This window comes from Anabrus simplex, chromosome 8 (genome assembly GCF_040414725.1).
Source record: "Anabrus simplex isolate iqAnaSimp1 chromosome 8, ASM4041472v1, whole genome shotgun sequence".
NCBI classification, from domain to species: Eukaryota; Metazoa; Arthropoda; class Insecta; order Orthoptera; family Tettigoniidae; genus Anabrus; species Anabrus simplex.
Genome location: NC_090272.1, coordinates 158,079,432 through 158,151,520, shown reverse-complemented (window position 1 = coordinate 158,151,520; position 72,089 = coordinate 158,079,432). Strand labels below are relative to the sequence as shown.

The following is a 72,089-nucleotide window of genomic DNA, read 5'->3' as shown; positions in this document are numbered from 1 at the left end:
AATAAGGAAATGTGGACATTCTGTAAGACAGTTTGAAAAGCTTATGTAATAGTTAATGAACCATTTTAACTAGAGCGAATGTTGAACAATAATCATGAAATGGACGTCCGACTCGTTGCCTGAATGGTCAGCGTACTGGCCTTCGGTTCAGAGGGTCCCGAGCTCGATTCCCGGCCGGGTCGGTGATTTTAACCTTCATTGATTAATTACAATGGCCCGGGGGCTGGGTGTTTGTGCTGTCCCCAACATCCCTGCAACTCAAACACCACACATAACACTATCCTCCACCACAATAACACGCAGTTACCTACACATGGCAGATGCCGCCCACTCTCTGCCTTACAAGGGCTGCACCCGGCTAGAAATAGCCACACGAAATTATTTTATGAAATGGACGAGGAATACTTAATAAACAGTAAGGACTAAACAACATTTTGAAATGGAAAGTTCACCAAGTTCAATAACTACAGTCGCTTAAGTGCGGCCAATATCCAGTATTCGGGAGATAGTGGGTTCGAACCCCACTGTCGGCAGCCCTGAAGATGGTTTTCCGTGGTTTCCCATTTTCACACCGGGAAAATGCTGGGACTGCACCCTAATTAAGGCCACGGCCACTTCCTTCCTACTCCTAGCCCTTTCCTGTCCCATCGTCGCGATAAGACCTATCTGTGTCGGTGCGACGTAAATCAACTTGTAACAAAACATGTCCATGGGATACTAGAGTAGAACGCAGCCCAGAAGGCGGTTTCGTTGCGCAGAGAGAGACAGAAGTATGAGGTGCGGTGATGCCAATGTGGCTACTCATAACAGCATCTATGTGTAAACATTTTTTCATCCAGTTATATCTTTAATTACGAAGCGATGACCTATAATTTTTTCGGGCTTTAACGTTTCCTAAAAGTCCAAATTAATTTTTAACATCAAACCCCGCGCAAGTGTTGTGGAAAATTTTCGAGATATTAAGGAAGGTAAATATAAGGTGAGAGAAATTAAAGGCGAAGGGCAGAGAGCATAACAACATGAATGTGTAAACATTTCTTTATCCAGCTATATCTTGAATTCCAAAGCGATGACCTATATGTTTTGTTGGCTTAAACGTTTCTAAAAGTCTAAATTAATTTTTAATATCAAATCCCGCGAAGGTGTTGAGGAAAATTTTCGAGATATTAAGGAAAGTAAAAATAAGGTGAGAGAAATTAAAGGCGAAGGGCAGATAGAATAACAACACGAATGTGTAAACATTTTTCATCCAGTTATATCTTGAATTCCAAAGCGATGACCTATATGTTTTGTGGGCTTAAAAGTTTCGTGAAAGTCCAAATTAATTTTTAACATCAAACCCCGCGAATGTGTTGAGGAAAATTTTCAAGATATTAAGGAAGGTAAACGGATGGTCCAGTTTCAATGCCGTAGGATATTCCCCATTTTTATACATATCAAATATTGTTGTACGCAGAACATTTTTATTGAAATCACTTGCTTCTTCCTCTAAGGGTTCTTCTCTGGCGACCTGAACACCGCATTATTTTTATTTCCGAAGCTTGTTTTATGCTCTGTACTGATTCCAGGCCGATACCACACGCGAGTGGTCTTCTTTTGAAGCGTGGCAACATGGCGTTCCTCACCTTCTCCGCCTATGAACGCCTGCTGCTGCATGCTTACCTATTGCAAATACACTTTAAATACTATTTCCCTCGCCTGTCGACAGAATACTTGTCTTTTTGCTCTTCCTGGATCTATCGTACACATGCAAATAGTTCCCTAAATTCGTTGATTATGATATTTACAAATAAAACTCTAAACATTCACTCGTGACCCACACAAACAGGCACCTCTTACTGAAATGATTCTATTGGCTCAGCGGAAAACACGTCATACTACAAAGCGCGCGAATGTTACTGCGCAACCCTCTTCAAACCGCCTTCCGGGCTGCGTTCTACTCTAAAGGCCTGTAGGCCACTTTTCACTTCTAACTTCGGAGGTAGGGTTAACAAATTCCGTTCCTGCACCTAATTTCGTCCCCTTAGGGATTTCCAGTTTGCACGGTTAGTACCTAATGTTTAGCCGCGCGCACACGCGTAGCCTCATCCCATAGTATTGTTGTGAGAGTTGGTTGTGTGCACCACGTTTTGTTTCCATGTACAAGGAGGATTCATTTTCCATTTTGAGCTGAGTTAGTGCAGCATTCAAATTAAGAGCCTGTTATTCCTAGAGTGAGCACTGATATGTGAATGAAATACTGGACTGCATTTCAGTTGTGTGGTGTAGTTTGAGCCACACCCTCCCTAACTAAAGGACACACATAGTGAATCACGACCATCGTAGGGAAACAAATTTGCCGTGGATCCCCGATCAGGAAGGGCGAAAGACATAGCCCTGAGCTGAAAACGTTATTCTCCTCAAACAATTAAAGCTAACAACTAACACTACTACGAGTAAAAATCCGTATAAATGATAGATGAGAATTTATTGTAATGTAACGTAAATCAAAGGGATTAATTAGATGAAATAACCAGTAATAATAACAACAAGGTAATACATACATATTCGGCGTCAGCCCAAAAGATAATCGTACCAAGGTATCGTGACCTCATCTTTTCTTACATGCATAGGGCACAGTTACTCTTGAGATGATAGCATTTATTCCACACCGACCTCGCTACTAAAAACTGCGAGCTGAATATCATTAACTCAATCTTTATTCAATCTTTCCTTCGGCGAGGAATAGAAACGCAATTTCAAGCGTGGGAGTCGTTTTCAATATCCACCTTTTTATTTTAACAATTCCCTCTCATATCGATTCCCACACACCAAGGAGCAGATAAAATAATAAAGTGATAAAATCAGAAAACTGCCGGACCAAGGAAATAATCCACGAGGGGCAAAGACAATGCTCCATGGAGCAATGAACGCAAAGCATAAATACAACAGACCGATACGTCATCTTGGCACTCAGCTCATTCAACTACACATTCATTCAATCACGCGATCCTTTTGCCCCCATAGGCAAATAATTCCGGCAGATTGGTGCGAGTAAATAAAATCAAGGCAACTCGTAGAGTGCAGTTCAACATTTCATTAGTAAGGTCTCACGTCAATAGTAGATATATAGCCCACCTAGGGCAAATGACAGTAGGACGTTTGTGACTCCACGGTCACGCGTAGATCCATCACCAACATACTGCGTACGGCTAGAACAGACCCTCCGGCCGACACACAGACCATACCTCCAAATAATGGCAAAATGTTTCATCGAGAAATGTATTTAAAATAATCAGAGACCAGATTTTTACGCACCACAATCACCTACACAACTCATACACATGCCATTCTCGCCTCGAGTACCCAGATGGACTTCGGTCGGCCATAATAAAAAGAAAGATAATACATCAAATAAATTTAAAACGTTACATTACCGTCAATATCATTCATCGAAGCATGCAAATGATGCAGCAGTTTTATAAAACCACCATAAGAAAAGCAAAAACGCCGCTCCTGTGTGTGTGTGACATCTCTTCATTCCCCAGCATAAACAGCCCAACAATACTTCAAGGAGAAGATATTAAAAAGGTCTCGCCGAGAAAAGATCCTTCACGCTCGCGACAGAGGGAGCTGCCGTCTGTCGACAGAAGGTTGAAATACAATAACTATTGGAACAGCCAGATACCTACTCTCGGAGACATCGGTATAATCACATTAGAAACCATGCTAAATTAGCATGTTTCAAGTTCCTGCCATGTAATCGCTACAGTGAGGTGGTTGGCGTGAGTTACTGCAGCAGCCATTATAATAAATCAGGGAATGTTCGTAATTTCGTCCCCCTTCATTTTATTTATTATTTATGAAGTGTTTTATTATTTTCAGATGGGTCCGACTCGTTGGATGAATGGTCAGCGTACTGGCCTTCAGTTCAGAGGGTCCCTGGTTTGATTCCCAGCCAGGTCGGGGATTTTAATCACTTCTGATTAATTCTTCTGGCTCGGCGACTGGGTGTTTGTGTCCGTCCCAACACTCTCCTCTTCATATTCATACAACACACAACACTACCAACCACCACAGGAACAAGCAATAGTGATTACCTCCCTCCATATAGAGTTGGTGGCAGGAAGGTCATCCGGCCGTAAAACAGGGCCAAATCCACATGTGCTTCGCAGTTCGCACCCCTGACCCTACAAGTGTGGGAAAAGCAGTAGGAAAAGAAGATTATTATTATCTTCAGATGGAAGAACGCAAGCAGTGGGATAAGGAGACTATGAAAAAGACTATTATGGCAGTGAAGGACAAGATAATGGGTTACAAACGTGCAAGTAAAGCGTTTAACATCCCACGAGCAACGCTGAAAGACAATGTTAAAAAGAATACCAAGAAAATATCTTTCACAAATGGCCTTCAAGCAATGCATTATAGGGAAGGTAAGGTTAGAAAGGAAAAATATATTAAAATTATTTGCACTTTTCATAAATTTGGTGGTGAATGAAATTACGAACACACTTTTGCTAGTTTAGTTTTGCAGTGTTTATGTTTATGTCAAATATACTATCTTACGTTATGACAGTTTCCTTGTAACTTGCCCGTAAGTGGAGAACATACTCAAAAAATATACCAATTTCTAGCCTTGTCCATAATACTTCTGAATTTTTACAACTCCAAATCTGGTAAGGGGACGAAATACATCTGGGTAAAATTTAACTTTTTTCCATTCTCAAATACCGAAAGCACTGTGGCGCAATGTATCTGATGTGCAGGTTTATGCGCCAACGTCGGCTGCCCTGTTTACTGAATTCTGACGTCGTCCAAGCCGCGCGATGTTGATTTCTAACCTATCTTTTGTGTACCCGCAATACAGTCTTTATGAAAAATTAACCGACCTATTTCATTATAAGAGAAATATTCCTAAGACTTCAGGATCATTCTTATAGTTTTCAATGTCCATTCTTACTTCTGGTGTAAAGTTTACATCTTGTCCTTACGCAGTACTGGTTCCTAAGTGATGATATGGATTGTGTCCGTAGTTATTTGCGATTAGTAACTCGTAACTGTAAAATTCAGTGGCGTATGCTGCGATCAAGGCCACTGGACTTACTTTACTCCTTTTTAATAGTTGGCTTAGTGAACGTAAATCCTTAAGCGTTTTGAACCACCGGAGTAGCCTGCTGTGTTGTTGATGCTGTTTCACAAGTTACTGCCCTGGCCTCTGTCACTGCCAATACTCAACACCTGCGCAGTGGAAACGGTAGCCTCGGGTTTAGCAAATTAAAGTACGGCTTTATGGCTAAATAGATAGAATGTTTACATTTGGTTCGATGGCCCCGGTTCAATTCTCGGAATCAACCTCCTCGTACTCTTACAGTAATTTCCCTCGCTTGGGAAATGGAAGTTTATGACGTCCTCTCTATTCGTTTCGTCCTCTTTAGGTAACAATCAAGCCTTTCCAAAGGTTATGCACCATTAATATTATTATCAAATTAAAGTGTATAATTTTACAGCGTAGTAAGCGGTCGTACCCGTCGTTCACTGATTTATTAGCTTCCTCTGTAGATTAGTGGTGGTGTCCAACCCATGATCACAGGTTCAATTCCAAACAATAAAAGAGAATACTGAACCTGAAAGATTGCATTTCATTTTAGCAGATCTACGTATCAAAGGAAACTAATAATACTCCTGTAACAGCAGCCCTGCAATGTCTTCCTACAAGGATGTAGAAGTAAACGGGAGTGAAATACTAGCACACTGTTACCTATATAATTAAGTCAGAAGTATGAGGTGAGGAAGTATATGTGATAACGATAAGGAACGCATGGTTGCTCTCTCTCTCCTTGTTAGGAGTGGCGAACTGATGGAGCGAAGCCTTGCACACCTATCCGCTTGGTCCCCTTACCCATCGGACATCCAGCAGCAAGCCGCGCGAGGTGAGTCGAAGGGGAGAGACACGCACCGCCAGGGCTGCAATGTCGGTCTCGGATGTCTTGCACTCAGAATCTCTTCTCTCTGTTTTCAAGTTTTGTAAATGGAACAATGTATCAGATGCTTACATTATAATGTGCTTTAAGATTTCCATCGTTCTCATTTGAGGTTTGGGCTTCAACGATAGCCATGGCAGCCCTCAGTATACACCACTGCTCTTTTTTTTTTTTTTTGCTGGTGGCACCGACACAGATAGGTCTTATAGCGACGATGGGACAGGGAAGGGCTAGGAGTGGGTAGGAAGCGGCCTTGGCCGTAATTAAGGTACAGCCCCAGCATTTGCCTGGTGTGAAAATGGGAAACGACGGAAAACCATCTTCAGGGCTGCCGACAGTGGGGTTCGAACCTACTATCTCCCGAATACTGGATACTGGCCGCGCTTAAGCTACTGCAGCTATCGAGCTCGGTCAAGACTTAACTAGGAGGCTGTCTGACAAAAGTTAAAAGCCAACACGGTCACTTGTTTTATAAGTGCGGGTGCAGGCAAACAAGTTTTTTTTTTATTTTTTTTTTGCTAGTTGTTTTACGTCGCACCGACACAGATAGGTCTTACGGCGACGATGGGACAGGAAAGGGCTAGGAGTGGGAAGGAAGCGGCCGTGGCCTTAATTAAGGTACAGCCCCAGCATTTGCCTGGTGTGAAAGTGGGAAACCACGGAAAACCATTTTAGGGCTGCCGACAGTGGGGTTCGAACCTACTATCTCCCGAATACTGGATACTGGCCGCACTTGAGCGACTGCAGCTATCGAGCTCGGTACAAACAAGTTTAAGTTGTTCAGAGTGATAGGGGAGGTCATCTTAACTTTCCCCTTATCTACAAAAAAAAGCTTGGCCAATTGCTATGTTCCGTTATTTCTGTGAACAGACAGGCACGCAGTTTCTAAAAACCCATCCAGTCTTCCTTGAATTTCTGTTTAAGTTGGAGTCAGTAAGTGTTATAAATAATAATGCAGAATCCCCCTATTCTGTTCGTTTCTGCATTGACAAAAATAGAATACTTTGATGATTTCTTTCGGAGAATGCTTTGTACTGTGTTCGATGCGAATCCGCTGTCAATCGGACCGCGTTTAACTGGGCTTCCTCTATAATTGAAATGAAATCATATGCTCACACTTCAGACAGAAAACTGACCAATTAATGATGTATTTTCTGTGCTTTCTTAAATTGGTCGTCAAATTTACATCACTTTTATAACTAATTTGGACATCCAAAAGGTCATTCATTAACCGTAATAGGACCTACCTGAAGAGCCACTTTTGACATGTACAGAAAGGACCGAATGTAAGCTGACTCGGCTGGATATTTCACACTCCACATACTGCTTCACAAAAATATTTGAAATTTTTTCGATATAGCTGGATGTCAGGCTAGTTACATACATACATAGCCTACATACATTATCAATATAGACTATTATGCCTTTCAGCGTTCAGTCTGCAAGCCTCTGAGAATTTACTAAACGTCGCCACAATCCTCGATTTGCAACTAGTGTTGTGGCCTCATTTAGTTCTATACCTCTTATCTTTAAATCGTTAGAAAACGAGTCTAACCATCGTCGTCTTGGTCTCCCTCTACTTCTCTTACCCTCCATAACAGAGTCCATTATTCTCCTAGGTAACCTATCCTCCTCCATTCGCCTCACATGACCCCACCACCGAAGCCGGTTTATGCGTACAGCTTCATCCATCGAATTTATTCCTAAATTAGCCTTTATCTCCTCATTCCGAGTACCCTCCTGTCATTGTTCCCACCTGTTTGTACCAGCAATCATTCTTGCTACTTTCATGTCTGTTACTTCTAACTTATGAATAAGATATCCTGAGTCCACCCAGCTTCCGCTCCCGTAAAGTAAAGTTGGTCTGAAAACAGACCGATGTAAAGATAGTTTCGTCTGGGAGCTGACTTCCTTCTTACAGAATACTGCTGATCGCAACTGCGAGCTTATTGCATTAGCTTTACTACACCTTGATTCAATCTCTCTTACTATATTACCATCCTGGGAGAACACACAACCTACATACTTGAAATTATCGACCTGTTCTAGCTTTGTATCACCAATCTGACATTCAATTCTGTTGAATTTCTTACCTACTGACATCAATTTAGTCTTCGAGAGGCTAATTTTCATACCATACTCATTGCACCTATTTTCAAGTTCCAAGATATTAGACTGTAGGCTTTCGGCACAGTCTGCCATTAAGAACAAGTCGTCAGCATAGGCCAAACTGCTTACTACATTTCCACCTAACTGAATCCCTCCCTGCCATTTTATACCTTTCAGCAGATGATCCATGTAAACTACGAACAGCAAAGGTGAAAGATTACAGCCTTGTCTAACTCCTGTAAGTACCCTGAACCAAGAACTCATTCTACCATCAATTCTCACTGAAGCCCAATTGTCAACGTAAATGCCTTTGATTGATTTTAATAATCTACCTTTAATTCCATAGTCCCCCAGTATGGCGAACATCTTTTCCCTCGGTACCCTGTCATATGCTTTCTCTAGATCTACGAAACATAAACACAACTGCCTATTCCTCTCGTAGCATTATTGAATTACCTGGCGCATACTGAAAATCTGATCCTGACAGCCTCTCTGTGGTCTGAAACCACACTGGTTTTCATCCAACTTCCTCTCAACGACTGATCGCACCCTCCCTTCCAAGATGCCAGTGAATACTTTGCCTGGTATACTAATCAATGAGATACCTCGATAGTTGTTGCAATCCTTCCTGTTTCCTTGCTTATAGATAGGTGCAATTACTGCTTTTGTCCAATCTGAAGGTACCTTACCAACACTCCACGCTAATTTTACTACTCTATGAAGCCATTTCATCCCTGCCTTCCCACTATACTTCACCATTTCAGGTCAAATTTCAACTATTCCTGCTGCCTTATGACAATGGAGTTTATTTACTATCCTTTCCACTTCCTCAAGCATAATTTCACCAACATCATTTTCCTCCTCCCCATGAGCTTGGCTGTTTGCAACACCACCAGGATGATTTCCTTTTACATTGAGAAGATGTTCAAAATATTCCCTCCACCTCTCCAGTGATTCCCTGGGGTCTATTATGAGTTCACCTGAATTACTCAAAACACTGTTCATTTCCTTTTTCCCTCCCTTCCTAAGATTTTTTATTACTGTCCAAAAAGGTTTCCCTGCTGCTGGACCTAGCCTTTCCAGGTTATTACCAAAATCTTCCCAGGACTTCTTTTTGGATTCGACAACTATTTGTTTCGCTCTGTTTCTTTCATCTACGTACCAATCCCTGTCTGCCTCGGCCCTTGTTTGGAGCCATTTCTGATAAGCCTTCTTTTTACGTTTACAGGCTGCTCTCACTTCATCATTCTACCAAGATGTTCGCCTTTTTCCATCTTTACACACAGTTGTTCCTAGGCATTCCCTTGCTGTTTCTACTACAGCATCCCTGTATGCCACCCATTCTCTTTCTATATCCTGAACCTGCTTACTGTCTACTGTTCGAAACTTCTCACTAATCATATCCATGTACTTCTGTCTAATTTCCTCGTCCTGGAGATTTTCTACCCTTATTCGTTTGCAGACAGATTTCACTTTCTCTACCCTAGGCCTAGAGATACTTAGTTCACTACAGATCAGATAGTGGTCTGTATCATCGAAAAATCCCCGAAAAACTCTTACATTCCTAACAGATTTCCTGAATTCAAAGTCTGTTAAGATATAGTCTATTATGGATCTGGTACCCCTAGCCTCCCATGTGTAGCGGTGAATAGCCTTATGCTTGAAGAATGTATTCGTAACAGCTAAACCCATACTAGCACAGAAGTCCAGCAAACGCTTCCCATTCCCATTAGCTTCCATATCTTCCCCACATTTACCAATCACCCTTTCGTATCCTTCAGTTCTATTCCCAACTCTCGCATTGAAATCGCCCATTAGCACTATTCTATCCTTGCTGTTGACCCTGACCACGATGTCACTTAATGCTTCATAAAACTTGTCAACTTCATCCTCATCTGCACCCTCACATGGTGAATACACGGACACAATTCTTGTCCTAATTCCTCCCACTGACAAATCTACCCACATCATTCGCTCATTTACTTGCCTAACAGAAACTATGTTGCGTGCAATGGTATTCCTGATAAAGAGCCCTACCCCAGACTCTGCCCTTCCCTTTCTAACACCCGTCAAGTACACCTTATAATCTTCTATCTCTTCCTCATTATCTCCCCTTACCCGAATATCACTTACTCCTAGCACATCCAGATTCATCCTCTTTGCTGACTCAGCCAGTTCTACCTTCTTTCTTCCATAAGCCCCATTAATATTGATAGCTCCCCATCGAATTCCATTTCGTTCGCCAAGTTGTTTCCAAGGAGTCCCTCGCCTGTCAAATGGGAGTGGGACTCCATTACTCCCATAGGTCCGAGGCTTGCTTAAAGTGTTCTGAGCTCGGTAAATTCATGAAGCAGGATGCTGCCCTACTTGCACATAGTCCAAGTGAGGATCTCTCCTCTAACGGGTTATGGACCACCGGTGAATTGTATAGTCCTGGCCACCTGAGCACAAGGAGGGCCACGACTCAGAATATGTCCGAGATGCCCACTCCCATTCCATAGCAACTGGTATCCCGACTCTCAGGACCACTTACTAGGCCACTCAGCCGTTGCCCATGATTCACGAACTAGGACGTGACTACAGTAACCCACAAATATGAACCACCAGGCTAGTTAATTTAAATTAATTTAATTTATACTCGTTGGTGCAGCACTCTACAGTATTATACAGAGTGGTCTGAAACAACCTGAACCGGAAATATGAACTGATGGCTTATTTAGAATCCCAGACTGAAACCACACCGGCAGAAATGATGTTAGTAAAACGTCTTCGTGATTGTGTTGGTCATACCGATAAATCAATTGACAGAAATAATTCGATATCTCAAGTCGTTGCCATTTTATCAGCTGCTAAAGTTAGCCAATCAGATTGCTTTGCGGGCGAATTCAAACGGGCTTTGCGATGCGCTGTTGCTAAACCTACACATGGTTCAAAACGAACTTGAGAGCACTAATAGAAGAAAAACAAATATTTAGCGCTTGGGGACGGATTTGAACACGGACGTCCGAGCTGACAACATTGCGCCAATCTGCTACTGTGACACCGGCTGAAACTGATTTCTCGGCATGGCGCTCAAACAGGTCGTAAGCCACGTGCAGGTTTTGCAACACCGCCTCTCAAAACACATTGGAAATTGCAGTCGAAGCGATATGACAACGGCACGAGATAGCGAGATATTATTTTCAAACTATTTATCAGTACACATGAACCTCGTTTATGCGGCCCTCATTAATTCAGATCTCCGGTTTATCCGGACCGAAAATAATAATTTTTACTGGTACAGTAATTATTTTACGGGGTGGATTCCTTTTGAATATCTTTTACGCCAAGGTTAGTTAAGGAAAGAACTTGGAAGTAAGTCGGCCGTGGTCTATCAAAGGTACCGCCCCGGCATTCGCCTGGAATTGAGAATGGGGAACCGTGGACTCTTCTGAGTTCCTTGAGACATTTGCACGCATTCCCGGATGCTCGGACGTAGATGTGAACGACGTAAATGACTGGTTGAAAATGACTGTATTTCAGGGTACGGCATAATGACAGATGAAGAAATTATTGCTTCTTCTTCCTCGGCAGGTAAAGACGAGAGTGATGGTGAATTCGAAAATGAAACCGGCGCTTTATCAGAAGAAACTATCTCCCTGTGAGCTTGCATCCGGGAGATAGTAGGTTCGAATCCCACTATCGGCAGCCCTGAAAATGGTTTTCCGTGGTTTCCCATTTTCACACCAGGCAAATGCTGGGGCTGTACCTTAATTAAGGCCACGGCCGCTTCCTTCCAACTCCTGGGCCTTTCCCATCCCATCGTCGCCATAAGACCTATCTGTGTCGGTGCGACGTAAAGCCCCTAGCAAACAAAAAAAACAGAAGAAACTATTACTCATGAAGAGGCAACATTGCAGCTGGACAAACTGATGGCCTATTTAGAATCCCAGACTGAAACCACACCGGCAGAACTGATGTTAGTAAAACGTCTTCGTGATTGTGCTGCCTGAAAATGCTATACAAATGTAAAACAGAAAAATCTCACGCATTACTTTAGTGCATAAAACGGAGTCGTAAATATAAGAAGAGTGTTCTTATATTTTATTGTACAATTGAAAAAAGGTATTACTGTACAACGTATGTTAATATGTCTTATAACATATACTGTATTTCTTTTTTAGTTTTCCGGATTATCCGGATTTTCGGCAATCCGGATCAGTTCCGGCCCCACTTAAGCCGTATAAAGAAGGTTCTTATGTATCTCTAACGCTCATACAACCGGTTCACGTTGATTCCGACCACCCTGTGTAGTTTCACTGGTATCGAAGAGGATCGCACATCAACGTTTAGGGGTTAACCTGAATCGACCTCTCTCCGGTTGTAACACGCTCTCAGCCCTGAACACTGTATTTCTGTGCATGTGAAGAGGCTCCCGCTAGAAGCCAAGTCAGTAGTCACGGGCCGGGGGAAATCTGTTCTGCTGAGAGATATTTGGCAACAAGAACATGGAGCGCTCGTTTGTCTTCTCAGCTGATCCTTGCCCTGGCGTCAGCTGTTCCATGTGCTGCCAGCGAATCTCTTGTTGTCTATAAATATCAAAACATTTATTACGATCAATTTCATTTATTTGGCAAGCTTCTTTGGCTTCTACTCCCAAACAATTAATGACGTTACATTTTACGAAGCCAGTAAACAACACGTGGAGTACTGAACTTGCCGTTACAAATGTGCTTAGATATACAGTATTGTTGTAGTTTTACACCCACCCTGAGGTCTGGGGGGTAGTGGTTTGTGTGATTAGCTGTCATGCCCGGACGCCCGGAATCGATTCCCGGCTCTGCCACGAAATTTGAAAAATGGCACGAGGGCTGTAACGGGGTCCACTCAGCCTCCGGAGGTCGACTGAGTAGAAAAGGGTTCGATTCCCACGTCAGCCATCCTGGAAGTGTTTTCCCGTGGTTTGCCACTTCCCCTCCAGGCAAATGCCGGGATGGTACCTAACTTAAAGCCACGGCCGCTTCCTTCCCTCTTCCTTGTCTGTCCCTTCCAATCTTCCTGTCCTCCCATAAGGCTCATGTTCAGCATAGCAGGTAAGCCGCCTAGGTGAGTTACGGATCCTCCTCCCCAGTTGTATCCCCGACCCAATGTCTCACGCTCAGCAAGAATAATAATAATAATAATAATAATAATAATAATAATAATAATAATAATAATAATAATGCCGGCGAGTTGGCTTGCGGTTAGGGGCCCGCAGCTGTGAGCTTGCATCCGGGAGATAGTGGGTTCGAACACCACTGTCGGTAGTCCTGAATATGGTTATCCGTGGTTTCCTAATTTCCACATCAAACAAATGCTGGGGCTGTACCTTAATTAAGGCCATGTCTGATTCCTTCCCACTCCTGGGCCTTTCCTATCCCATCGTCGTGGCAGATCTCTCTGAGAACCTTTAGGCAAAATTTCATGAAATTTTGCTCAGCGGTTTAGGCCTGATACCATTTCGGAAGCCAGGGAAAAAGATGTTATTTCATTTTACGTACATACAGAGGAGATATAACCTATATTTCCGATCTACCGTACATTCTCTTCCTCGAATTGCCCCTTAGCTCCCTCATTCCAACAAAAGTTGTCCTCTCGATCATTCTTTCAAAATACGATAATTAACAATAGTCCTAATATAGTATTAATAATAATAATAATAATAATAATAATAATAATAATAATAATAATAGCTGGGCCGAGTGGCTCAGACGATTGAGACGCTGGCATCCTGAACCCAACTTGGAAGATTTGACCCTGGCCCAGTCCGGTGGTATTTAAAGGTGCTGGATTACGTCAGCCTCGTATCGATAGATTTACTGGCATGAAAAAGAACTCCTGCGGGACCAAATTCCGACACCTCGGCGTCTCCGAAAACCGTAAAAGTAGTTAATGAGACGTAAACCTAATAACATTATTATTGTAACGATTATTAGTAGTAGTAATAGTAGTAGTAGCGTCTATTATTATTATTATTATTATTATTATTATTATTATTATTATTATTATTATTATTATTATTATTATTATTATTATTATTATTATTACAGGGTGATCGTCGCCATAAGACCTGTCTGTGTCGGTGCGACGTAAAGCAACTTGCAAAAAAATATTTATATTGTCGATCCATAAGTTCGTGCGGTTTTCTTTTGGGTTGGCAACAATGCGGCGTGAAGGGATTGCTTATCGTTATTCCGTTGTTTTAACTGAGTTTGGAGTTTGTGTGTTGTGAAACACAGTTTTTCTTGATTGTGAACGTATTATTATTATTATTATTATTATTATTCCCAAATCTTGTTAAGAGCATCTCTGTTACTAGTCTATGTAATTAATGGCCTTATGGTCTGAGTGGCTAAGACTTTACAGGCTCTGGGGCCGATGACCTTAGATGTTAAGCCTCTTTAAACAACGAGCATCATCAAGCATCAACTTTTTGTAGGCTTTACATGCCACAGGTTTATTTGTCTTTTTGTTCTGATATGTATCGTCGTTGCGCCTCGAACTACCGCTATGTGACAATGTTCGTTGACGGAGTTCATGCAATACTGAACCTTGGATGACAGAACGTTTCTAGTCAGAATTCTATGTTGAAATATTATCACATAGCGGTTTTTCTAGGTGCAAGCACGATATGTTTCGTAAAGTCAAGAACACAATATTTCTTGCCGCCAGCAATGTAGGGTGGAGGGGGGGAGGGTGTTGGGATTATCTATCATTCAACTTCTTTATGATGATACTTAACCTAATCATAATTGTTGTTCATCTACTTCGGCTAAAGGAACGTTGAACCATCTTTGTAATGTGCTCAACTATCCACAGCTGTTGTTTGTTACACTCGGAGATTCCGCAGTCATTCCGTTAATGTCTCCTATCACCTCGAGAATTATCTGGAATACAGCCACATATCGCTACTAATTAAGCACGAGTAGAACAAATTTGGCTCCTACGGTGGTTATGTACTGTAGTTAAGAATATGTCTTCTTAAAAACCACCCAGACAACTTTCACATCGTGGATGTCGTCCGTTCAATGTCAAATTAGTGCCGTCTTGAAGGGAACATTTATTATACTAGTCCTTCAAGCCAATCAGCTCATGCCGAGCGAGTTGCTCGAGCTTGCATTCGGGAGATAGTGGGTTCAAACCCTACTGTCGGCAGCCCTGAAGAGGGTATTCCGTGGTCCCTATTTTTACACCAAGCAAATACTGACTGGTTAATAAATTAATATTTAATAGTGAACACATTGTGTACATATGATTGTAAAAGTATAGAATTTCATCTTTTGCATAATGAGAATGAGGAAATGTTCTTCGCGTGCGGACGAACAGGTGGTATAGTGAACAGTGTGAGCCGAAAATTTCACGAACATTGTCGCTGGATACCTGGTAAAAAAAAAATCCTTTCTTATTACAAATACGGTTATGAACGCAGGGAATTGCTCCTCTCATGTAGTTCAAAATTGGCTGCTTTCCATTCATCATTGTTCATGGCATGAGTGTTAACGAATTCTGGGTATATTTCTGCAGTTTTCTGGAGTCTTTCGTCGAGGAACCTTTTCGTAGCTAGGGTTGGTGCCAGATTATAAGTTGTCGTCAGATCTTGTATTTTTTTTTTTTTCGTATGGCTAGTTATAGCCGAGTGCAGCCCTTGTAAGGCAGATCCTCCGATGAGGGTGGGAGGTATCTGCCATGTGTAGGTGGAGGATAGTGTTATGAGTGGTGTGTGAGTTGCAGGGATGTTGGGGACAGCACAGACACCCAGCCCCCAGGCCATTGGAATTAACCAATGAAGGTTAAAATCCCCGAACCGGCCGGGAAACGAACCCGGGACCCTCTGAACCGAAGGCCAGTACGCTGACCATTCAGCCAACGAGTCGGACAGATCTTGTATGAAGGAAGTTGTTCCTGTTAGCTGGTATAGCCTACAAGTCGGTTTGGTGAAAACTTTGAGATTCAGAGTGCTCTTTTTATGTATCCAAATTTACTTTTGTCTTGAGTTTTTAGATTATTTGGTTAATGAAATGCTCATAAAAATTCATTGCAGACTCTTATACCTTTCAACGTTCAGTCTGCAAACCTCCGTGAATGTATTAATTGCTCTCACAAACTCTTATTCCAATGATCTCACTTAGTTCCACACTATTTTACCTTAAAATCACTAAAAATGAATCTCTCCCTTTTTCTCGTAACCTCCGTGGACTAGTCGATAGGTCTCCTAGGTAACTTATTCTCGTCTGTTCGTTACGTACGACCCCACAACTTAAGCCAGATTTTACGTACAGGTTCATATGTTATTCAGAACGTAGCCTGCTTATACTTTCATATCCGTTTCAGCCTTTGATGTTTATATCTTTAATCAAGCCAATCTCCACTTCTGCACAACAATGCAACCCTAAAACCAGAGCAATGTAATAACAATTTCGTTTGATAGCTCGCTTATTTCAGATTACTGCTGATCGTAACTTTGAATTCACAATGTTAGATTTGCGGCACCTTGATCCTTATTCGCCTACCATCGAGGAAGAATACACATCACAGATGTTTGAAACGTTCCACCAATTCTAGTTTTATATTCTTCACCTGACGTTGAGTCCCCTTAATTTCCTTCCACATGTTTATTATGTAGACAAGGAAAGCAAACATGAGCATTGTAGCCCAGGGATATGAAGTTTTAAGTGAAATCCAAACCACTAGGATATGAATTTAATCTTTAAAATTCCACTTCAATTGGCTGGGATTCGAGCCGTGATCCCCTTGGCGAAAAGCCAATTAAGATGCAACTCGTCGTTCACACACATAATTTGCAGATCGTTGTGCTATAGGCGATACTAACCTTGAGACCAATGTCTCCAATAATGAGTTATAAACGTTTCACTTTCACAATGAAGTTGAAATGGCGTATGGCTTTTAGTGCCGGGAATGTCCGAGGACAAGTTCGGCTCGCTTTTGATTTGACTCCCGCAGGCGACCTGAGCATCATGATGAGGATGAAATGATGATGAAGATGACAAATACACCCAGCCGCCGTGCCAGCGAAATTAACCAATGATGGTTAAAATTCCCGACCCTGCTGGGAATCGAACCCGGGACCCCTGAGACCAACGGCCTGCACGCTAACCATTTAGCCATGGAGCCGGACAGTTTCACAAAAATAGTATATCATCCTACTAATATCATGTTGTTTTTGGTGGTGATGGTTGTGTGGTGGTAGTGATCGTGGTAGAGGAGGTATCTTTTAAAGAGGAATTAAAACTCGGCAACTGTCCTCTCTCAACTCTGATCAGAGAAAAATAATATAAAATCTCCAATATTTCGAAAGAAAGGAAAAAGTTATATAGGTTTTAAAATAGTAAAATCACTATGTTAAAATTAGGAGTGTTGCACAAGTAAGTGGAAACGATGTCAGCCTCAGCTAAGGACTCAGTCTCCCTATATGAGGGCCCCTGTAGGTATATATTACCCCCACCCCTCCACCCCCCGCCTTGCTACAACAGACAGAGGATGCCGTCGATATATCGTCGCTGTTCGGGCAAAAGTTCATATCTCCCAATGCTCTTCCTATCCCGTATTTTCCTTAAGACTGGTCCCGCCTCCCTGCCACATATGGATATGCAGTCCATCAGGACAATTTTCGTTGTGTTCATTTTCGTATGCTAACATATAATGAAAAATAAAAATGTAGGGCGTAAATAAGTCATGCAAACATACATTCCTAGAGTGCGGGGCGGTAAGATTCATTTTCCTTTACACGTAAGCGTAGTCCGCCTCTGCGGTGTAGTGGTTAGTGTGATTAGCTGCCACCCCCAGAGGCCCGGGTTCGATTCCCGGCTCTACCACGAAATTTGAAAAGTGGTACGAGGGCTGGAACGGGGTCCACTCAGCCTCGGAAGGTCAACTGAGTAGAGGGGGGTTCGATTCCCTCCTCAGCTATCCTGGAAGTGGTTTTCCGTGGTTTCCCACTTCTCCTCCAGGCAAATGCCGGGATGGTACCTAACTTAAGGCCACGGCCGCTTCCTTTCCTCTTCCTTGTCTATCCCTTCCACACTTCCCACCCCCACACAACGTCCCTGTTCAGCATAGCGGGTGAGGCCACCTGGGCGAGGTACTGGTCATCCTCCCCAGTTGTATCCCCCGACCCAGAGTCTGAATCTCCAGGACACTGCCCTTGGGGCGGTGGAGGTTGGATCCCTCGCTAAGTCCGAGGGAAAAACCGACCCTGGAGGGTAAACAGATAACGAACGAACGAACGTAAACGTAGGAAAAAGAACACAATGAATATTGTTCTGATGAACTAACTAAATATCCATATATGGCTGCAAAGCGTGACCAGTCTTAAGGAAGATAATGGATGTGAAGAGCATTGGGATAGATGACCTTTTCCACGAACAGCAACAATATATTCTGTGCCCATATCCACAAGAAAATAAGTACCGAATTTTTCACCAGCGATCTTATACATGCCGTCATTGTACGTCCAAAGTGGCCCACGCATGCCGGGTTCGAACTCGCAAACTTGGAAACCAGAGAGGGAGCTAAATGATGCAACGTACGAAAATAACATTTTTCACAATTTACTAAACTTCCGACACAGATATTTCTTATGGTGACGACGGGATAGGAAACGGCTAGGAGTGCGAAGGTAGCGGTTGTGGCCTTAAATAAGGTGCCTGGTGTGAAAATAGGAAACCACGGAAAACCATCTTCAGTGCTGCCGCCAGTGGGGTTCGAACCCACTATCTCTCGAATGCAAGCTTAGAGCTGCAGGCCCCAAACCTCACGGTCAATGCGCTCGGTCGCGAAAATAACTGAACATCCTGGATATAGCTTATCCGGATTTCAAGTGCAGATGCTCGCTGTTACAAAAGCTGCTCTGAGAGGAGATGAGATGCTCGTCTTGCTTCTTTCGGATCTGGTGTGTTACTGGAGTGTCATTAGCGGCACAGCACGTGTGGCCCATGACCCAGTTGTCTGTCTGGACACCAGACACATTTAGCTCCCGCTAGGTCTGGCGGCCGCCCTGCCTCACTCAAGTCGGCTCGGGCTATTTCCATGTTAGCAGCTCCAATGTATTGTTCTCCTTCACAGAAAAGCCAGCTCCATTCTACAGAGGAACAACAAATACAGACTAATCATTGACGCTAACGATTTTACTTTTTAAAGTTGTCCTAATTTGTGTTGCAATCACTATTTGAAAATATCTTCAATTATTAACGGGTCCCTTAAATCCAGCTCCTTTAGATGATTGGTCAGCGTAATGGCTTTCAGTTCATAGGGTCCCGGGTTATATTGTTATTATTATTATTATTATTATTATTATTATTATTATTATTATTATTTCACCTATGTTATGTAGTGGTTAGTGTGATTAGATGCCATCCCCGGCAGCTTGCGTTCTATTCCCGACTCTGCCACGAAATTTAAAGAGTGGTACGAGGGCTCTAACTCAGCCTCGGTAAGTCAACTGAGTAGAGGGGGCTTCGACTCCCACCTCAGCCACCCTCGAAGTGGTTTTCCGTGGTACCTAATTTAAGGCCACGGCCGCTTCCTTCCCTCTTCCTTGTCTATCCTTTCCAATCTTCCCATCCTCGCACAAGGCTCCTGTTTAGCATAGTAGGTTAAGGCTGCCTAGGCGAGAACTGGTCATCTTCCCCAGTTGTATCCCCGAACGAAAGTCTCACTCTCCAAGACACTGTCCTTGAGGCGGTAGAGGTGGAATCCCTCGCTGAGTCTCAAGGTGAAACCAACCCTGGAGGGTAAACGGATTAAGAAAGAGAGAAAGATTATTATATTTATTCTTATTATAAACAAGTGAACTAAAATAGGCCCATTCTGTTTTTCAAATTAAAGGGACAAAATACTGTACAATCAACAATATATATTTACTGTATATATGTCCGTAGTCAAAAGCAGGGACACTTATGGCTAAGGAAACATGTTTTGGAGTTTCTGGGTTTCCTAAATATGCAGAACTTTCTCTTTCAAATGGAATTTACCGCCAATTGTCATTTTTTCAACTTACCCACTTATATAACAAAAAGACCGGAAAATACATCAGCGTGAAAAGAAAACACTTTTCATAGGTATAACTAATTTTAAACAATTTGACAAGTTGCAATATTTATCTCTTCATTTTCTTCCGATCATTTTCGTGTATTCTGTTGGCAGTTATTTTAATGGTCGTCCTCATTTCTTCGCAAGCTACTCAGGGACTGTTGATCTTGCGGACTTCTTCAGCTCTGATGGCCAAACACTTTTTTTATCATCACAGGCTGTTGTGAGGATGGTTGTCCGTATTCCATCAAAATAATTTAAAATTTCTCCTATAGTATGAAATTTCGGATTATTTTACTGAATATATTGATAATTGTAACTGGTATTAACAACATAATGGTTGCATGAACATTGTTTTCCTCTATGTTATTTTAAAATTTAGGGCATTGAAATATTAAATGGTTCATAAATTCTACTTCCATTTCACATCGACATATAAGATTTATTATTTTTAATACCAAACCCTGTGAAACTGTTCATTCATTCATTCATTCATACATTCATTCATTCATTCATTCATGTTTCATTCACATTTTAATTAATATCCTACTATGTTGGCAGGTAAATTCACCTGAAGTAAACCATAGTCGTATGACAGTTGATATAGGTGACGTCCTTCTTTTGCAGAAAATATCCTCCAAACTTCGTTCCTTCATTAAACGTTGGCCCAAATATTCGAAAATGGAATTGCAGTATGACATTTCTAACCGTCTGTGCCGCGGACCTTGCAAACATTGTCTTCAGTGTTGTAACAGACAAATGAATAATTACTCAACAGAGCCCTCTGGTGAGCAACAACGGAGTTCTTTTCAAAAAAAGTTTTTTTCAATTACTTTACGTCGCACCGACGCAAACAGCTCTTACGACGACAGGGGGATAGGAAAGGTCTAAGAGGGGGAGGAAGCGGCCGTGGTTTTAAGGTAAAGCCCCAGCATTTGCCTGGTGTGAAAATGGGAAACCACGGAAACCGACTTCAGGGCTGCCGACAGCGGGGTTCAAACCTACTGTCCCCCGAATGCAAGCTCACGGCTGCGCACCCTTAACCGCACGGCCAACTCACTCGGTAAAATGACTGTTATCCTAGCATTCAAATTTAAATGAATAGCCATTAATTTAATTATTGTGCGATTTTATTTGCTCGAACCCGACGTTCTCCCTTTTTAGACTTCGAAAACATGAGCACCAGAGACCATAAGTGAAGAATGTAGACCGAGATAAATTTTACACGGAATATGAAGGAACAGATCGTCCGATTCGTTCGTTGAATGGTCAGCGTACTGGCCTTCGGTTAGAGGGTCCCGGGTTCGATTCCCGGCCGGGTGGGGGATTTTAATCGCTTCTGATTAATTCTTCTGGCTCAGGGACTGAGTGTATGTGTCCGTCCCAACACTCTCCTCTTCATATTCAGACAACATACCACACCACCAACCACCACAGAAACACGCAAAAGTGATTATATACCTCCATATAGGATTGGCGTTAGGAAGGGCATCCGGCCGTAAAACAGGGCCAAGTCTACCTGTGCCACGCAGTTAGCACCCGCGACCCCACAGGTGTGGGAAAAAGTGGTAGAAAAAGAAGAAGAAGAAGAAGAAGAAGAAGAAGAAGAAGAAGAAGAAGAAGAAGAAGAAGAAGAAGTAGGAACAGATCCTGTCACGGGGGATTTGAAGACTTGGTAGACTCAGTTCAAAAACCCACAGTCATTTTCTCTATACTCACGAGGTATCTGCTTCTGTGATACTTCTAGGCAACTGATGGGGGTAAGACAAATTATAACATTCTCCTTTTAAGACTTTTATTCAATGATATGTTCTGAACATTACTTCGTACATTTTCTTTTAATGAAAAAGTAATATATTGCCATAGGGAAATTTAACACAAAATTGCGTTATTGTACTTGCGTTCATAAATACAAGTGTCCAAACTTGCAGCAATAAATAGTAGATCTTCATATAGAGATAAAACATTTATTTTATTTGTGAACGATCTTTGGTGTTTGACATTAGGAAACTAGCTTAGTTTCTTTAGACATCATATTAGGAATGTAATTCCATGTTTTGGAAATAAAAAGAGTTCCGTTGGTCGAAGTGTGGTTTCCAGTGTGTGGTTCTCAACCCAAATTTTTTCAGAAAATTATAGGCTATGAATATATCCCCTTATGATAAGTCTGTTTTGAAGATAATAATGGTACAATGTAAAAATAAGTGAGAAAAGCCTACCCTGACGTCCGCGTTAAATAAATGATTATTCGACCATTATCAAGATGAGAGTTCCATGTGAAGCCTTATTGGAGGATTGCAGAGCACAATCTAACGGACGAATCACACCCCGCCACGGCAGATATTCCCTGATCTTCCCCTTGCTATCGATTTATTCTCCAGTCATCACTTCCATGAATTCTGAAATGCAAAAGAATAAAAGATATATTCAGTTCAATATCATATACTCCTCTCTTCGTAACAATTATAAAAATACATCTTCTATACAACCAGTTTTTATAACAAGGTAATTCAAAAAATATGTCAGTGCAGAGAAAATCTTCAAATTCATGTGATTTTTTTTACTTTATAGTGGTCCAATAGTGCAGCGATGACGTTGCAAAAATGGGAAAATGGCGAGGTAGTGACCCAGCCACGGAAACTTTCTAGTGGACTACCGATAGTGGGATCAACATCTCCCGAATGCGTAGCCAGCTCACTCGGACGGAGAAATTATTCTCCACTTACTTTTGATTGGTCATTCCTTTGCAATGAGGAGTAACACATAATATCGATAGATAAAAATAAATATCCGCTTCAATTGTAGTTAAACGTATCACTTCGGCGCTTTTTCACAAGCTATGAGTCACTAAACGTGGTAATCTAATTTTTGTTCACCCTTATTCTAACAGTTTTAAATCTACAGGTGATAGTATCCAGTCTTCAGAATGACCGTACATTTATTAAGGATAATTAGAGTGATTTTTTTTCTGCTTTACGTCGCACCGACACAAGTATGTCTTATGGCGACGATGGGAGAGGAAAGGCCTAGGAGTCGGAAGGAAGCGGTCGTGGCCTTAATTAAGGTACAACCCCAGCATTTGCCTGGTTTGAAAACGTGAAACCACAGAAAACCATCTTCAGGGCTGCCGACAGTGAGGTTCCAACCCACTATCTCCTAGATGCAAGCTCACAGCTGAGTGCCCCTAACCGCACCGCCAACTCGACCGGTCGATCTAACCATTCTTCATGTTACACTTAAAAGCTCTCACGACAGAAAACATTATTTCACGTTCCAGCATTTACAACAGTGCATCGCATGAATGGCCACCTCTATGGTGTAGTGATTAGTGTAATTAGCTGCCACCCCCCCCCCGGAGGTATGGGTTCGGTTCCCGACTCTGCCACGACATTTAAAAAGTGGGGGGATGGGAAGATTGGAAGGGATAGACAGGGAAGTTGAAAGGAAGCTGCTGAGGCCTTAAGTTTGGTACCATCCCAGCATTTGCCTGGAGGAGCTGTGAGAAACCACGAAAAATCACTTCGAGGATGGCTGAGGATGGAATCGAACCCCCGTCTACTCATTTGACCTCCCGATGCCGAGTGGACCACGTTCCAGCCTTCGTACCACTTTTCAAATTTAGTGGCAGAGCACGGAATCGAACCCGGGCCTCCGGCGGTGGCAGCTAATCACGCTAACCACTACACCACAGAAGCAGTCTATTATTATTATTATTATTATTATTATTATTATTATTATTATTATTATTATTATTATCGTACCAGTGATACACCTTCCCCAGCCAGTTAAACTGCTCGCCTTCCCTAAGGACATCTATGTAAACAAACTTGCACCGGTGTACTACAAGAAACCTTCGTTTTCAACTGTTAGATGTCTCTACTATCGGTTTGATTGCTCCCCCTAGAGGGATGAACTATAATCATTTCGTAAAGAAATATGTATTTCGGCGGTTTGCTAACCTGTTTCTTAGGATTTTTTAATGTACCGAAGTTGTCAACACTTGAGCTGATTCCTCCTCGATTGTAATCAACCTATCTGATTTTTGTATTTTCTTTAGCCAATTAATCCGGGGAGGGGTATATAAATCTAGCCTGTCAGTAAAGAGTTCTGGAAGCTTCCCATAAGAGTACTATAAAAGCAGGGGGCTTAGGGCCGTGTCGTCTGAATTTGCTCCAGTTATTGTGAGTGTGGCGTGTCCATAGGGAGCCAGGGGCGCAACCTGCGTGAGGAAGACCCAGCGACTCATGGTAATGGCAGAATTTTCATAGACATGTGATAGCTCTTGCAGATAATTTGAGGGGAAGGTTTCAACTGCTTGTATTTCGTGTAAACACCTAAATTTTGTGGTTTAAATGTAGAATTTCGGCAAGTCTCAGGACTCTGTTCTATTTGCTACTGGCAAAAATGTAATGTAAAGGAACAAAGAATGATTACCCTCTGTCGGTTCCCATTCAACTTGGCATGGGGTGACTAAAGTTTTCAAAACCTCTAAATTTATTTAGACTTATTTGGCATTAATGGTTCTCATTTAGTCGCCCCGGTGTAGAAAAGGATTAGCCTCTGTAACATTGGGCCATAAGCCCACTTAGGGTTTTACTATTTCTATAAAGAGGGCACGTGTCTCGCCTCCTAGAATGTTGCTGTGGCCTGCCATGTCCAAGCTTTTCTTTTTAAAGTAGAGCCATTTAGCATGGGCAATCATGCCCCTGTTTATTCGGCAATTGTTTCTGGTGTTAGTTTCATTAGAGAACAGTGTATCCTGTAACTGTTGAGCAATAGATAAGCCCACATAGGGGCAACTTGGTGTAAATACTTTAATGGAGGACATCCGATAGGCTGTCAGGTGGAACTTCAGTGCTCCATTAGAAATTGATGCCTCTGCGACGCTGGACTATGATTAGCTGGAGCACAGACTCCTACAAAAAGTACTTTCCTGGAGCAAGTCTTGCTCTCATAAAATATTGTACCTGGCAAGAACAATTCAGCTCTTTTCTGAATAAATTAACAATTTGTAATTCTCTCAAATAAGTCCACTTTATTATTCGATATGACAAGCTCATTAATATTGCTGTTATTCATTCATATTTTCGTTATCTATTCGTATCAATTTTAAACTTAAAAAAAGGAAAGAAATAACATTTCAAAATTTGTTGTATTAATTCTGCTCTAGTTAATTCCTTGTCCAGCCATTCAAACCCCACACTTCTTATCCCTCTGTGATCCACGATATTTCCTTAACCATTATTATTATTATTATTATTATTATTATTATTATTGAACACGTTTCAGCCAGCTACGAGCTAACATTGCACAACTCCCATCAGTTTCATTATTTGTTTTACCTTTCCTTTCTTTCATTGTATAACAAGGTCATGCTCTATTTATCCATGACCGGGCGAGTTGGCCATGCGGTTAGGATCGCGCAGCTGTGAGCTTGCATCCGAGAGATAGTAGGTTCGACCCCCACTATCGGCAGACCTGAAGATGGTTTTCCGTGGTTTCCTATTTTCACACCAGCCAAATGTTAGGGCTGTACCTTAATTAAGACCACGGCCGCTTCCTTCCCACTCCTAGGCCTTTCCTATCCCATCGTCGCCATAAGACCTACCTGTGTTGGTGCGACGTAAAGCAACTAGCAAAAAAAAAAACGTATTTCTCCATGCATCTCATTAAGACGAATCGATTCATCCATAACCGTTCGGAAGAATCGCCTAGTATATTAAAAAATATTCAAGTACCTAAGGCGGTTACTCATTTATTCTGATGATTTTATCTTCACGAATGTTTGCTCTTCAGTTGAAAATTGGAATAATGAAGATGAAATGTAACATGTTGAAGCAACTTCATATTCTGTTAACAAAATTTTATACACAGTTAAACTAGTATAGGGAGTCGTATTATACCCAAAATAATATTAATTTGGTAGTTTGAAATAAAACTTGGCATCCCCTACTTGAAGGAAAATGTCCATAAACACTTACCATCGAAATCCACGGTGCCCGAGCCATCTGTATCAATTTCCGCTATCATCATATCAAGATCTTCTTTGGATAGTTTATCGTCCAATTCTTTCAGAATTTCCCGCAAGACACTGGTGGTGATGTAGCCGTTGCCTGTAACGAAATGGAGTTAATTTACAAGTCAAGTCAAATATTCCTTTTCATTATTCTTTTAACCCAAAAATACATAACATCCACAGATTGAGTACAAAAAAAGATGAGTTATAAATATACATTTTTTGTTAGAGAAATAGTATAAGGTGATGGATATCTCAAGATTGTGTAACTTATTCCCATTATCCCTGTACCGAAAGTTACACCTCTACGCCGCACATTTAAATCTTGCGCCTAAAAGAACTCCTCTACTGGAGGGACCGTGAACTTGAAACTAGACCTACTTAAACCTTTACTCACAAGATGTCACCACTAAAATCTGATGGAATTTTATTATTGTGAAGTTTCCTGTACTGTGTGAATTTCTACTTGTTTTGTTTGAAGTTTGGACATTCTTCCATAGATGTCACTGCAAAAACTATGATCATGCACCCTGGTGCGAAGTGAAAGAACCTTTGATTTAAATAAGTTTGATATTCATAAGTTGTTCTTACTAATTGATGTTCATTTATTTTTGGGTTGGCAATATTGATCTATTCTTTCCGCCAGTTTTGAATCTAGCCAATCCCAAATTTCTGTAATTAATTTTCAACCTATCACAGCCTTCTTCTTCGATTTTGAGTGAAACCTTTAAATCAACCAATAAATTGAGAGGGTGTGGCTAGTTTATTCGTGAAAGGTCTCGAACTTTCTCCGAGGGTTTATAAACTGCGGATTTTCACGTCTCTTGGCCAATTGATCGTCATCGAACCTAGTGTGTGTGTCAAGCAGGAGGCGGGAGGCGCCTCTTTCATCAGGCAGTAGTACACCGACAAGGTAATGTCCACATAATATCTTTATTTCTTGCTAGCTCTGCAGTTTAACCTGAGGGAAAGGTCCGAATATTTAACCATGTAACCTAGTTTTCCTACAAATGTAACTTCTGCCGGCTAATGTAAAAACTTCGTAAAATCTTTAACGGTAAATCGGGGATAGAGAGTGATGTACCCTCTCGAGCTCCCCTTCATATTGGTTTGAGGTGACTACGTTTTGTAACTGGTTTTCTTCCCTTTCGTAATGTCTTAATTTATTCCTAAACGAGTCACATCCATAGTTTGGGAATAACCCCTGTTTCTTCGGCCTAGTGCTCCTTAGGTTTTAAGTGTTCATATCTAGGAGTGCAAGCATTCGCCTCCTTTCATTTTGTGTTCGGGCCATTTATTTAACTGTTATTTCTTTTACACGAAGGCCCTATAGATTGGGTACGAGATACCCCTGTTTCAATTTGTAAGTTGGGCCATGGAAGGCCAAAAGGTGTAAGATATTTTTGGTGTTGCCTTGAGTAGGCTTAAAAACTGAGAGCCTGTTAGCTCTGTTCCAAAGTAAGATTACTGTATGCCTCTTGAAGGCTAGGTGTTGTATCTTGGGAGCAAGTGCTCCATGAATTTAGGGGATTTCTGCCCTTTGAACAAAGTTATGCTCGTCTGTAAAATTTGAGCTGGGAGCTCAAAAATTTTTAAACTAGGGGCTTGTAGCCCAAGGGTGTTAGAGTTCTGAAATCTTGGATTTTTCTAAGTCTTGTACCTGAAATATCACTGTTATCTCACTAAGTGAAAAGTTGTTAAGTTTGTTGTTTTCCAAAAATATAACCTTCAGTTTAAGTTTTTAAATTCTTTTCTTGACATTGTAGTTAGACCCATTCATCCTGGCACTTTCTTTCACCTCTTCTGCTCCACGGTAACTCCGTAACAATTCCTATGAAATTCTAAAAGGTTTATTATTTAATTTCCTACACGGACTATTTCTTCAACTAAAAATACCTCTCTTTCTTGGCAAAAAGTGCTCCCTTACATCTAGAAATCCGAGCTAGATAGCTGCAGTTACTTAAGTGCGGCCAGTATCCAGTATTAGGGAGATAGTAGGTTCGAACCGCACTGTCGGCAGCCCTGAAAATGGTTTTCCGTGGTTTTCCATTGTCACACCAGGCAAAAGCTGGGGCTGTACCTTAATTAAGGCCACGGCCGCTTCATTCGCCATAAGACCTATCTGTGTCGGTGCGACGTAAATCAACTAGCAAAAAAAATCTAGAAAACATCCCGATTCCCTTTTTAAAATTAGTAACCCCGTTAATGAAATAATAAATGAAGAGCTTAGTGGATGTATTTATTTATTTATTTATTTATTTATTTATTTATTTATTTATTTATTTATTTATTTATTTATTTATTTATTTATTTATTTATTTATTTATTTATTTATTTATTTATTTTATTGCACACTACAGGAAGTAGTGACAACGACGTTGTATAAACTGCAATTAACACGGCGTTACGTATATCTAAACTACATTCTAATTTTATCTAATCTAATAAACTATAATATTAATACAAAATATCAAAGCATTTTTTTGAATACTGAAAAGCATTAACTTATGTTAATGTGGTGAAAAATCATGCGGAAACTTAAAATATAAAAGAAATGAAGCAATTTACGAACAAGCATAATCATATAGAACTTCACCTTACAGTACATAGTTCTTAGATTCCCCCTGCTTTTATGCGTTCATAAAATTGCGTGATGAAGTTCACTTAGAAACTCGTGCGTTGGCAGACTGAAGTCAAGGTCATTATGTTGCTGAACGACACTGTTGAAGACAGTACACATTCTGTTCACAGGCAAGTTATCATGAGCACATTTCGCGGTTTCTTCACTTAAAAATATTATATTTCTGGAAATGAAGCGAGGTATATGGTCATTTAAGAGCGATAGTGATCAAGGAATCTCAATAGATAGTTAATAAAGAAATTATAAAGATGTTTTGAAGGCTTTCATCTTGAGCGTGGCATTGTACAGAAGTGAAACCTGAACGATAAGTAAGCTCAGAAATTAATATAATAGGAGATTTTGAAGTACATTATAGAAGAATTCTGAAGGTGAGATGGGTAGATGGAATCACGAATGAAGAGATACTGATTCGAATTGACGAGAAGAGAACAGTTTGGCTAAATTTGACTAAAATAAGAGGTAGAATGATAGGACACATTTCAAGAAACTCAGGACTTTTGTTAGTTTTTGAGGGAAATGAAAGGGATAAGAATAGTATGACAGATCAAGGTATGAATAGAACACACAGATTAGAGTAGGTGCAGGTTGTAGCAACGTAGAAATGAAAAGGGTAGCACAGGATAAGGTGTCATTGAGAGCTGCATCAAACCGATCAGATGACCCAGTCAACAACAATACATATTTTTTTTCACATGAGGAATAACGCAATGGAATAACTGAATTTCAGTCTTATCTAAAACCAGTATGCCACATAGATGCCAGAAATTTCATCATATGCAAGTGCCTTATCCAAAGCTGGACATATCCTGTACCTAATAAATCTTAAAGCGAATAAAAGAAGAAGATTGCAATTTTCTAACAGAAAAATGATTATTCAATAACCTTCTTTGTCATACAACCGAAAAGCCTCTTTGAGTTCTTCCTGCAACGCTTCAGAATCTTCTTCAACCAAAAATCTACTGGCTAGCTGTACAAACTCTTCGAATTCCAGCTCTCCGGAGCCTGAAACAGAACATATCTATATTGAGTATCGATATAAACCAAAACATATTAAGTGCAATTTTTAATAAGCTCAGTGTTTAATGAACGAAAGTAGAAAAATACATTTCTACACTGATATTAAAGTCGCTATTATACATAATAATAATTCGCAACTCTAAGGCAGTTATGTCAGAATAACCCTAAATATTGAAATGTTCCCATTTTTATGTTAAATGATTACAAATTAAGGATGTAGTTAGTTTTCCTTAATAAAAGTTACAATTATGGTAAAAACTGCTTACGTAAACAGGGCAGAGTTGGAAATAGAACAACCACAACAAAACATGGTTTTATAATGCCACCTTATTCCCATCCTATTGCACATAAAACACTCAAATTTTACAGATGCACTATATAGTTCTTCTTTAACCCCCAAAAAGTACATGGCATGATTTATGCATTCATTTCCAGAAAAATATCTTTAAATTTCATGTGCAAAACATTATTTTCTTAATGTACTTTTCCCTAAAGATGCATTTTTTTTCAGAATGTGGCCCAGAGAGAGAGAGAGCAACTAAACTTCACAATGTTATCTATAGACGTAGATTTACATATTAGGTGATATATTATATAAATTTTCCTAGTAACTTGATCATAAAAAAAAATTAAACTTGAACCATTATATTTTGATTTGATTTTTGTATTTAATATTTTTTGTGATGAACATTACACTTCTTTTCAATACATCTTTCACCTGTTATATAGCTACTGTCCCTGTGGATATCCTCAACAAATTTTACTTTATTTGGTTCAATGGTTTCAGAGATAAGTGTATCTTTTGAGAAAAATACATTAAAAATAATATTTTTTGCTAGGGGCTTTACGTCGCACCGACACAGATAGGTCTTATGGCGACGATGGGATAGGAAAGGCCTAGGAGTTGGAAGGAAGCGGCCGTGGCCTTAATTAAGGTACAGCCCCAGCATTTGCCTGGTGTGAAAATGGGAAACCACGGAAAACCATCTTCAGGGCTGCCGATAGTGGGATTCGAACCTACTATCTCCCGGATGCAAGCTCACAGCCGCACGCCTCTACGCGCACGGCCAACTCGACCGGTAAATAATATTTTACACGTGACAATCTTCTTTTTGGAAATGAATGCATAAATCATGCCATTCTTATCCTGAGTTATAAAAAGAACTATATAGTGCATGTGTAAAATTTGAGTCTTCTGTGTATAATAGGGTGGAAATAATATGGCATAATAAAAACATGCGTTTTTCTGGTTAGTTCTATTCCCAACTCTACACTGTGTCCTTAAGCAGTAAATAGTGCTCGTTATGGTTTTCTTATAATAGATTCATAGATTCTGTTTTTTTTAGTTTTAAATTCCACCTCGACCATATCTTAATTGAACATACGAAATAAATTACTGCATTGAAAAGTTTACAGAACACACTAGTATCGGTAAAATTGCACAAATTTGGTTGTTTACGATTATTACAGAATTATATTTATGAGGTTGACTTTTTTTTTTGGAAAATATTGAAATTGTATTATAAAATTTTAGTCACTACCTTGCAGTTGTCGGAGACCGTTAGCTAGCACTAGCACTTTAGCGTGGCTTTTATTACATACTTTGTAACACCAAAGAGCGTCTAGCTCTTGTGAAGTTGTTTGGTGTAGTTTTGTTAAGTGACTCTTGCTAAATCTATACGCATTTCGAAATGGTTAGAAAAATGTGTAGAAAATAAACAGGACATATATCCTGAAAAAGAAAATCTACAACTTTGTAGTAGGGCGTGTTGTAGATACATGCCCATAATTAGTTAATTACTCCTACTATACTATTGGTCAGAGCTGAGGGATTTTTCTTGTCAAATAAAGAATGTTCAATAATTATTCTAATGAGAAGTACAGCATAAAAACACCTATGCTGCTTACTATATCTTTGAAATCAGCCTCACTAAGATATTCAGACTTCATGGACATAATACCGGTACTCGATATTGTTTTGTACTACCCATGGACCTCAACAGGAAACAAAAGACAATGCGCCATAACCCATTGCTTCTGAAGGAAGTCATGTGCGTGCAACGAAATAGTCCTATGTACGTATATTTGCATTTCAATAATTATATTTACGGAAGATTCCTTAAATTTGCTCTTGTTTTAGCTTGAAACGGTCATTATCTTCTCCTTAAGGGGAGTTAGGAGTGGATTTTTAAACGTCTATAGCTTTATCCGGTTTTTACCAGCTTTAGTTGTTGTATTTACGTACAAATAAATACATATTTTACCAAATTATAGGACTGTAGCTGCATTGGTTCAAATGTTATTTCAATTTGTTATACTTAAAAAGTAGTCCCGTAAAAATTCCCCCTGTGTAAGAGTTTTCGTTTTATCAAGCTGAAATTTTGTTTAATGTACCTAATGTATGTAGATATAGTAATGGGTTTTAGAATCAGATGCATACTATTCTGCCCAGAAATGTTTAGAATTTTCTTCCTAATTTTTTAAATAATCAATATTAATCCAACATTGAACGTCGAAATTCATATTAAAATATACTTAAAATGCATTACAAATTTAAATACTTGTACCTTTCAGAACAATCTCACAAAATTAAAACAAATTCTGATAAGAACTGCATCGCAAGGAGCATTTTGTACAGAGCAAAATATTGTTGAACATTGCAAAGGGAAGAAAAAAGCAAAAGAACATACACTCATTTCATAACTGTCCTGCACCACGTGTGCACCCTTCAGACCTTCTAATTATGTCTCTCTTGGATACTTTCTGCCACTTCTGACCTCTCATTTTCATTTTCTCCTGATCACGACTTCTATATCTGCCTTGAGCCAAAAGGTCACAACATATTGTGCTGTTGTTTCAGGGCGTGTCGTAAGACTTTAAATACATAGCACTTTCCTTTTAAAGGGCTTTGGAATGGCGGAGTGACTTAATTTATACCATTATCTGATAGAAAAAAGTATCAAATTGTACCGACACAACTGTGTTCCATAAATCATTGAAAATACGCAGGATATTAATTGGATATATTTATCAAATGTATTCATTCACTCATTTTCTTTATTTCATCTATGCATATTACTACTTACCATCAGCGTCCACTTCGTTGATGATTTCCTTAAGGATATCATCATCCACTGGATGTTCCAACATCCTGAGGATAGTGCCAACCATCTCCGTGCTGATACATCCCTTCTTCTCACGGTCGAAGGCATCGAAAGCCTTCTTCAACACTATAAACAGATAAACGCAGTAGATGAAGTAATTGTGATATACTCGTATTATAAAATACTTTAAATGAGTTTAAATTAATTGAATATTACCAGTGCATGATATTATTGCATAGATGCCCGCAACAGAGTGTGAAGTGTAGTACAATAATAATAGCAATAATACGAGGGGGAAAAAGTAGCAGCAACATATGAATATGTGTGAAACCATTCACTTTTGTACCGTCATACCTTTACAGGCCTTCATTGTAATCCCCTACAACACTTCGCACCATTTCCCAGATGTGCAGAAAGCGCAGGATACCAATAATAGTGCAGGACGATGGTGGAATAGCATCTTTGACCTACACTGCTCAGCAATCGCCCCTTTTCCAAACGTCTCCACGATTGCCCTGCACAATACCCACTGTCACATTGCTGCTTCTGTGAGGGAATTGATGGGACTATGGAGGTAGGAGATCCTCGAGCACCCACCCTATTAACCGGACATAGTTACTGTGACTTCGATGTGATCCCCCAAACTAAAGGAACCACTACGAGGGAAACGTTTCCGTAAACGTGATGCAATACCGTACTTAAAACAGTAGCACTCCCCGTCGCGGACATCAGCAAAGGCGTCACTGCTGCATATGTCTCAAAACGGGTGCTAAGTGCTGCAGGGATTGTACAGAAAGTCTGTAGAAGTATGGGGGTCCTATTAAAAATAAACGATTTCGTATAATTATATCTATTTATATGTTGTCACTACATTTTCCCAGCTCCCGTATACGAAGAAGAAGAAGTTTAAAAAGAAATGGCATGAGTGTGATGCAAGGTGGTGTCAATTCCTTGTCACTTATTCTTCTTCTGCTTCTTTTTCCTCACCTCTGGAGTGGTGGGTGCGAACTGTGTCGCAAAGGTGGATTTGGCCCTCTTTTGCGACAGGCTGCCCTTCCTGACGCCAATCCTATGTGGAGGAATGTATTCACAATAGCATGTTCTTGTGGTAGCCGCTAGTGTGGTGTGTTGTTCTGAATGAATATGAAGAGGAGAGTATTGGAGCAAACACAGATACCTCATCCGCTGAACCAGAAGAATTAAGGAACGCTATTTAAATCCCCTACCTGACCGGTAATCGAACCCGGAGCCCTCTGAACCGAAGGCCTCAACGCTGACCATTCATACAAGGAGTCAGACGGTGTCGATTCCATGTCAAAATTTATAAAAATTTAGAAATGAACTTCCTCTTCCGAAGAAGCACATGGAAGAGTTTTAAAAAAAATAGAAAACGCAACGGCTAATTTAAATTCGACTCCATAAAGAGAATCATTAGTGAGAATATATACAGAATGGTCCAGATAAAGTGTTACAAACCAATTACACATATCGTCTACCAGTTGTATGCCAAGTACAACATACATAGACTAGTTTCTGGACAAAAATGTTGGAAATGCCCACACGGCATGGACAGTTTAAGCATAGCGTCGAGAAATCACCAAAGTAAAGACAATATAATGTCAGTGACCTCAAAAGCTGACCTCAAATGGTCACTTCGTGGGGCAGGGGTTAACATGCTCTCCAACACACTGGTAAACTCAGTTCTTGTATTTCAAAACGTTTTCGGAATCTTTTTCATAAAATTGTGAAAACAATATTTAACTCCAAACATTCTGCTTCTCATTTATAATCCACTGTATCTGAACAAAGCGACTTTCTATATATACTGCCGGAGGGAAAAAACATGCACATGCTCAAGGACAATATCATTTTATTCACAAGTGATTCTACAGGTAGTTCATCACTGCAGGAGTATATGTTTGGAAATTCAGACCAAATGAAGCACACATGTCACAGTAAAGCGTGCTCAAACAGTCGCATCAATACGCAGTGTAACTCCCTCTGGCTGTAATGTATCCGTATATTCGCGAATGCAAACGATCATAAAGGTTCCGATTGGCATCCTGCGATAGATTGTCCTAGGCATCTTGCAACGTTCAATGCAATTCGGCAATGGTTCTTGCAGGCCCTGGAAAATGATTAAGTTCCCACTTCATAATTTCCCATACGTGTTGTGTTGGCGAGAGATCTGGTGATCTTGCTAGCCATGGCAGTTGTACAACCACGTAGAGCACCTTTCGTCACAGCAGCTGTATGTGAACGTGCCCTACCCTGCCGAAAATGCACATCACCTTCCTGTAACAGTAGCACGGGGACAACAATATGTGGAATTACGTCCATCACTCGCATACAGACAGAACCTACTCTCATCACTGAAGACAACAGAGCGCCATTCCCCTCTCCAGTCAACTCTTTCACGACTCTAGAGAAGCCGTGCTTGGCGATGCCGTGGTGTCAGTGGTAGTGTGACCAGAAGAATCCTCTGAAAGCAGACGGTTCTCAATGGTCCCTTTGTGACATAGCAGGTGCAGCATGTAACTGGACATCGTTCCTGGATTATGCTCGGTCGGCCATCGCTGCCCGCAGAATGCGTTGGTTTTGACATGCGTCTGTACCACGCGGACGTCCAAAGACTTGTTTACGGGCGTAGGAATGTTCCATAGACCACTGCTGAAAGCAGCGGCAGACCACTTATACATTGCGCCCAACATGTTCAGCAATCCGTCGATACGTCCACCCAGCTTCCCGCAGTCCCACAATGCGACCCCGTTGTTCAACAGGACCACGTACTCGTGGCCAGGAGCATGGTTGTACCCTATAATAAATGTTGCAAACACCGTTCACCTCTGACCACAGCACAGTTACTGCATGCAGAGTCAAAACGTAGTCCCCCTGAGCGCCATATTATCGCCGATGTCCGTGACAAATGAATTACTAACACAACAACCACTCGGTATGCACATATTATACCCTGGTGCCACATAACACTGTCTTTGAGGATGTCACATGTTTTTATCCGGCAGTGTGGTTAATAGGGCACAATTCTGCCAATTACGCTTACCTAAAAATAAAAATGTGTGCACCATCGCGAAAGCACGTATATCGGTACAGGCACATAATATGATATTAAAACGAAAACAAAATACCTTGTCACATCAAGCAATTATTGGCCCACCTGGTGTCCATGATCGTTAAGGTGTCAAGTCTATATGGCCTGAAGCCGAGGACATCCGGTTCGATTTACGTTGGTTAAAGAATTTCACCATCAGAATGTTGGCCGACAGGGTAGAGGACGTGGTGATATACAATATATAATCACTAGACTGTGTGCCAAAATCCCACATTCTGTTCCAAACCTCTTATGAGTGTTCATATGGAGTGAGGGATCATGAAGCTGTTGATAGCAATTCGTCCATCGGAGGGGACATTTAGCCTCGAGCCTTGGCGCTATTCGACAGTAGTAGACTATGTGCCGATACCAGGTTTCACCCTTCTCTCCCGTATACCCTGTCGTTCATTCATTCCATTGCCTCCTCTGATGAGTCTGATGTCAAAATTATTGCAGGATAACAGACACTGATAGGATGCTTTGAGGACGGTATTGGACTAACTGCAGTACGGAGACGTGCGCTGATACTGTCCAGCGTCGAGATATACAGACATAGGACGTTCTCTTGCGGGAGTTCCTGCCACAGCCGGCGCAACTGATCCTCAAGTCTGCCGTAGTGCAGCTGGCCGAATTTGCCGTCCAATCTGGTCCCAAACGTTCTCACTGGACAAGAGATCAGGAGAACTTGATGGCCAAGAAAGCACGTTGATATCTCGAAGGCAAGCCAGAGATATCTGAGCTGGAAAGTGGTGTTGTAGAGCTACAATATAAAGGGGAGTACAAGCAGAACTTCCTGGAGGTATCGCAGCATCGTCAGCATTCCTTCAATCACCACAAGTCAGGACCGGTGGTAGCAGGAAATAGCACTCCATACCATGACGTCTCTCGGTGTGCTGATCTATAACAATGAAACATGGTTTATTTTGCTGGCCAGGACGTCTCTAGACTCGAATTCGGTGGTCGTCTCTATCCTCCCCAATCCGAAAGCTGCCATTCTGCCCGTTCCTGGCAGAACTTCAAACGTGCTCAGCGATGCTGAAATCGTAATAGTAGACTCCCTAAGGGACGTCGTGACAATAGATCCTGTTTTGTTAGCCGCCTGTATATGGTACTAGTGGACACAGACGCATCCCTAGCTGCCGTGACATCTCTGTATAGTCAGTGGGGACGCCTGTGGAGTGATTACAGCCACCGATGAAGCAATCCTCCCTGCTGGTGATCCACTGACATTGATCCGAGCCTTCTCGATGGATACTCTCACGTTACCCCTGCTTCGGACACTGATACACAATGTAGGTAGAAGTGCTCAAGTGACGAATAATGCGCCGAAACGTACAACCTGTCCCTCTTAGACCGACGATAAGGCCTCTCTCAAACTCATCTACCCAGCCAAAGGCGTGTCGAAGCATGCTGCGTGTATATTCAACTTACTTCTACGGCTCACACTACTTACACTGCTCACGCTGTTAGTAAGGGCAGTTTTGGTGTCCTGCATCTATAAATGTGATTAAACTTGTACGCCTCCTAGTGGCACTTCCACACAAGCGATCAGAACTAAACGGAAATGAGGCACATGTCAGTCTATTACGATATCGTGGGGCAATCTTCATTGCACTCGCGCTATTCTTTCATGGTGTGAAATTTATCTTTGAAGATGAGTATATTTCCTTGGAATGAAAGAGGATTTGAAAATTTTCTTTGATATCAGTGATTTGGAATTTCTTTTTGACAGATATTTACGTGAATGCCAACCTATTTTTTCATGGAAAATAAATGTTTAACTATCAATGCACTCGTTTTTTATGTTAAGTTGAGATGGATAAGTCAGAAATGGAGACATCAAGCACCTATTGATTTAGTGAAAACATGCACTCGTTGTGAAATATTACCAGAAGAATGTTAATTAAGTTTAGGCATCCAGGACATGAACGGCAATGATTTGGAAATACGTGCGTCGATGGCGGGAAATAATGCGCTATGCATATAACACAAATGTTACTGTAGATACAGGCAGGAAATCAAGTAGAGTGAGTGAATGGTTTTAGTACAGAATATGGTGGCTTTCAAGGTTTCATCTAATAAGTTTTAGTCACACAGTAAAACACACCATTTCACTTACTAATCACCATTTCTGAAATATATACTCACGAATAATTTGTTCCTGAGGAATATCGTCCTAGAAAAGAATAAATAAACCTTGTTATAGAACAGAAAGTTAGCAAATAATATTATTTATCAATGTTATTCAATGTACATATACAAAATGTATGTGTCTAGTTCTCAACAACTTCAGTACAGTTGAGCCATGGCCAAATCCTGGCCTTCTACACTTGACAGACCTATATGGATGACGTCGCTGTTTTGGTGCAACGACATGGAAGCTAATGTCTTGTTTACAAGATAGTTTGATAGCATGTTGTTGTTATTTCAATTCTATTAAAGGAGTTTGTTGGTACTGTATTTTCAAGTGATAATTTTACGAAAAATGGTCAGTGACAGCATGTGTTTCCGCAGTATTATATGCTTAATATTAAAGTGTTGGAATTTGAGCAGCCCGATGTTAACAAAGCAAGCATTGCTAGGTTATGTTCTGGGTTATGTGAACCCACTGAACTACCATGAATTGTCTAAATTGCTTTAAAATTTAGTGCTTAATGATTGTTATAAATATAAAATATGTAATTGTAGTGTAGGCTCCTCTTAACAATATGGGACGAACGGATAATGTGCCTCGTTGTACGTATAATTACCATTGAAATAAGAAAAGGACAATGAGAAAGCGAGAGAAATGGATGCATGCTATACAAGGAAATACTTTTGAACACGGTAAATATACCATTGTCCGTATTAACATTTTTCTGAAAATCATATATTTCAGATAGACACTGCAAAAAGACGGTCCGTTTTAACTGTGCCCAGAGTAAAATTAAATGCTCCGCCAAATACATATTTGCTGGGCGTCCTTCATACATTTCTAAAACAAACTTCTGCCAAATGAAAAATCGCCTGAAGAAGGGAAAGATAGAATGTATTACGGAATAATGAACTAAACTTAAAGACATGGTGTGAAGGAGCCAAGATGTCAAATTATGACGATTTTGGGGGAAGTTATCAAATACAGATTTACTTGAATTTTCAAGCAAAATTGATGTTGATAAGGTTTTGTCTTACAAAATTCAAACCAGAAACATTCCAACTGTCAAGGTATCCGTAACAATTTTCAGACTTAAGTGAGCAAGTGTGAATAAATGGTTGCAAGACACCTTCTAAAATACAGCAGGATTTTAGGAGATAGTGTGCTGTATACCACTTTCTTAGCACTTTCAGTGTTCACTAAGTCATTTGAATTCTTTCACTAACTTTTCTGCACGACTAGATACAGTTAATAAAATTTACTTTAATTTCAATTCTAGTTGACTTCATTAACGAAGTACTAAATATATGTTGTGATACCTTTCTCCGCCAATTCAAAAACTCAAGTTTAAAAAGAACTACATTTCAATTGATAAATTCAAGCGTTTAGATATTACCTCACCTTTCTTACTGAAGATGTTTATAAGGACTGGCAATTTCTGTAAGAAATGTGTTTGTGAGTTGTGTAGAGTAATGGGTGCTGTTTACATGTTCTGTCATATTTTGGAAAATGATTAACAACACCGAGTGCTTATACAAGCGTAGAATAATAACATTTCAGAAACAACAATTCGCCTAGTAACCATCAGATTATATTTTAAAATGTTGTGGAGGTCTACTCGGTATTTAATTTTGGAATGCATTTTAAAAAAGTGAGAATCATATGGAAGTTTTATAAATCTTTTCAAAAGTAAAGTTGAAGGAACTGGCAATTTATGTGACAAGTGTGTGTGTGTGTGTGTGTGTGTGTGTGTGTGTGTGTGTGTGTGTGTGTGTGTGTTTGTGTGTGGGGGGGTTAATAACTCTATTGTCAAAGATCTCTCCTATTTTGAGAAATATTTCGGTAACATTAATGAAAAATAATTAACGGTAGCACTATGTGCTCGAATAATGACATTTCAAAGACAACAATTCGTCTAGCGAGCATCATTCAGTCCAGATGAGTAGTCTTCAATCCAACATTTTATAATACTTAGGCCTAATATACCTTGTGTGCATGTAATTTCTTTTGATAGCATTTCTTTAGTTCTAAATGTATGTAGGCTTACTTTTGCATTCCTTTGTCATACTGTGATAAAAATATCGTATTAGTATAGGAATTACACGCGACGTCATATACTTAGCACCATCGGTGTGCTTCACAACACTTGGTAGCAGGCTTCTATATCAGGATGACTGTGTCTGAATAGTTTTTGTCACAGTTTCTCCTGTAAATCTGCTTAATTTTAAATCTCAAATTTCCAGTGCCTGCACAAAATGAACTGTTATTCCTTTTTCGTTTCATATCTAATACAATTTTGCCTGCTGCCATTTCTTGATGGATTCAGTACTTTTGTATCCATCTCTTAGCACAGGCCAGAGTAAAGTGCATCTGAGTTTTATGAAAGGTGTTGCTCATAGGGTCAGTCGTGCTGAAATAGCACTTTCTGACCCAGTGAGGAAAGCAATGGCAAACTACCTCACTCCTCGTCTTGCCTAGTACGCCTCATTTTGGTGCTGCCATTGGTTTTGTGCGGTTTCCTTATAACCGCATAACCTTTGGTGGTGCTATTTGAGGATCCAACCAGCCTCTGGGCTGATGACCTAACAGACAGACATCTAATACAATTTTATTACTTTATTATTTTATATCATAGTTATATTTATATTATATTATTGGTTATGATTTATTTCTTGTACCACATTCGTCCCTGAATCATCTACGTCCTCTATGTTACTTCTCATGTACACACGATGTGACTGAACATCTTAATTGGAGCTTAATGTAGTCAGCTCCCGCTTGAAGCGCCGTGCCAGCATACAGCGAGCCACCTGGTGACGAATGAGGGAACCAGAACAGCTTCAGCGGTGAAGCATTCTTTATTCAAATGCGCAGACTTCCCCGTGAATAGGTCGAGATTTTTTTCTGAAGAGGCGGAGCAAAATTCTCTGCGAAACTTGAATAGTTTCACCTTGTTTTCTTGACACGGCATAAACCCCAAAGCCCACATCATGTCTACAAGTACGGGCCGTGAAAGCATCAATGTTAACATTATTATACATGTTCCATACATCAATATACCGAGTGTTTTAGGAGAACCTACGTAACACGCCGACCCGTATTGTAGGGTTAGAGTACCTGTCTCTCACCCATAGGGCATGGGTTCGATTGCCATGTAGTCCAGGGATTTTAATTCTGGACTGAGGACTGAAATGGGACTTGCTCAGCCTCGTAAGGTGAATTGAGGAGGTACTTGATACGAGAGGCAGCGGATCAAGTCAACAAAGCCAAACAATAGGCTGAGAATGGCGTCACGCCCTCCATTTGGTATTCCAGTATCTGCAGACTATCTGGATGGGTAAAAGTAGTCTTGGCTGGCCAATACCAAAACAGGCCAGTGAGTCACTCGGGATCTGAATTCGATTCCCAGCCAGTACATGGATTTTAAATCCGGATTGGAGGGGTGGAATGGGATTTACTCAGCATCGTGTTGCCAACCGAGGAGCTGTCTAATAATACAGGTAGTGGACCTTGTCAAAAATCTATCAGTACGGCTGATGATGCAATCGCACTGACCACGCGGAACTCCTATATCTGCAGGCTATCTGGTAGGGCAACAGTCGTCTTGCTAGGCACAAACCTCAATAGGCTAACAATTGTTTTACAATAAATTGGTTTTATGTTGCAACGACACAGATAAGTCTTATGACAACGACGGGATAGGAAAGGGCTAGGAGTGGGAAGGAAGCGGCCGTGGCCTGGCTGCCGACAGTGAAGTTCGAACCCACTATATCCCGCATGCGAGCTCACAGCTGCCCGCCCCTAACCGCACGGTCAACAACAGGCTGATGCGGACAGGGAGTCTGAATTCTACTTCAATTGTTTTTTGTGGGGGTTATTACTCATCATGAACGAGTCGTTCCTTAATATTAATTTAATATTTTCAGAGGCCATGACAAATAAAGCCGCGTTATAATCAAAAGGGCTCCATTAATGTCCTCGTTAAGAACCATTTGGTGTATTTATATAGAATATATCTGTATCATTTTCGTTATGCAATGCTTCAGTAGTCTGAACTGCTTCATACATTTCATAATGTGAATGAATGGTATAAATTGCGAAAGAACAAAGCCTACCTCGTGATTCTCTTTAGTCAATCCACACGACACCTGTTTAATGATATTTTTTCTAACATTAGATGTTTATACAGAAGAAGAAAAACTAAAATCGAAACCGTGAATTTTATCTCCCATTGAGGTGAAAAGAATATGAGTGTACATTTGTAATATCTTTCTACATGATTTCTGACTTTCACTACATTCAATATGAAATTGCTTCCTGAACCATGATGCTTATTTTTGACATACAGTCTCTCAGCGGTCAAGTTAAAAATATTATGTACAGAGACGTACCTCATAATTAACATGAATCAGATCGTCTGTCAGCTTTGAATATCTTTATAAAACATAGATAAATAAATTAATGCACGATGTCGAAAATCTCACGCAAAAAGTATTTATTGGATACTTTGCCAGCGAATGAATTTCACATATATTATTATATCCTTGTGTACAAAGGAAAGAAATATATTCGACTGTGTTTTAAACTTAACACTTATCGATGTAGATAGTTCTCTTTTTTCTTCTTGTTCTTATTTTATGAACATTGCAGTGAACCTATTACGAGTGAAATCTGTATTAATCTCAATAATTATCGTACCATTACCGCTGTAATAGGATAGGGAGGGAACAGGTTTCTTGTGTTTATGTTGACTACCATTCTTTCGTTACAGCTGAAAGAGGAACCAAATGAAGAAGGAACGTAACTAGAAGTTTAAATTTCACGACTATGTTGATATTTATACCGTAGTCTTGGGACTTTCAATTTACTTCAAGAGGAATCCGAACCTCATAGACGACTTTTCATTTCCACACCCTTCACAAGTTTTGGCCAGTATTCGACCGACGGCAACCATGATAAGAAGCTACGATAATGTCACTCAACTATCACTCCGTAGATGTTAGGAAATACGCAATACTAATAATTAGAGGATGGTCGAGGGAGAGAATTTTACACGTACTTCTCTTTCTTGCTGCCCTGATGATGCTCAACACACTCTGTGCTAGAGTCTAGAATCTTACTTTAACCAATCGAATGGCATGTTATTACACTAATCCCTGGAGGTGCATATATTTCTCTACAGTTATATAGGCTACTTCGATAGTTAGATACCGAATTATTTACGTTAAGAAATTAAGCCATCATTACGATGAGCTTTTGGAAGCAAGTATGCACATACTGTAGTTTAGTTTAGTAATGTTTTATTTTACCTGGCAAGATTAAGGCCTTCAGGCCTTCTCTTCCATCTAACCAGGAACTGAAATATACATATGTTGCATTGTATTACAATAACTACGTCTAATACAAATTAAATTAATAATAATACAAGAATGGTGAGATTACATTAAGATGAAATGAATTAGATTAAATTAATAAGTTAAGATTAAGATTAAATTAAGATTAAATAAATCAGACATAAAAAGGGATAAATTCTTAAAACTAATATCATACATGTAAAAATTTTAGACTCTCTACCAGGACATCCATAACAATAGAATGGTTGTAAGTAGCAGCATCAAGTTTACAGATGATCCTTACTGGTGCATAAAATGTCTCCAAAGTGCTTCCTTGAAAGTATGAATAGCGCTTAACCCCCTGATATTTTCGGGAAGGAGGTTCCACTCACGACAGGCAATTACTGTGAATGATTTATCATAGATGGCAGTTCTGTGGGTAGGTAAAGCAAGGATGGAATTATTAGTGGATCTGGTGTTAAGACTGTGATAAGAGGATAAGTATTTGAAATATGAAGTAAGGTAAAATGGTTGTGAAGAATGAAGGATTTTATGGAGATGGCATAGGGAATGCACAGTGCGACGGATCTCTAGTCGGGGCCAAGATAGATGGTTATATGAAGGAGTTACGTGGTCATAGTACCGTAGGTTACAGACGTATCTCACACAAGCATTTTGACCACGTTGTAATCTGCTCAATAACTTGCCTCGAGCGTCTCTATAAATCGCGTCACAATAGTCGAAATGAGGGAAAACCAGACTTTCTACCAACATTTTTTTTAGTTTTTCAGGAAATAAGTATTTATACCCGCGCAGCATGTGCAATGCAGAGAATATTTTCTGGGTGATGTTCGTGATATGCGTTTTCCATGACATGTCATCATCGAAAGTAATGCCTAGGACTTTTACTGATGACGTGAATGGTATGTTAGTATTACACAACCTTATAGATGGAATCTCTGGTCGATTGACCTTCGTGAGTAGTTTTGGGTATCCAAGGATGATGGCTTGCGTTTTAGCTGGGTTTAACCTAAGCCCACATCTCAAAGACCAAGAAGAAAATGATGTTAGATCCTGATTGATTTTGTCTATGGCGGAAAGTATTAGATTTGGAGATGTATGGAGGTACATTTGTACATCATCAGCATAAATATGGTATTTGCAATGCGTTAGGTTTTGGGAGACATCATTAATGTAAATGGAAAAAAGAAGGGGTCCTAACACTGACCCTTGGGGCACACCACACTGCACAGACCGCCAAGTTGATTTGTTTATTCTATCTGTAACACACTGCCGACGGCCATGCAGGTAGGAATGCAACCAAAGGAGGGCGCTGTCCGAGAAATGGAGGGAATACAATTTCGAGAGCAAGATGTCAATGTCAACAGAGTCAAAAGCTTTGCTCAAATCTAAGAGTATTAAAACTGTCACTTCCTTGTTGTCCATAGCTTCTCGGATGTCTTCTGTGACCTTCAGTAGTGCCGTTGTAGTACTGTGTGCTTGACGAAAACCAGATTGTAGTGGGTCAAATAAGTTGTAAGTCGTCATGTAGTCTGTTATTTGTCTATGAGCGATGAACTCTAGCGCTTTGGATAAAGCAGAAAGTAAGCAGATGGCTCTGTAGTCAGATGGTTCAGAAGGGGAAGCTACTTTTTTTAGAGGACGTATAATGCCCGCTTTCCATATTTCGGGAAATGTGCTGTCTACAAGGGAAGAGTTAAATATGTTAATTAGTGCAGGTAATATCACATCCAGAATAATTTTTATCATCTCTATTCCTATCCTGTCATTTCCTTTTGCCGTTGATGTTATCCGATTTATAGCAAACCTGACTTGTGAGTGGGTTGCTGGACGGAAGTAGAAGTTTTCTCTATCTGTTCGCGTCTTTGCATAATTCCCGTCTAGAACTTCCTGTTTCAGCGCTGCATTTAATGTGCAGTTAGATGAAAAATGATCGTTCAGTTTTTCCAAGGGTATATTTATTTCGTCATCGTCTCGTCCTTTGGTAATTCCAAAGCTCTTTATGGATTTCCACAACACAGCTGTTGAAACATTTGGTTGAATTAAACTGTGGGCGTGTCGTAGTTTCGCATTTCTAATCTGTTGGGTCGTAGCGTTTCTCAGCCTCTTATAGTTCAGTAGATTGTCAGGAGTGCAATGTTTCTTAACTCGTCTATAAGTAGCATCGCGTTCAGCCATTAGTGCTCTAATCTCATCTGAGAGCCAGGGAGCTGGCTTCCGCGTAACTCGAGCCTTCTTTTCAGGGGCGTGTCTATCATACAGTTCAGTCATATGTTGATTGAAGAGAGTTACTTTGTCATTTATGTCTTTAAGTTTAAATATGTCATGCCATGGCACTGCAACTGCGTCTTGTAAAAGTTTAATCTTATCAATTCTTCGTAGATCTCTATATGAAATTATTTTCGATTTGAACTTGGGACTTTTAATAGAATAGGCCATAAATATAGCATCATGTCGCGATATACCCGGGACACTAATTTGACCGTGATGAAGAACTAATTCAGGTTGGTTAGTGGCAATGAGATCAATTAAGGTGTGTGATGTGTCTGTGTGATGTGTAGCGTTGAGAGGGAGAAACGTTAAATTGCAAGCTTTAAATGATGTTAAAAGTTGGGTTGTCTGAGGAGAGTTAGGTTCAAGAAGGTTTATGTTAAAGTCGCCCATTATAATTATATTTGAGTAATCAGTGACTAAATCTTGTATTTGAGTCTCTAGATCGCATAAAAAACCCGCTTTCGGTGGCTTATATACTACACCCAGAAGACATTTAACTTCACTCACAGTTATTTCCAGGAACATGAACTCAGGTTTTCGCTCGTACGGACCTGGAGACCTACAGATTATTTTAGGGCGTAAGCTGGTCATAACATACGCAGCGGTACCCCCGGAGGGCTTATTTAATCTGTCGGATCTAAGAAATGTATAACCCGCCAGCTGCAGTCTTTCTATTGCGTGATGTGGTTTTAACCAAGATTCAGAGATTAATATTGCGTGGAAACTGGGAGGCATAAATAGGGCTTTTATTTCGTCCATTCGCTCCTCCGCAAGGAGGCTTTGAGCGTTTATATGGCAAATTTTTAAAGCATTACTGTACGGAGAAAGCTGGTGGTTAATGATGTCCCTTGTCGACTGGGAATGGCAAGAAAGCTCAGATGACAATAGGTGTATGTTGCCTGCACAGCTGGTTCCAGCGACATTGGGGGAGGGTGGAGTAAGTGAAAGGTTTTGAGGAATGTTTGCAAGGAAGAGGGGAGCCTGTTCGTTTGTCACAAGTTCGTTATCAGGGGGACTGTAAATTACGTTGTTCTCCGTTATGTTGGAGATGAATATGACAATAATGGGAATGAAATGGAAATAACAATTTACAGCGATCAATACGATAATGGCAATGTGTCAATAATGTAAGTGGAAATAAACACGACAAAAATAAGGCACTGAACCCAGTCTACCGCTACTAACACCAATCTACCACTACGGCAAGCAAAAGTAAGCTATATTACTAATTACGTTCTAATAGAGAGTTAAAGTTAAAAATTACGGTATACTACAAGGTTAACTCTAAAATTAAACTACAATAGAAAGTAACAAAATGTTGTGATCATTTCTCCCGCATATCACTTTAGTTCATTTAACTGTTCCATAGTGCACACTTTAAACTTATTTGATCCTATTTTTATATTGATTACTCCATCAATGCTCCATACCTGGCGTACACCGAACCTCGAAATTGCCTCCTTGAGGACTGCGAGTCTTGTTGCAGTCAGATCCTCTCTTATTGTGACCGCCGTTCCCTTAAGGCCTCTTTTCTTGTGGAAGATTTCACTCCGCTTACGGTAGGAAACGAATTTCACTATCAGAGGTCGTGGCTTCGCACCCAGTCGTCTTCCAATGCGATGGCTCCTGTCAATGTCCCGAAGGTCAAGGTCGACACCAAGATCTCTTGCGATGCTTATTGCGATGACATCGGGATCTTCTCCTTCCTTTTCCGGAATGCCGAAAATACGAATACTTTGCCGGCGCTGGTATTGCTCCAGTTCATCTTGCTTGTTTTTAAAGTCGCTTTTAATTTTTACAAGTTCCTTGTCCTTAGCCTGAAGCTGATCTTGTAATAGTTTGACACTTTCCTTGTATTCCGCTCTTAGTTCCTGGAGCTGCAACATTAGGGGCTGTAACTGTTCGGCTACGGCTACGGCTACGGCCTGCTTAACGAGTTCTTGTATGCTGGCGCCATGCGGCGGGCTGGCTTGGGGAAGCTTCTTAGGAGCCATTATGACAACTTAGTAGTATAACACTGATAGTTTACTGTAGTTAGCTGCACACGTTGAACTTCAGCACGAATGTAATAACGTCTTTATCACTTCAAGCACTATATCACCTGCAATTTACAATTTTTGCGAGAGAAAGTTTGCGCGCGACTAGCAGCTAGCGGCCATTTTTCAAGATGGTGTCTGTATGTATTATTGAAAATGGTACGGGTGGAATACATTCAAAAAGAACCCCAACACACAAGGATATTAAGGTCATTGGCATTTAAAGTATTTCTGGATAGCTTATAGCTTTTAAACCTCACAAATATATTTTTCACATAATATGTGGTACCTTTAACCCATTACGGGCCTTCGCTTGCGATGATGACTGCTGCCCACTGGACTGTGGAATCCAAACTACTAGGGCGTGACCTATTTCTAAATTTCCTGATGCACTGGTAGGGAATCGAGGAATCGAACTACGTCCGGCCTGGAAAGAGGCCAGTGATTTAGCCAATCTGCTATCACGTCCCCCATTGCAATCCTTTGCAGATTACATTTTGGACATCTTTGAGTCGTGTACCGTAAGGAATAAAATATTTCACGACCGCCTAAACCGCGCCATATTTTTTTAAAATGTAGCATACTAAATGATCCCCTCCCAAAACCCCATGGTACTACAGCCCTTGAAGAGCCTTGGCCTACCAAGCGACCGCTGCTCAGTCCGAAGGCCTGCAGATTACGAGGTGTCGTGTGGTCAGCACGACGAATCCTCTTGGCCGTTATTCTTGGCTTTCTAGACCGGGGCCGCTATCTCACCGTCAGATAGCTCCTCAATTCTAAACACGTATGCTGAGTGGACCTCGAACCAGCCCTCAGGTCCAGGTAAAAATCACTAACCTGGCCGGAAATCGAACCCGGAGCCTCTGGGTAAGAGGCATATACGCTACCCCTACACCACGGGGCCTGCAAATGATCTTCCACTCTTGAAAAATCTATGACCGCCCTAAATTTAAGGCATAATCAACGTTTGCCCCAAAGATGTGTAAGCTGAAATACAGTAGAATCATCCAAGTGTCCATCAAGTTATCCGAACTTCATCCATGGATCATAATTCAAGCCCGTGTGTGCCTATGTCGTGAACGGCTAGATATACTTCTGAATACATTTCCACTATCCATGGTGTGTCAAGCTTTCGTTAAGGGAACCTTGTTATTTCTTCTTTTCAAACACATACTCCGTTCACCCTTGCTGCCAGTTCTCCAAACTGCGCATTAGAAATCACTCACATATTTACAATCGACTCATTATATCCCAAATTGTTGAATAGAACTTCGTGAAACTTAACATCCTATCACGGTAGATCACTTTGAGTGATTCTCTTATTCAGCACAGTATTTCCTTGGTTCTGCGATATCTGAGCAGTACTTCACTCAATGTTTATGGCTTTCAGTTAAAGGTTTACTTGATTATAATAAAATCGTTTTACATATTTCAGTTAGTAAATTGTATTTGTCTTTCTTTTCAATCATTAACGCTCAATAAACATGTATACCAGAGCTGTCCAAACGTTTCATGTACTGGGGCGCACCTCACTTTTGGCTAAAGAGGTGCGGGCGCCATTTGATGATGATGATGATGATTACAACAACAATAATAATAATAATAATAATAATAATATAGAAACATGTAGGCTAGTATTGAATGAATATTTTTTAACGTATCGTACTTAAGTATTTAGTGTGAAATTGGGCATCGCATATTCGCTGTAAATTAAGGAACGGCACTGCTTCTCACGTTCACTATTAAACTGTAAGTTTGTAAATATCTAGGCATCATTAGAATAACTGTATAAAATAAAACTGCGAATTAATAACTGACTCATAATTTCGCAGTCAAAATAACTGAAAATTGAAGTCGTAAATATGCAATTCTTCACTGAATACAAATAAAGGTTAAATATAAGTTAGAGAAGAGCAAATGGGATGCACTTATGGATAAATAGCAGACTGCTTCTGGCTACGATACAATCCAAATTCTATTGAGGATTCTGTGAAACTGTTCCACCGCCGTAAGAATGTAGGAATGTTGAAAAGGAAGGATTTATGACATATTCACAATGCTATCGTTTCGTGAAAAGTGTTATGACTGGTAAATACCAAGTCTCAACATATTCACTTCACCCCCAGCCTTTCTCTATACCGCCTAGCACTCAACAGATGGCAGGTATTATAACGTACAGAGTTGCCACAATACACGGTGTTCTTCAAAAGCACACAACACCTGAAATATCAGAGGATGTGGTCTATAGACTGAGTACTGCTAAAACTATGAAGAGAAAGGGGTGAATCAGAAGTGTGGGAAAGCCCGGAAAAGTTTTAACCATTACTAGTATGTTCAAAACTATTCAGAAACTTTCAGCTGCAGTTAATGTTGGTATAATTAAATCTGTGTTTGGAGGGCGCTAAATAAGTATGCCAGATGAGCCATAGCACCCGTAGGACACGCCTGGTGTGTACGAATGGTCAGATATATCTTCTTAACGTGACCGAATAATATAACTTTCCTGATGAAACGCATATTAGGATAAGCATGTTAACCCGTGTCTCGAATTAATTTATCTGCTCCCCAGCGTTCGTTTATAATGTAGATAACTCTGAAACAACAAGAAAATTCACATATTCGTTGCTCACAGAGTAGTCAAAGTCTTCAGAAGGTGGATCCAACAACCAGATTACAATGGATACGAAGAAGATGATAATAAAATCGTTCGTATTTTCAATATACCTGCAAGGTGAAAAAGTAGAAATCTTCAAAATGTTATATCGGCATCAAACGTTACGTATCCTTTAGGCAGTGCATCAGATTTTAATGAAATGAGCGTTGTGAGGGACCCTCAATGACTTACCAACGCCAAACCTTCATTTACGCTAAGCCTGAGAAATCCAAGGGCTGGTGGGACCAAACAAAATTCACTAGATAATCTATTATGTTTTTATGTCCATTGAAGAACCTCCATAGGATGCGTGGTAACTGCAGTGGCATAGTTCCTGGCTATGACCTTGGATGGCGAGGTTCAAATTTTGCCGAATCCCTGGTGGCATGAGGAAAAGCATTTGCTCACAAATACCAGGCCAATGTACAAAAATGTCTATATCCAGGGGAGAAGAACCTGGGTTACGCTGAAAAATGTTTGCTGAACACGTCCACCGGTTTCCTCGAGAGAAGTACCCTGCTGGTTTAAAGAGTAGAATCACTATCAATAAATGCGCACAGGTAAAATGAATCACGATTCCTCATCAATGGGGAGAACGAATTTGAAGAAGCATATCCTTTCTTAAAACGGTTTATGTGACCGAGTTATTGAAAAATAACTTTTTATAAACCCGCTAGATGAATAAATCAACCGTGAATTAACTGATCATAGAACACATGAAAATAAGCGAAGCAATTATTTGCACACCTGCACCTTAATAGATTCCTTCAAAGCATTTAAGCCTTACAATCTACAAGTATAAAGAAATTCAGTCTCTAAGAAATTGAACTACTTATATATTTGCTTTGTTTTCGAGCGTTGGTGACAATCATTCTTCAAAAAAACCTAAAATTTCACCATTTCTGAGAGTTATATGCATTATTTCGCATTTTTTCATTTTTTATCCGATAAATCTTAGTTACATCCTTTAGTTAAATATTAAAATTATTAGTTTTTTACTTTCCGTCACGTACAAGTATTGTGGCACCCTTAAATAAATCAAAAAGAAAGGGTTAGGATATATATAATTTTTTCAGCTTAGTTCTACCGACATATCAATACATTATTTAAGAACTACTAATGCAGCAGGTTATCATTATAAATTACTTTCCCATTATTATCTTTCAAGCAAAAATCTTTTGCATACGTTCTATCGTTCACATATGCTCTCAACAATTTTAATAATACTGTGGCCATTAAAACAAAGTTATTGGGATAAAAAATCAAGAATCACTCTTTAACTATAATCCAAATGGAAGAGGAAATTGTTATTAAAATTCTTCTTCACGTCAGTTTTGAGTCACCAAACATAGTCTTCGGAACTAAAGCCATGTTCCAAGAACTGACACATACCCTCCGAGCTCTTATCTTGAGAGCATGAGTTGCTGACCCTTGGCACCCTAGTTGAGCCTGACTTTGCTTCCAGGCATCTCTCCTGTCTGACCTTCCGTGCTCTACTCCTGCACTCCAACGTTATTAGGTTTACGAGACATGGGGATTCTTTCGTTTTCACGCCCTCCGTGTTCAATCCCTTTCCTTTACCGATTCTTCGGAAAGCAGGACCTCTTTGACTTTTGCTTCTGATTAGTTACCTCATTGTATTCGCTCTTGAAACAATAATCACTAGGGCTTGGATGTTAAGGAAAAGACATATTTCATTCCTGAGATCATTTTACCCAAAATCTGAAAAATATCTCTGAATGAAGGGTCGCTGACTCCTTTAAAAGCAATTTATTGTTGCATATAAATGCATATTTCGGCCATTTTAATATATTTGGCCGTATTTTACTAATTTTAGTGATATAAGGTCATATTTAGTTAAATTTTGAATACTTTTGTTTAAACTGGGGCGTCGTTTTTAACAAGGTACTTGTTATCTGCGTCGTATTTCAAAATACTGTAGTAGATGTATTTTTCTTCCTTTTGCTGAAATAGATAGGTATCAGGTTTAGAAGAGATGTTGTACGAACGTACGCCAACAGATACCAAAAATCATGCTAAAACTTCACTTATTGGTTCTTGTTTTTGGGAAACAGAGAGAGAACTGCGCCTCAGGGCTAGGAGAATGAATGAATGCATTTATAAAGTTCAATTCAGCTACTGTAGCTTTGTCAGTTTTCATGATTAAGTGTGTCTGCTTTGTTATCCCTGATCACTTTCTGGTACATTTAATGTCAGTAATACTCTAATACTTGCTACCTATCCCTAAAATCCTTAAGTCATATTTTACATCTTTTTAAGTCATATTTAGTTTTTAGGGCATATTTGCTTGCATATTTTGTACTTCTTTAGGTCATAAACTTCCGAAACCTAATAATCACCGTCAACCTTCTGGAGCGACTATTATATAACAAACGCCATGACTACAGACGAACGGATTGCCTCAGGATATGAACTACGACACACCGTGACACGATTTGCAGTGCATGATTTTCACCACGAACTTTGCGCCTGAAAAATATGCCATGGGCTCCGATATGTCCTGCACATCTGAACTATGTGGCGGGAACTGTAATAGATACCACGACAAAGTATCTAACAGCCGCCTAACGCCTCTAAGTGAATTCTATTCATAAGTGTGTTTCAATTACATTTATTAGAAAAAATGCCACCAGGGTAGCAGAGAACGAAAAATAGTCGTATGAGGATTCAGGTGGAGAACTTATCATGTCAGTATTTTTCAAGAGACGGTTTGAAAGTACGAGATTTAAAGAAATATGTCCGACTAATGTTTAGATGAAGGTCGAATTCTTCACAATGCTTCATCGAAGGAATTTCCCCAAGGTTTCAGAAGATCTGACCAACAGCAAACTCTTCAGTCGGTGAAGTGAGACCCTTCCGACATGGAATAATATCGACTATTGAAAAGAACAAGAGCCCCTATCCGCACTGCATCAACAACCCCGCATGATTAGATACAGTATTATAAGCAAGGGTTGGAGTATTGCGCGTGAAACTTACTAGTGTAAAAACGGTAAATCGTGTTAGCTGGCTGTACGGCCATTTATAAGAATAAGAATATTTATAATCACTACAGTCACCACCGAGCTCACGCAGAACATTTCCTAAACGTTTATTCCTTTCTCGAGAAGGAAAGGAAATATCCTGTATAGCTTTTTTAATTTGTACTTATCAAAAACCACTAGAATGGTCAGCATATTACTGTATGTCATTACCAAAAGCACAGTTTTTCGATTAGCAGATAATTCACAAATATTAATATATAGAATCTGTGATGAAATAGCACTTGGAATTGTGAAAATGAGATTAGCATTTATGTGATTCTGGAAACAAGACGAGCTAAGAAATTCGTACCGGGCGAGTTGGTCGTGCGGTTAGGGTCATGCAGCTGTTAGCTTGCATCCTGTAGATAGTGAGTTCGAACCCCACTATCGGCAGCCCTGAAGATGGTTTTTCCGTGGTTTCCCATTTTCACACCAGGCAAATGCTGGGGCTGTACCTTAATTAAGGCCATAGCCGCTTCCTTCCCACTCCTAGGTCTTTTCTGTCCAGTCGTCGCCATAAGACTTATCTGTGTCGGTGGGATGTAAAGCAAATTGTAAAAAAAAAAAATCGCGAAACGATGATCCAAGCGCACATTTTTAGGTGTCAGTTCATCGAGTGATCATGGTAAACTTGCTCAAAACACGGTATACCTTGAGAGAAGAACGTTGATTTCTTAGACTTCAAAATACAGTGAACTTCGTTGCTAATTTTAATTTTCTTCTTTCATTCACACCATTATATAGATATCATTTAACCTTTCAGTTGCATGTACACGTACACACACACTATTTAATTCAAAAGACTGTCCCTAGTCACTATATGAATAAACAACAAAATTATAAATTCTAACCAAGATGATCATAATTTGTTTCAAAGTGTGTATATGTCCAGTGTACAAGTATTTAACTAGACAGTTTAGAGGCTGAAGTGTCGAAAGAAATATAAATATATACAAGGCTTGACGATCATTTTAAAAACTTTAAGAATTTCCCTCGTAATCTCATTATTTCTTTTCACATCATCACTTGAAACACCTCCAGATATATCTCTCCGTGAGCGAACTAAACCAAAACTTATGAAAAACTCCCCGCAAGTTTCCACAAAGATTTCTGATTTTCGATATTTCACTCTTAAACTCGTGTGTGAGTCGTACTACGCGTTTTCTCCACTAATTAGGTTCGTGGTGGGCACAGTCGCAAGAACTGACCTACCATGATGATTGCTGAGCGTGGGTGGAGACGGTTCCGGTCCTCTTGCAGGCTTCACACGTACTGAAGGAGTGACCACCAGTCATTTCAAAGTTGAACCGTATCTAATTTTATCATATGCTTGCAAACCTGCATTCGAAATAGAAATAATGGAAACTTCGTCTTGTCCTATGGCCTTCAACATAAGCGCTAGAAACAGCTGGAATGCTTATAGTCTATTTCACAAACGTCACCTACGCCTTGAACTCGTTTTCCACCCGCATAGCCGCTTACAACATAATTATAACATATGCATGTAGATAATGCAACGAAACGATGCTTTCAGTATGTGAAAAGGAAATTTGTATCTAAGGGTCACAGAATTCTTAATCATGCAATGGAATTTGATATTCAGGAGAATAAGTTAAGAGGGCTGCCTGCTCGAGGCGGAAAAGTGTATAAGACACCAATAGAGATAAATAATAATAATAATAATAATAATAATAATAATAATAATAATAATAATAATAATACTTGGCCCAGATAAAATGAAGACAGATACAGACTGAAGTCCCGTAAAGTAACAGAGAAACTGTCCAATCTGGCAGCAGATATTAGAAAACGAAGATTAAATTTTTATGGACACGTTCAAGGACTGCCAATAACAAGGCGTACAACAAGATCATGACATAGAGAAGAAATATTGAAGAGTCTGCCATGGATCCAAGAAGTCTAAAAGGACCAGGAGTAAGCCCAGAAATATTAGACAGAAATCGGTTCCGTAAAATAAGCAAGTGGGTAGTGCAGCCAGTGAATTAAATTCCAAGTAGACCAGGAACCAAGTGAAATGAAAAGAAGGAATAGACCCCACCGAGAAAAAAGCCATATGGAAGACCAGAAAGGCGAATCTCTATAGCACTGCGTGATCCAAAACGGTCCATACGCGAATAATAATAATAATAATAATAATAATAATAATAATAATAATAATAATGATGATGTCCCCCTGTGGTGTAGTGGTTAGTGTGTTTAGCTGCCACAGCCGGAGGCCCGTGTTCGATTCGCTGCTCCGCCACGAAATTTGAAAAATGGTACGAATGCTGGAACGGGGTCCAATCAGTTTCGGGAGGTCAACTGAGTAGAGCGGGGTACGATTCCCACCTCAACCATCCTCTAAGTTCATACCCGTGGTTTCTCACTTCTCCTCCTAACTTAAGTGCTCGGCGTCTTCGTTCCCTCGTCCTTGTCTGTCCCTTTCGGTCTTCCCATCCCCCAACAAGGCCGTTGTGCAGCATAGCAGGTGAGGCACCTGGGCGAGGTACTGGTCCTCCTCCTCAATTTTACCCTGGACTCTGCCCTTGAGGCTGTAGAGGTGGGATGCCTCGCTGAGTCCGAAGGAGAAACCAATCCAGACGGTCTAACCTGTTATGCTGAACAGGGGCCTTATCGGGGTATGGGAAGATTGGATGGGACAGACAAGGAAGAGGGAAGGAAGCGACCGTGGCCTTAAGTTAGGTACCAGCACTGCATTTACCTGGAGGAGAAGTGGGAAAGCACGCAAACCACTTCTAGGATGGCTGAGGAGGGAATCGAACCCCCCCCCCCCTTCCCTCTTCTCAGCTGATCTTCAGAGGCTGAGTGGACCCCGTTCTAGCCCTCGTTCCACTTTTCGAATTTCGTGATAGAGCCGGGAATCGAACCCGGGCCTCTGAGGTTGACAACTAATCACACTAACCACTACAGTACACCACAGAGACGGACATTCTTTTATTTATGTTTTAAAATTCATTTACTAAACAGAATGTACAGACGATTAAGGACCACGATGTTTTAAAATATATTGAACATTGTTACACATGGCGGGTGTCCCTTGTTAGAGCGAAACCCTTGTGAGTAGTAAATGTAATGAAGGACTATAATTCAAAAAATAAACCTCCAGGAGTTCTTAATATTGTAGTAGCCGGTTTCGATCACGACAATTTCAACTGAATTTAACATTGCTTGTACTTATCTGAGCCATTCTCCTCACTTTCTTCTTTCTCGTCCAGCATTTGTTGGTCAGCTCTTGTTCTCTTCCTATCCTGAAGGTATTGGACTGGTGAGTCGAAAGGAATTATTTTAAATGCCGGCCTTCGTGGTCTTTCCTTCTCCTTTGCCAACGCTTTCATTCTTAGAAAGAATGGACTTCTTTCTCTTTCTTCTTTGATTAGTGTTGTCCGGTTCATGGCTAAATGGTTAGCGTGCTGGCCTTCGGTCACAGGGGTCCCGGGTTCGATTCCCGGCAGGGTCGGGAACTTCAACCTTAATTGGTTAATTTCGCTGGCATGGTGACTGGGTGTATGTGCCGTCTTCATCATTTCATCCTCATCACGGCGCGCAGGTCACCTACTGGCGTCAAATCAAAAGACCTGCATCTGGCGTGCCGAACATGTCCTCGGATATTCCCGGCACTAAAAGCCATACGCCATTTCATTTTTTTAATTTGTTTTTTTTATTTATTTATTTATTTATTTATTTATTTATTTATTTATTTATTTATTTATTTATTTATTTATTTATTTATTTTGTTAAGGGAGGATGGTTATCCCGTTGTATCTTCATCTCCATGGTTGAGCAGTCAGAATCTTGGCCTACCGGGGTTGGTTCCCCGGGTTCGATTCCCGGCTATATCATGGGATTTTAATCATAAAATGCTAATTCCCCTGGCTTAGGGACTGTGACTTTCCTGCACATCGCTGAAACTTGCTGCTCACCCTGGCTCACGCGTGTTTTAATAGCCATATTAAATAATAGTGAAAAAATGATAACATTGTCGCCAAGCCGATATCTCTCTATGCGTCAGAACGCCTTATCCTCTCTCAGAAATATACACTCGCTACGTTAGAGCAAAAAAGGGAGAACGTTTCTCCACAATATTTTTGACCGAAATTACAAAAATGGAACATTCGTAAGAAATCTGCTCTAAGACAGAGAAGAACGCGGACACAATGTGCTAACGCAGAGCTCGCTTCTACGGTCACTTATAATGGATGGACGACTGTCGATGGGCAAAACACATTTTTTACAGTTTAGACGTAAAACCAAAAACCACAATTCCCTGGCACGTTAACGTCAAGAAAGACCTCGAGAAAATGGGCCTACGACCAGATGACGCTCACTAACGAGACCTTTTCAGAACAAGCATCGTGACTTTTGGGACTTTCCGAGATGTGAAGTGGACAACTGGTGCAAAGTGGTCGGATGAACTCCGTGCTCAACACAGCGAGCTAATGAAAAGCTACTGGATCAGTCGAAAACTGAGTAAACGCCAGAATGTATAATGAAGATAATCGCGTTCCCTAGTTGGTCGATTAGCGAATAATAAATAAATAAATAAATCTATATATATATAAAAGTCATTGTATGTATGTGGGTGGGTGGGTGGGTGGGTGGGTGGGTGGGTTTGTACCACATCTCCTCCCAAACCATTGGAGCGATTTCAACCAAATTTGATACACTTATGACTTGGTATCAGGAGACAAACTGCGTGGGGGTAAGACATCCCAAACACCCCGGGGGCGGGGGGCGAGGGGGGGTCATATATAAAAATAAATGAAAATAGTGTCGAATCCATACTTTTCGGGGTCGCTGAGGTGAATAGTGACACTCCAATTTTTTTAAGTCCAAGTTCAGCCCCCTTTGGGGTGGGGGCGAGGGGGGAGTGATATATATAAATAATCGAAAATAATGTCGAATACATAGTTTTCGGGGTCGCCAAAGTGAAGAGCGACACTCCGGATTTTCAGTATCAGGAGACAAACCACGTGGAGGTAAGACACGCCAGGAACCCTTAGGGGCGTGGGGCGAGGGGGGTCATAAATAAAAATAAACTAAAATAGTGTCGAATCCACACTTTTCGGGGTCGCTGAGATGAATAGTGACACTCCGATTTTTTTTTAAAGTCCAAGTTCAGCCCCCTTTGGTGTGGGGACGAGGGATATGTACAAATAATCGAAAATAGTGTCAAATACATAGTTTCCGGGGTCGCCAAAGTGAATAACGACACTCCGGATTTTTGGTATCAGGAGACAAACCACGTGGGGGTAAGACACTCCAGGAACCCTTAGCGTCGGGGGGGAGGGGGTCATATATAAAAATAAATGAAAATAGTGTCGAATCCATACTTTTCGGGGTCGCTGAGATGAATAGTGGCACTCCAATTTTTTTTAAGTCCAAGTTCAGCCCCTTTGGGGTGGGGGCGAGGGGGGGAATGATATATATAAATAATCGAAAATAATGTCGAATACATAGTTTTCGGGGTGGCCAAAGTGAATAGCGACACTACGGATTTTTGGTATCAGGAGACAAACCACGTGGGGGTAAGACATCCCAGGAATACTTAGGGGCGGGGGGCGAGGGGGTTCATATATAAAAATTAACGAAAATAGTGTCGAATCCATACTTTTCGGGGTCGCTGAGATCAATAGTGACACTCCATTTTTTTAAAGTCCAAGTTCAGCCCCTTTGAGGTGGGGGGCGAGGGGTGAGTGATGTATAAAAATAATCGAAAAGAATGTCGAGTACTCTTCGGGGTCGCTGAGATGAATACTGACACTCCGGAGTTTTACTATTAGGAGACAAACCACGTGGGGGTAGGGCACCCTAGGAACCCATAGGGGCGGAGGGCGAAGGGGTAAGATATAAAAATCATCGAAAGTAGTGTCGAATGCATACTTTCGGGGTCGCTTAGATGAATAGTGACACCCCGGGATTTTTTAAGTCCAAGTTCATCCCCCTTTGGGGCGGGGAGCAAGAGGGGTGAGATTTAAAAATAGTAGTATTTAGTGTCAAATATACCGTTTTCGGGGTCGCCGAGGTGAATAGTAACACTCCGGAATTTTAATATCGGGACACAAACCACGTGGGAATAAGACACCCCAGGAACCATTAGGGGTGGGGGGCGGGGGGCTTGAGATATAAAAATCATCAAAGTAGTGTCGAATACATACTTTTTGGGGTTGCTGAGATGAATAGTGACACTCCAATTTTCTTAAGTCCAAGTTCAGACCCTTTGGCGTGGGGGCGAGGGGGAAGTGATATATACATGTAATCGAAAATTGTGTCGAATACGTAGTTTTCGGGGTCGCCAAAGTGAATAGCGACACTCCGGATTTTTAGTATCAGGAGACAAACCACGTGGGGATAAGACACCCCAGGAACCATTAGGGGTGGGGGGCAAGGGGGGTCATATATAAAAATAAACGAAAATAGTGTCGAATCCACACTTTTCGGGGTCGCTTAGATGAACAGTGACATCCCGGGAAATTTTTAATTTTCAAGTTCAGCCCCCTTTAGGGTGGGGGGCAAGGGGGAGTGATATATAAAAATAATCGTAATTAGTGTTGAATCCACAGTTTTTAGGGTCGCTGAGGTGAATAGTGGCACTCTGGACTTTTAAAGTCCAAATTAAGGCTGACGTGCAAAAATAAGGAAAATAACCAATATTAATGTCGAAATACATTGTTTATGTGTCGCTGATATGAACTGTGACCCTGTGGATAGCGTTTAAGTCCACGTTCAGCCTCCATCGAGGCAGGAGCTGAGAAGGGCTTAAAAGTAAATAGTATAAAATGACCGAGATTAGTGTTTACTCGATAATTAAATAATCTAGAACTTGAAGTCAGATACATCTAAATAACTCTAAAACAACATGATAAGTCGTAAAATCAACATCTCAAAAAGAATTCTATAAGCATTCACTTCACACTTAACTAACTGGTAATACAAATATTAAATGTAAACATTCAAAAACTATCCGGGCAACGCCGGGTACTACAGCTAGTAAATAAATAAATAAATAAATAAATAAATAAATAAATAATATCATTATATTTTCCGTTAGGATAATAGTCACCCCCACCACCACCACCGCCACCGACATACGTATGTGTGAAAAACCACCATTTGCTGCAACAGGATATCAAGTAGCAAATACAGGGTCTCTCGTATAAACTAATACCGTCGAAGTGACTTTTTTTTCTCTCCGATCCGTACGCTGCAGTATGGGAGATGTGATCATAGTCCTTGACCTTGCAAACAGCCTGCAGTGTTCGACCTGGCACGCATTAGTCGTCAGTTGAATCTCAGCTGTTAACATGGTGAGACAGTTTTCATAGCAACACCGTATTTTCGTATATAAAAGTTCTGGTTTCATCTTAATGGTCGTGTGAACAGTCATAACTCTCGCTCTTGGCGTGCAGAAAATCCTAATGGTGTTTATAAAGTCCCTCATTACGACAGGAAGTGGTGTTTGGTGTGCTGTTAGTGCAAAGAATAACTTGGCCTAATTATTTTTCAAGATGACAGTAAGTGCATAGGGGGTACCAAGATGACATTCTGACACCGTTCTTCAATCGGTTATGAAGAAGAAAATTCGCGTGGATGGTTTCACCATGATTCAGCCCCTGCTTATACAGCGGAAGATTCCCTTCTTACAATTTCGGAAGTGTTTGCTGACAGAATGATCAGTGCTGGTATATTTACCCCTCGTTCTCCAGATCTAACAGTGTGTGATTCTTACTTGTGTGCTAAACTGAAAGAAATAGTGTATCGAACAAATTCTTACACATCGGAGGAACTGAAAGAAAACATTGCAAATGAAATCAGAATCATTACAGTAGCAGAACATACTCGCGTCAGCCAGACTGTGGCTACCAGATACAATGCCTGTATAACCCAGGAAGGGTGGCAATCTCAGCATCTTATTCAAGATAAAATTTCATATAAGATTGTATACACGCTTAAAGCAGGGTGGCCGCGTGCAACATACTGTAAGTTGGGCTGAGGCACCTGCCATAGCGTAGGGTACAGGCAACCTGCCGTCGGTCTTACTTTATGTGAGACAAACTGTATACTAATTTTTTTCACCATTTTACACACACATCCAAAAGGGACAAAACTGAATATTTTAGAAACTCTAGGAATTCATAACATCAATGAATAGATCATGAACACATGTTCAGTGATAAAATTGAAAACGAATATTTAAAACCAATATTAAATTTTCCTGCTCTCTCGTTGCCATAAGATTTATCCCGAGTTGGTGCGACATAAAGCAAATTGTAAACATATATATATATATATTATCACAAAGGAGGTAACTGCCTATTCGGAAGCACTCCTTTGTCAACCTGAGAACAGCCTATGTAACAACAGCAAGCGTGGAGGGATGTTGTTCTGATGTCTTAATTGAGCATCATAGCAAGTATCATCACAATCGATGGCTTCGATGCACAATGTTCCATTAAAACTGTTGCAAAACATGTACTATTTCTTAAATATAAAATTATTACTAGATGCAGTACCTGTCCTTGATGGGAACATAATATAGCATGTGCGAAGTTATCTAACTCCCCAGCTACTTTATTCAGGCAAGCTGTTTTACTCGGGGTGCAGCAGTAATCCCATCTCTCAGAGATGAGTGACAGTAGAAGAGAAAAGTCACATCAAGACAATGGTGAATTTAATATTACTGTTTATCAGTTTTATGAGCTTTCGATATTGTAGGCCTTCACATTTAGTTTTCTTCCGACTCTGTGTTATTACAGCATCTAATGTAAAGGGAGTCCTTCCTTATTTAATGACTACCTTTTCTCTCTTCAAGTGATCGTTCTTTTACGGGTTTACTCATTTTTTATAATAACCTTCACACTTTAAGATAATCATGGCAAAAACCACCGCTTGTTAACACGATTGAACATTATTTTCCAGTTAACAAAAGTCTAAATTCATGAATTCTATTATTATATTCGGTACGGTAAAGCTGTATAAGACATAAATGATCGAAAATTGCATTCCCTATAACTTTAGTTGTGAAGTACTTTTCGATAGAACCAATAACATGTGTATTTTTTTAATGTAAGCGCCTTCCTCTAAACGACCATTTCAACCAGCGTAAATAAACTTATTTACAGCCTACAATGTAGTGTCTTATTCCCTGACTTTAGATTACGATTTTCACCCTATCATCTTCAGTCATTTTCCCATAATGCGTGTACATACAGGGATGACGGAAAATTAAAATTGCATTCCTTTCTCACTTTGGGCACGACCGATACAGAATCACTTTTAATTCTGAGCAATGTATAGACAAAACTCTATTTTTATAGATAGATTTTACGTCAGAATTAAGTTTATTATGTTCTAACTTATCATCCTACTAAGTTCCATTGCAGTCAGTCTGCTCTAACCCTCAGTGGAATTTGTATTGCATTACGCTAGTAAACAACTCCTGCCACAATATCTTGTGACAAAGCGGGTGGTTGGCATAAGAAGTGAAACGCAGGAAGACATAAAAAAAAATTATAAAGAAGGTGGGCAGGCATCCAAAACAACTGTATCGTCTAGTGACAGACACGAGAGCACGTTCCATGGTTACTGCCAACGTCTCAGGCTGTAAGTAAGCTTATTAATAACAACAGACTTTCAAGAGAGTACGAAAACTAGTCTTCTTTGTACCGCACTAGCGGTACCCGTGAGCTTCTTGCACATACAAATCGCAAAGAGTCTTAACAAAAAAATATTATAATTGCCTATTACTGATGGAACGGACAGTGTCATATACTCTGGTAAAATGAAATGCCATATGGCTTTTAGTACCGGGAATGTCCGAGGACATGTTCGGCTTTCCAGGTGCAGATGTTTTGATTTGACGCTCGTAGGTGTCCTGCGAGTCGTGATGAGGAGGAAATGAAGATGACGAAGACACATACACCCAGCTCCCATGCCAGCGGAATTAACCAATGATGGCTAAAAAATTCCGACTATGCCACAAATCGAATCCGCAACCCGTGACCAAAGGACAGCACGCTAACCATTTAGCCATGGAGCTGAAAATATCATGTACGGTACACCGCTGAACGTAACCCATAGTGCTTCCCAGATAATGGGCTCCAAGTACTGTAAATTCAGATTATACATGATTATATATTTTATATTCCTGTTCTTCTGTTTGGTCATAAGACTGGAGGCTGTTTGGATCCTCAAACAGCACTGCCGAAAGTTATGCGATTATAGGACAATCAAGAAAACCGTTGGTGGCCATAAAATGAGGTTAACTGGGCAAGATGAGGAATGAGGCAGTTCGCCATCGCTTTCATCGCTTGGCGAGACTCTGTACATCTCACCCTACAACTAACACCTTTCGTAACATCAAAACACACTGGTGTCTTTATTCAGCAACTCTCATTCCTCAACAGCTTATATCAATCAAATCAATCATTGATCAGAATTCAGGAATGTCGCCTAGGAGAGATATTCCCTACCAATTGCTTGCCTAGCCTTGTCTCAAATGATTCCAAAGAACTTTAAATGAATATTTGCCTCAATTTGTCCTCTTGAATTCCATATTTATCCTCACATTATGATCTTTCCATTTTTTTTAAAATCTCCACTCAAGTGAATGCGTCTATTAGTGCCATTCCATGCCATCCCTCCACTCACAGTCCGGAATATCCTGCAAATGTCCTTACACTCAAGTCTTCGCAGCCCAAAGTTTGCAATATTTTCGCAACACTACACTTTTGTCAGAAATTACCCAGAGCAAAATCGTGGAGCTTTCCTTTAGAACTCTTCCAGTTCTCGTATCAAGTAAATCAAGTAACCCTGGTGTGGGTCCCATGCCCTGGTAGTCTCACCGGATATTTATACACCATATCCTTCATATCCTTACAACAACACCTACATACCCTCATAACAATATGAGGAGATCTGTAAACTTTACTTACCAACTCGTCTATTTGATTACCCCAATGAAGATCTTTCCAAATTACAATACCTAACAAAAGGTTAAGATCACAAGAGAGAATCAATTAATGAACTCCTGCTCCTAAATGTATTGCACGAATTGCTCTGAAAAGTATTTAGTGGCTTCTTCTGTTGATATACACATTACGGAAAAAAAAACCTTGGAATATAGGAAGACATGTAAGAGTTATAAATTGTGGTGGTTTTTTTTTTTTTGCTTTACGTCGCACCGACACAGATAGGTCTTATGGCGACGATGGGATAGGAAAGGCCTAGGAATTGGAAGGAAGCGGCCGTGGCCTTTATTAAGGTACAGCCCCGGCATTTGTCTGGTGTGAAAATGGGAAACCACGGAAAACCATCTTCAGGGTTGCCGACAGTGGGACTCGAACCCAGTATCTCCCGATTACTGGATACTGGCCGCACTTAAGCGACTGCAGCTATCGAGCTCGGTAAATTGTTTTGGAAACATTTTGAGACCCTATAAAAATACCCCACTTGTGAGTATAAATACCACCCTGTTCACTAACATACATAAGGTATATAGCCATTTTATTTTTTTAATAACTTTCCAATAGGCTGTATATTGGTATAAACGCCGAAAGATGACGATGTCATAGGATCGTGTTTTTCCGGGGGGGGGGAGGTTGTTTTTGAAATTTCGCATTTAAATAATAGAAACTAACATCGTATTTAGAAATCCTTCAAAAATCTTTGAATTGAGCTACCTTCACCGAACTTGCACTCCTCTTGTAGTACAGGCTTCGCAACAGATCGCAGAGGTCGATACATGTTACAGATTGAGAATTACGCTGACTGGCGTCTTACCGTTGAGGTTACAGTCACCAACTGAACTGGGAAGCGAGTGTCGTGAAAAATGCAGAATAACGACCCTGTAATATTTTCATGTTTCTTATTTAACGAAAATACACACTCTATTGGATAGGTATTCAGACAAAATTAGTAGCCGCAATACTTGAAGTAGTTCAGTGACAGGGTAGCCTTTACACCCAAAAGTGGCGTATTTTTATAGGTTCTCAAAATGTTAAAAAAAATAATTATAACTCATAAACTTCATTCCATATTTCAATGGTTTTTCTTCACAAGTTGTGCATCAACACGAATAAGCCAAAACATAATTTCAGAACAATTCGTACCATAAATGTATGACTAGGAGTTCATTAACTTATTTTCACTTGTGCTCTTACTTTTTTGTTAGGTACTGTACTTATAGCATCCCCGTGCGGTACTTTCAACCTATCAATATAGTAATTAAAACTGAAGGTACATACATTTCCTTTTTGTTAAACTTTCTTCCTTCTTAATCTTCTTCCTATACTCCAGGTTGGTTTTTCCCTCGGACTCAGCGAGGGATCCCACCTCTACCGCCTCAAGGGCAGTGTCCTGGAGCGTGAGACATTGGGTCGGGGATACAACTGGGGAGGATGACCAATACCTCGCCCAGGCGGCCTCGCCTGCTATAATGAACAGCGGCCTTGCGGGGGGATGGAAAGATTGGAAGTGATATACAAGGAAGAGGGAAGGAAGCGGCCGTGTACCGTTAGGTACCATCCCGGCATTTGCCTGGAGAAGAAGTGGGAAACCACGGAAAACCACTTCGAGGATGGCTGAGGTGGGAATCGAACCCATCTCTACTCAGTTGACCTCCCGAGGCTGAGTGGACCCCGTTCCAGCCCTCGTACCACTTTTCAAATTTCGTGGCAGAGCCGGGAATCGAACCCGGGCCTCCGGGGGTAGCAGCTAAACAGACTAACCATTACACCACAGAGGCGGACTTTGTGAAACTTACAACCTGAATTTTCATCCCGTTTATCATCGTACCATTTCTGCTGTCCACCCCATAACATATTTGTAGTCGCTCACGATCCTGTAAGTTAGTTACTACACTATACTGTACAACGTCATCTGTAAATAGGCCTTACCTGCGATTCCAGTCCTTTATTCACATCATATTTTACTAGAGGTCCAGTGCTCTATAGCATATGTTATAAATTGGTCAGATAACTCTTCATGATATGCCTACCGTAGTTATTTTGTTCTTCGACTGTCCTTTTCAGTGGTTTTATGAACATTTAATAAGAAGCGCGTTATTGTATGCCGCAGTTCAGAATTTATCCATTCTGCTTGGTAAAAATCCATTTATTTAATCGCCTTTTATAATGCAGTTCTTGATGTAAAGGTTGGTATTGTATCGTAGGAGGTAATGGCACTCTTAATCGCAGTTCTTCTATATAGAACGGTTGTCTTGTGAGCTCATAGATTAGTCTCGAAAGTGCGTCTTTTGCCAACAAGAGAACTTTGTTATGATACATGGCCTTCACTCTTTCTAGTGTAGCTAGGTTATCCTTCAATAGGTTTTCTAAGATAATGTCCAAGGCGTATGTCATGATGGGGTCTGGTTGTTTGTAGACCTCTTCCTGTTAGCAGCATTTAAGTTATTTGGAAAGTTCTGCCATCTGTTGAGTATATTTAGAAGCTGGGGAAAGTCAGAGAATCAAAGAGTATATGACATTCTTCCATGATCAGAGGAAGTGTATACTCTCTGGCTTGACAGGTAGTATTCAAACATGGCTGCATGCAATGACATTACTAAGGATGAAAATCGTACATATGAGAACATTAATGATAGTTTTAATCGCTTCGCACCGAGCTCGATAGCTGCAGTCGCTTAAGTGCGGCCAGTATCCAGTATTCGGGAGATAGTAGGTTCGAATCCCACTGTCGGCAGCCCTGAAGATGGTTTTCCGTGGCCCCAGGGGCTCTGAAATTTGGAGCGTGGGTTGGCGACCACGGGGCCCTCAGCTGAGTCCTGGCATTGCTTCCACTTACTTGTGCCAGGCTTCTCACTTTCTTCTATCCTATCTGACCTTCCTTGGTCAACTCTTGTTCTTTTCCGACCCCGACGCTATTAGGTTTGCGAGGGCTAGGGAGTCTTTCATTTTCACGCCCCTCGTGGCCCTTGTCTTCCTTTGGCCGATATCTTCATTTTCCTAAGTGTCTGATCCCTTCCATTTTTCCCTCTGATTAGTGTTATATAGAGGATGGTTGCCTAGTTGTACTTCCTCTTAAAACAATAATCACCACCATCACCACCTGGTTTTCCGTGGTTTCCCATTTTCACACCAGGCAAATGCTGAGGCTGTACCTTAAGGCCACGGCCGCTTCCTTCCCACTCCTAGCCCTTCCCTGTCCCATCGTCGCCATAAGACCTATCTGTGTCGGTGCGACGTAAAGCAACTAGCAAAAAAAAAAAAAAAAAATCGCTTAGCAACCTGCTAAGTACAGAATGTATTGCGGGTTAGGATAAGCCTTCCCCTGCAATTATTGGAGTGATCCTTTAATGATTTGATTTTATGATTTCTCAAAGTTGACTGAATTTAGAGACCTATTAATGTCTCATGATTCACCGACAGGTAATTCCGGAGAGAACAGAACAAAAATGAAGCAAATCGGTCGAGTAGAACGGGCGTACGGTTTTGAAAGAGCTGTTTCTAGTAAACTCTTTTAATATTTAGACTAGTTGACCCGTGCTGTTCCAAAGCGTTCGTTAGAAATACATCACATAACTTGTCTTAATATGCCTGTCGTAGTTATATTCCTTTTTGTCTGCCCTTTTCAACAGTTTTACAAATATTTAATACCGGTACAAAATAATTTATTCATTCGTAATGTAGTTTACATCACTTCTTTCCATACAATATTCACTGTGCTTTGACCAGTTGTGCGTGTCTGGATCTAAACATTTTTAAACGATCTTGCCCGAGATAGTGCATATATATATATATATATATATATACAATTGGCCATGACTGAATACTGGTTCGCGTAAGTAGAGATCCATTTTTTCACGAGATTATCCCAGCGCTTTATAAATGGTCATACAGAAGTCTAGTCGACTTGATACTTTCCCGTCTGTGCGTACGTTGATGTTTCTTCTTAGCATCATGTAACTTATAAGGAACTTTCTGCCGTCTGTTGAGTGTATTTAGAAGCTGGGGAAGGTTAGAGAATCAAATCAAAGAGTATCTAGCAGAGAATAGCATTCTTGGCAGGCTTGGCAGGTAGTAATCAAACATGGCTGCATCCAAAGACATTACTAAGGATGAAAATCGCACATATCCGAATATTAATGATGGACACTGACATTCTGCGAGTCGGAGCGTGGAATGTTAGGAGTTTGAATCGTTGTGGTAGGTTAGAGAATCTGAAAAGGGAGATGGATAGGCTAAAGTTAGATGTAGTTGGTATAAGTGAAGTACGTTGGCAGGAAGAACAGGATTTTTGGTCAGGCGACTACCGAATTATCAACACGAAATCAAACAGGGGTAATGCAGGAGTTGGTTTAATAATGAATAAGAAAATAGGGCAGCGGATAAGCTACTACGACCAGCATAGTGAAAGAATTATTGTCGCCAAGATAGACACCAAACCAATGCCCACCACAATAGTGCAGGTCTATATGCCTACTAGTTCAGCGGATGATGAAGAAATTGAAAGAATATATGAGGAGATAGAAGATTTAATACAATATGTAAAAGGTGACGAGAATCTATTTGTGATGGGAGACTGGAACGCAGTGGTAGGCCAAGGAAGAGAAGGTAGCACAGTAGGAGAATTTGGATTGGGACAAAGGAACGAAAGAGGAAGTCGGCTGGTTGAATTCTGCACTGACCATAATTTAGTCCTTGCCAATACTTGGTTCAAACACCACAAACGACGGCTGTATACGTGGACGAGACCTGGAGACACTGGAAGGTATCAAATAGACTTCATTATGATTAGGCAGAGATTCAGAAACCAGGTGTTGGATTGCAAAACTTTCCCAGGAGCAGACGTGGACTCTGACCACAACTTGTTGGTCATGAAATGCCATCTGAAGTTGAAGAAATTGAAGAAAGGAAAGAATGCAAAAAGATGGGATCTAGACAAGTTGAAAGAAAAGAGTGTGATGGATCGTTTCAAGGAACATGTTGCACAAGGACTAAATGAAAAGGCCGAAAGAAACACAGTAGAGGAAGAGTGGAGAGTCATGAAAAATGAAGTCAGTAGGGCTGCTGAAGAAATGTTAGGAAGGAAGAAAAGATCAACTAAGAATCAGTGGATAACTCAGGAGATACTAGACCTGATTGATGAACGACGAAAATACAAGAATGCTAGAAATGAAGAGGGCAGAAAAGAATACAGGCGATTAAAGAATCAAGTGGATAGAAAGTGCAAGGTAGCTAAGGAAGAATGGCTGAAGGAGAAGTGCAAGGATGTCGAAGGCTGTATGGTCCTGGGAAAGGTAGATGCTGCATACAGGAAAATCAAGGAAACCTTTGGAGAAAGGAAATCTAGGTGCATGAATATTAAGAGCTCAGATAGAAAGCCACTTCTAGGGAAAGAAGACAAAGCAGAAAGATGGCAGGAGCATATCCAACAGTTGTATCAAGGTAACGATGTAGATAATTTCGTTCTGGAACATGAAGAGGCTGTTCATTCTGATGAAATGGGAGACCCAGTTTTGAGGTCAGAGTTTGACAGAGCTGTGAGTGACCTAAATAGGAACAAGGCACCTGGAATTGATGATATTCCCTCTGAATTACTGACTGCCTTAGGAGAAACCAGCATGGTAAGGTTATTTCATTTAGTGTGCAAGATGTATGAGACAGGAGAAGTCCCATCCGATTTTCGGCAGAATGTTGTTATACCTATTCCCAAGAAAGCCGGTGCTGACAGGTGTGAAAACTACCGCACTATTAGTTTAATATCTCATGCCTGCAAAATTTTAACACGTATTATTTACAGAAGAATGGAAAAACAAGTTGAAGCTGAGTTGGGGGAAGATCAATTTGGCTTCAGAAGAAATGTAGGAACACGTGAAGCAATCCTGATTTTACGTCTGATCTTAGAGGATCGAATCAAGAAGGACAAGCCCACATACATTGCATTCGTAGATCTAGAAAAGGCATTCGATAATGTTGATTGGACCAAGCTATTTATGATTCTGAAGATGATAGGGATCAGATACCGAGAACGAAGAATTATCTACAACCTGTATAAAAATCAGTCTGCAGTGATAAGAATCGAGGGCTTTGAAAAAGAAGCAGCAATCCAGAAAGGAGTGAGGCAAGGCTGCAGTTTGTCCCCTCTACTTTTCAGTGTTTACATAGAACAGGCAGTAAAGGAAATCAAAGAGAAATTTGGAAAGGGAATCACAGTCCAAGGAGAGGAAATCAAAACCTTGAGATTTGCCGATGATATTGTTATTTTATCTGAGACTGCAGAAGATCTCGAGAAGTTGCTGAATGGTATGGATGAAGTCTTAGGTAAGGAGTACAAGATGAAAATAAATAAGTCCAAAACAAAAGTAATGGAGTGCAGTCGAACGAAGGCAGGTGATATAGGAAATATTAGATTAGGAAACGAAGTCTTAAAGGAAGTAGATGAATATTGTTACTTGGGTAGTAAAATAACCAACGATGGCAGAAGTAAGGAGGACATAAAATGCAGACTAGCGCAAGCAAGGAAGAGCTTTCTTAAGAAAAGAAATTTGCTCACTTCAAACATTGATATCGGAATTAGAAAGATGTTTTTGAAGACTTTTGTGTGGAGCGTGGCATTGTATGGAAGTGAAACATGGACGATAACTAGCTCAGAAAGAAAGAGAATAGAAGCTTTTGAAATGTGGTGTTATAGAAGAATGCTGAAGGTGAGATGGATAGATCGAATCACGAATGAAGAGATACTGAATCGAATTGGTGAGAGGAGATCGATTTGGCTAAATTTGACGAGAAGAAGAGATAGAATGATAGGACACATCTTAAGACACCCAGGACTTGTTCAGTTGGTTTTTGAAGGAAGTGTAGGTGGCAAGAACGGTAGGGGTAGACCAAGGTATGAATATGACAAACAGATTAGAGCAGATGTAAGATGCAATAGTTACGTAGAAATGAAAAGGTTAGCACAGGATAGGGTGGCATGGAGGGCTGCATCAAACCAGTCTATGGACTGATGACTCAAACAACAACAATGAAAGTGTTAGTCACTTAGCAACCCGATAAGTACAGGCAGGCTAGAGTAAGCCTTCGCCTGCAATTGTTGGAGTGGTGGTCATTTAGTGATTTGATTTTATGATTACTCAACGTTGACTGAACTCAAAAAACCTAACAATGTCTGATGATTCACCGACAGGTAATTTCAGAGAGAACAGAAAAAGAATGAAGAAAATCGATCCAGTAGAACGGACGGATGGAATGGACAAAGATGTTTTAGTAAACTTTATATATATATTCATAAGAAAATCAGTACAAGATCAGATAATGCTTCTACCTAAGCTTATTCTACGAGTTCCATTTTCTAAAAATTTAGCCACTCATTCATCCACTTTTTTATTAAGTCCAGCAGCTCTCATATTCGACAGCTGTCTCCCATGATCTGCCCTATCAAAAGTCTTGGATAATTCAATACTGTCACAGTCGTAAATGGGACTGGGACTTCATTGCAAGCTACATTTTGCTCTGGCACAGGACAAGAGACAGACCCATCAAGAAATAGCAGTAGGCGGAATGTCATTCCTGTAGATTTAGTTAACATTTCTG

At 40.5% G+C, this 72,089-nt stretch overlaps 1 protein-coding gene across 1 annotated transcript; it reads right to left on the bottom strand.

Annotated features, from left to right (window-relative positions):
* Window positions 1–22,390: 22,390 nt before the first annotated feature.
* On the bottom strand, window positions 22,391–54,859 carry LOC136879238 (troponin C, isoallergen Bla g 6.0101). Its single transcript, XM_067153045.2, has 6 exons — window positions 54,730–54,859; window positions 38,171–38,198; window positions 32,896–33,039; window positions 29,675–29,794; window positions 26,117–26,248; window positions 22,391–22,534 (listed from the first exon to the last, which is right to left on the bottom strand). Exons 1-6 carry the CDS (start codon window positions 54,730–54,732, stop codon window positions 22,506–22,508), a joined length of 456 nt encoding a protein of 151 aa, XP_067009146.1. The 5' UTR covers window positions 54,733–54,859; the 3' UTR covers window positions 22,391–22,505.
* Between the last annotated feature and the right edge of the window lie 17,230 nt (window positions 54,860–72,089).

Bases quoted from the DNA above. Each gene is read 5' to 3' on its own strand.
- LOC136879238 (XM_067153045.2), bottom strand. The intron at 33,040-38,170 runs GTGAGTATATAT...ATCTGTTTATAG, and splicing joins TCCTCAGGAACAAATTATTC to TGTTGAAGAAGGCTTTCGAT. The intron at 26,249-29,674 runs GTTATTGAATAA...ATTTCGTTACAG, and splicing joins TCGGTTGTATGACAAAGAAG to GCAACGGCTACATCACCACC.